The sequence below is a fragment of the Beta vulgaris genome, chromosome 2, assembly GCF_026745355.1.
Source record: "Beta vulgaris subsp. vulgaris cultivar EL10 chromosome 2, EL10.2, whole genome shotgun sequence".
Taxonomy (NCBI): domain Eukaryota; kingdom Viridiplantae; phylum Streptophyta; class Magnoliopsida; order Caryophyllales; family Amaranthaceae; genus Beta; species Beta vulgaris.
Window position 1 is genome coordinate 32387720 of NC_079203.1, and position 72089 is coordinate 32459808.

The 72089-nt window shown below is 36.7% G+C and overlaps 4 protein-coding genes across 4 annotated transcripts; 3 read left to right on the forward strand and 1 right to left on the reverse strand.

The window, feature by feature from the left end:
- Positions 1 to 39299: 39299 nt before the first annotated feature.
- LOC104886937 (ankyrin repeat-containing protein ITN1) lies at positions 39300 to 43627 on the forward strand. Its single transcript, XM_010671492.4, has 4 exons — positions 39300 to 39534; positions 40314 to 40811; positions 41299 to 41708; positions 42300 to 43627. Exons 1-4 carry the CDS (start codon positions 39513 to 39515, stop codon positions 43128 to 43130), a joined length of 1761 nt encoding a protein of 586 aa, XP_010669794.1. The 5' UTR covers positions 39300 to 39512; the 3' UTR covers positions 43131 to 43627.
- A 2743-nt stretch (positions 43628 to 46370) lies between these two features.
- On the reverse strand, positions 46371 to 47868 carry LOC104886936 (probable membrane-associated kinase regulator 4). The gene has a single exon (XM_010671491.4). It carries the CDS (start codon positions 47649 to 47651, stop codon positions 46629 to 46631), a length of 1023 nt encoding a protein of 340 aa, XP_010669793.2. The 5' UTR covers positions 47652 to 47868; the 3' UTR covers positions 46371 to 46628.
- A 6678-nt stretch (positions 47869 to 54546) lies between these two features.
- LOC104886944 (uncharacterized) lies at positions 54547 to 57782 on the forward strand. Its single transcript, XM_048638624.1, has 4 exons — positions 54547 to 54793; positions 54926 to 55285; positions 55526 to 57079; positions 57250 to 57782. Exons 1-4 carry the CDS (start codon positions 54547 to 54549, stop codon positions 57780 to 57782), a joined length of 2694 nt encoding a protein of 897 aa, XP_048494581.1.
- A 6189-nt stretch (positions 57783 to 63971) lies between these two features.
- LOC125494804 (uncharacterized) lies at positions 63972 to 66565 on the forward strand. Its single transcript, XM_048638625.1, has 4 exons — positions 63972 to 64214; positions 64527 to 65069; positions 65775 to 65991; positions 66171 to 66565. Exons 1-4 carry the CDS (start codon positions 63972 to 63974, stop codon positions 66563 to 66565), a joined length of 1398 nt encoding a protein of 465 aa, XP_048494582.1.
- Positions 66566 to 72089: the final 5524 nt, after the last annotated feature.

Consider the following 72089-nt stretch of genomic DNA (forward strand, 5'->3'; position numbering starts at 1 on the left):
ATAGTTTAGTATTTAAATAATTTATTTCTCAGTACATTGACTATTTGAAAGTTAAAAATAATTTTAAATAATCAAATATGTTATTTAGTCATACTTTGAAATTATTTAAATAGTTTAAACATCTTTGAGTTGTAGTGTAAAGGATTTTTAAAATGGATTAAAGGAACTCGACTCTACTCAAGTACCCAATTGTAATTGATTATGAAAAGCTCAAACACATTTCTCTAATCCCACAAGGGGTTATTTATATAAACCCAGAAAACCCAAAATTCTCACGCATTAAACACTCACACTAAATTTTCTTTCTCTCTCCTCCCCACGGTTTTTCTCTCTCTCTCGGGTTTCTTCTCTATCCTCTTCGAGTTCTTCGGTCGACCACCACACGAGACCACTACCAGCAGCCGTGATCCACCGTCGGCGGCAGCCTGACCGACGCCGTCCTTCCTCCCTCCTCTCTATTTGCTTTATTTCCTTCCTCCTCTACTTTATCTAATGTTAAGTTTATGTTTTAAGGATTGATTTAATGTTTTCATGATTAACATTAATTTTAGATTTATTGATTTTGTTTAAGTAAGGGTTTTAAGTATCAAAGCATGGATTTTTAGGGTTTTATAAGTTCAAAATTGTAGTATTATATTATGGTTTATGAAAATTGAATACACTTATGTTTATGATTATGCTTAAGCATGTTTTAAAGGGTTTTAAGCACATTATAAGATGATGAAATTTTTTATTAGTATGCTTATGATGGAGTTTTAATTGTCAAATTATGTTTTCTGAGAGTTTGAATGACTAGTATGGTAGTACTATATACTAGGAGATATGCATCTATAGTTGAAGTTTTAATGATTAAAAAGGATTTTAAACACTCACTAGTGGAAAAATGAAGAAGGGCTGCGCTGAAAAAGGCCTGTAGGGCTGCACTTTTTGACAGCAGCCCTTTCAATAGCAGCCCTTTACTTTTTAAGTAGGGTTGCGCTACACAAGCGCAGCCCTTCTAAGCTAGAAGGGCTGCGCTTTTACCTAAAAAGCGCAGCCCTTCCTACCAAAAAAAAAATAAATTTAATTTTGACATTTTTTTACATTTTCTGAATTTTAACATATTATCAAGGTGCATTAAAATATGTGAGTTTCATGATCAGACTCTTAAGGTTGAAAGATGGTTTAAATCAGAAGCAAATAACGATAAGTGAGTCAAGTTCTACAAGAGAGAGATTATCTTCTGTAGATCACCAAAAAGATGAACCAGCCGAACTAAAAACTAAAACAGAACATTTGCATTAAACAGAACATAATTGCAGAACGAAAATGAAAAAAAAAGGAACAAAAACTAAAACTAAAACTAAAATACAGAAGAAATATGATATTATTGCATCTAAACTAAAAAACGAAATGAAATTAAATAAACTAAAAAACAAAAAAGTATAATGAAATCAAATCTGGAACTAAAAACCGAAACCCTAATTGAAAAAATGACGAACCCATTTTCGCTAATGAAGATAAACCTAATCGAGATCGAGCGAAGAAAATAGAGAGAAGGAAAATAAAAAAAAAACGAACAAAAATTGAAAAACAAGGGACGAAAATGAACAAAAAAAATGAACGAAATGAAAAAAAAAGAATGAAAATGAACAGAAAGGAACGAAAATAAGAAAAGCAAGAACGAAAATGAACAAAAATAAAAAAACGAACAGAAATAAAAGAGAAAAATTATAAATCTGAAATTACATTAATTAATCAAAACAAACATCAACAAATTATAGATCTGAAAAATGACGGTGTGGGTGTTGTTGTTGGTGCGGGTGTTGGCGGTGATGGCGGGTGTTGGCGATGGCGATGGCGGGTGTTGGCGGTGGTGACTTCTTCGGCGTTGGCGGTGGCTCCTTGAGAATTCGCTTGGACGCCATTGTTGAAGAATTCGCTTCATTTTAGCTAAAAAATGCAGAAAATGAAGGTTTGGAAGAAGAAGAGTTGAATGAGGGTTGAAGAATATAGGATTTAATATTTGTTTTTGTGGAGAAGAGAGAGAATTTAATGAGGGAGAAGAAGGGCGTGAGAATAGAGGAGAGAGAATAGAGGAAGGAAGGGCGTGAGAATAGAGGAGAGAGAATAGAGAAAGGAAGGGCGTGAGAATAGAGGATAGAGAATAGAGGAGGGAAGGGCGTGACGTAAATTTGTAAAACCAAGTACATTTTAATTTTCTTCAAAAACGCGACCCTTCTGTTACGTAGGGTTGCGCTTTTTTAAAAAACGCAGCCCTACAATAAAGAAGGGCTGCGTTTTGAAGAAAGCTCATCCCTTCCTGCGCAGCCCTTCTTTTTTTTCCCCTAGTGACTTTTAAAGAGGGTTTAAAAATATTTTAAAGTTGCGGGAATTTTATTTGAGTATTGATTAGCGGTTGTATTGATATTTGGTAGGCAGCAAATTCTCTTTAGACGACTTCTAAGGTTGTTAAAGTGGCCTCCTATATTGTTTACACAAGGTACATACATACCTATGTGTTGGTACATTGGGATTAATGTAGTATCACGCATAGGGAACTATTTATAGTTCATATATGACTTTTATTCAAGTAGAATTACATGTTTTATGTCGTTTTGTGAAGCATGTTGCCTATGTTGGTTGTATTGTTTTGTATGGATGATCGATGCAAGCATATGGGATTGAGAAGTTTATTTTATTAATTCACATGAAGGATTAGTAATTATATTGATATTGGATCATGAATTGGATCATGTATTCCCTTTGGATTTTTTTTTACTTTGTGAGGATCGAGGGACTTATTTGGTAAGTTTGATTATTCACCTACGAAAGGTTAGTTGATTGTTGACTTAGATCAATAAATAGTTAATGGTTATGGAACTAATAACTGAATTATTCTTAGATGGTTAAGTTGTTATTGATCACCTTATCTAATCCTAAGATAAAAATCGAAGTTTCATGTATCCTTGACGATTATATTGTTTGTCTTACTTTGTGAGTCATACCTAGAGGTGGGCATGGGTCGGACCGGCCCGACACAAGCCCGCTCGAGGCACGACCCGACCCGTTGTCCGCTACGTGGGCCGCGGGCCTGTCACGGTCAAGAAGTTTTATTTCCGGCCTGCACCGGCACGAGCCCGCGTGGGCTGACCCGCGGGCCGAACGCTCCTTTTCTTTGTTTTTTACCCTAAAACGGTCAAAAATACAACATAAAACATGGGTCGGCCCGCTGGAAGCACGAGCCCGGCGTGCAAGCCCGTGGGTCTGGGCCGGGCCGCGGACACATTTTTAAAATTTCAAGCCCGGCACGGCCCGCCACTCATGGGCCTGGGTCCGGCCCGGCCCGGCCCGACCCGCAATTTACTCAAGCCCGCGAGCCGAGCCCGTGAACAGGCCCGGCCCATGCACACCTCTAGCCATAGCACATAAATAATTTATTAATCGCTTAAAGAGGAAAGAGAATAGCAATAAGTTTTAGACTTGTGCACGTCTGAAGTGTTGGACTAGTATGAGTTGGAGTACATGGTGGGAGCCCATAGCTTTTCTCGGGACCTATTTATTAGGTTACTTATGGTACGTGTTACAATGTTACATCCCACCCTCACCTGTTTTAGAAGAAGGGACATTGTAACACGTATCATAAGTAACCTACTAAATAAGTCACAAACAGGTTAAAACACAATAAAAGAAAACAAACATACAAGCCTAACTCAATCAGAGATAATCAAAAGGTATACTTAAGATGGGAAGACCGTGCAAAGGTTGACTTATTTAAAATAATTTTTCCTATTTTTTTGGTTAGAAAATTTTCTTTTTTATTTGGTTCGAAGTTTTAAGTCCGATTTTTTTTAAAAAAATTTTTGCGGTTCTTTATCATATTCTCAAAAGTGTATATAGTATATTAGTTACTGATTTTAATACTTCTAGTTTATTTGGTTAATTTATTAATTTTGTGAGAGATGGGTAGTACAGGAAGGGCATATAGGATATAAATAGTATATGTCTGCATTTAAATATTTAATTTAACATGTTTATGTTTTTCTTCCATTCTTAACTGTTTAATGTTATTCCTAGCTTTAATATGATTGGGAAGATATGCTAAGTGATGGTATTGTTATTTCTTGATATCTTATTCATCAGTTAATGGATTCTAGATATGACTGATAGAGAAGCTACTCGAGTAGGAAGCTACTCCAACTCGATTGTATTGAGTGATGATGAGAATGATGGAGGGTCTGATAGCAAAAGTTACACTAGCCTAGATATGAAAATACGCCGTGTATTGCAAGTAGGCATCCCTGATAGTGATGATGAGGTTATTCAAGAGTTTGACCATGCTAGAGGGTAGACCCGAAAGGACATGTACAATGCTATTATGAGGACTGTTCTAGGTGGTGAAAGTGATTTTGAGTCAGAAGAGGATGAGGACAATGAAGACTTTTAAGATGAGATGTTCACTCCAGAGAAGTACAAGAAAACTAAGGATAAGACTGATAATGTAACTCCATATACTATTTATGTATTTTTAGGATTAGTTGTTGGATAAGTAACCAAGTTACAATGGTTTAAATTTCTTTCTTTAGTATCTTTATCTTTGTTAAGGAATAAGTTTGGTTATTATGGATTGGAAAAATATTATCATCATCATCTTGTGGAATAAAAGTGATTATTTAGCTATTCAAGCTGAGTAAGAATTTATTCTAGTATGCGAATAGGGAATATTTTATTTTATTGTTGTGATTAAATTTTATTTGCTCCGCATAAATATATATATATATATATGTATATATATATATATATATATATACATGTATATATATATATATACATGTATATATATATATATATATATATATACATGTATATATATATATATATACATATATATATACGTATATACATATATAAATATATACATACATATATAAATATATACGTACATACAAAGATACATACATACATACATACATACATACATACATACATACATACATACATACATACATACATACATACATACATACATACATACATACATACATACATACATACATACATACATACATACATACATACATACATACATACATACATACACACGCATTACACACACACACACACACACACACACACAACACATATATATATACACATATATATGTATACACATATATATTACTATTCTTATATGCACGTGATGCGTGCAAAATCATATAATTAGCAACTTAAATTAATTGTATTTCCTAATGATTGGTTCTTTATATAGGGCTTAGCAACTTAAATTGCTTGTATTTCACCTAACTATTGGTGCTTATATAAGGCTTCTTGTATTTTTTAGTAATCTAATTCTTGTTGTAGCCGAAATTCGATAATCTTAAAAGGAGCTCATATTTTCCAAAATAAATAGAGTATTGCCCTAAAACCTTCTATTTACCAAACCACCCTTTGCTAAATTTTATCCAACTGTCACATTTCCTTTTTCTTTCCTTTCTTTATGTTATTGCATACTACAACCTGCTTTTTAATAAAGTGATCATAAAGCATCCTAATGAAACAAAGCTAATCAAATTATTATGGTTAGATATTAGTTGTTGAAATAGTATTAAAAACAATTATCGTATGAAAAAAAATCAATATTTTACCTATTTCATTGAAAAATTCTTTCCAATAACCTAGTCCAGCTTTATCGCTTGCGAAAGCATATTAAATTAATTGCATAAATATTTTTTTGATTAAACCACTTTTTAAATTTAGTAGTTTAAAAAACAAATTAAAGAAAAAAAATATAATGGTGAACTTTGTGATCAATTTTTACTATTTACTTTTGCACACATGACGTACATATAAGTTAGTTTAGTACCTAATATCTGTTTTTTACTCTAAAAGTCCACAACTACACATTTGTACAGATCAAAAGAGATACTTAAGTTGCAATATTATTTCTCAGTTGTCGTCTCTTTCTCTTTAGCTTCCTCATTTTCTCTCTCTAAAGTGTATCCCACTCCTCTACCTCGCTTCCATGACCACAACTACCACATTCCAACATCGCCACAAAACCCTAACACTACCACTCTATCCCCTCTACCAACCCCTCAAATAACCTCCTAGCGACAAAATCCCATTTCCCATCACTCCAAAATCTAAAACTCCATAAGACCTGCATCTCTCTCTTCTATATCTCTTCCCTATGTCGCCTCTTTCTCCCTCCTATTCTCGCCGGTAATTTCATCAATCAATGACAACGCTTTAACGCCCGCAAAATTCCGGTTGTCATACAGTTTGCTATAGCATCCATTTATAGGGCACCACTAATGGAAGGGTTGAACTTTGATAGTGAAGAAGAATAAAACTACAATTGCCCCCTTCTCTATAAAGCAAGATGATGAACACGAACATGGTTACTTTATTAAGGCCATATAAATGTTAATTATTCGTCTTCATATCACTTCCCCTCAAGGTTAAATGAAATTTAGTTTGATTTGTCTTATTTTCTTTCAGACTATGATATAGACAATTTGACTTCGTGTCAATTCAAATTTTCCTAGTCGCAGAACCTATCTGCAACCTTTGACCTTTGTAAGATAAACAAATTCCAACTATATCATACTCATTAGGATGTAAAAAAATTAGGAAATTAGAAGTATCTTTTTGTTGGATAACATCCAAGTAAATGCGAAATTCAATTATGCTTCGTCGTGCATGACCGGGCGAGGGTCCACCCGACCAGGCGAGACGATGTTTTCTCATTCGCAGAAGGTTTCCCTCTCGGGTCCGATCAGGCGATATCCGTCTGATCGGGTGAGCTTCTTTTTCGGCGGATTTCTGCAGATTTACTACTTATAATTTATAAACGATTTTTTCTGTCGAAATCATGTCTAGTTCTTATAATAGATTTTTCCCTGATATGTCAAAGTTGGAACCTTTAGATGGACATAACTATAAAAGATGGTCACTAAAGTTCATGATAACATGTGAACAAGTAGATATTGACTATGTGTTGTTTAATGATTCACCTGCTTGAATGTATGGCGTTGATTCTATATCTAAAATTGTTGTTATTACTGATACTCCTGCAAAAGAGAAATTTGATAAAACCCCTAAGTCTGATGAAGGGATAAGTATGGAAATTTTTTTCAAGGATAATAAGATTGTTAAGGGAAATATGCTGAACCTAATGAACAACCCCATATTTGATTTATTTGTATCCCATAAAACTGCAAAATCAATATGAATCTTGTTGGAGAAAAAGTATGGTGGTGATGATGTAGGGGAAAAAAGTATGTTACCGGAAACTAGTTGAACTTTAAATTGGTAGATAATAAGCCGATTATGGATCAAGTTCATGTGTATGAGAATCTAGTTGCCGAAGTTCTTGCTGAAGGGATGAAGATGTATGGAAAATTCTTCAAGCTAATATTCTGATTGAAAAGTTGCCTAAATCATGGAACAATTATTGAAATAATCTGAAACATAAGAAAAGGGATATGACTCTAGAGTTAATTGTGCACATGAAAATTGAAGAGGCTAATAGATTAAAAGACTATGTATCCCCAACTGCAAATAATCTAGCAGTTAAGGATAATCTGGTTGAAGCTGGACCTGGATCTGGCTCGGGTTCTGGGAAGCCAAGGGGATATTCCAAAAAGTTCATCGAGAAGGGTCAAAATCCCCCTGACAAGGGAAAGTTCAAGCACAATGGGAAGATTGAGAAGAAGTCGGGTTGCTGTTGCAATTGTGGCAAGCCGGGTCACTATGCTTATGTTTGTCCAACCAAAAAGAAAGGTACGCGTATTGGTTCGAGTCAAGGCTTGAAGGATCAAGAAAAAGGACAAGCAAATCTAGCAGAGGCAGATAAGCTTGTTGTGGCAATGGTTTATGAGGTTAATTTGGTGGAGAATAATTCTAAGTGGATAGTAGACACGAGAGCCTCTCGTCACTTTTGTGCAAACATGGACCTATTTGTGGAATTTGAAGAGGTGAATGGGGACACCAAGTCTACATGGGAAAGGACAACAAATCTCAAGTGCTCGAAAAAGGGAAAGTTCGCTTGAAGCTGACATCCGGGAAATCATTAGCTCTCCTTAATATTTTGTATGTCCCTTCCCTTCGTAGAAATTTGTTTTATGGTAGTTTGCTTAGTAAGGCAGGTGTCAAGTTAGTTTTTGATGCAAATAAGCTATTGTTGACTCGCAATAGCGAATTTGTTGGGAAGGATTATGTTAATTATAGCATGTTTGTTTTGGACATTGTAACTCTTGTTTCAATGAATAAGATTCCTTCTTTTGCTTATATTGTTGAGACTGTAAATCTATGGGACTGTCATTTGGGTCATGTGGGGGTTGGTTTAATAAATCGTCTTCGAAAAATGAACCTTTTGCATGATGTGATTGATGATGGACTTAACAAATGCGAAGTGTGTGCTGAGGAAAAATTTGTAAGAAAGCCTTTTAAATTAGTTACTAATAGAATGTCTGAACTATTAGAAGTAATTCAGACTAATCTGGCAGACTTTAAGAATCTTGAAAGTCGGGTAGGTAAGATATATTATATTACATTTGTGATCAAGGCGTTGTAGAGTTTTCCTGTTAAAGTCTAAGGATGAGGTTGAACAAAAATTCTTGGTGTATAAGGCAGAAGTTGAAAATCAATTGGACCGAAAAATTAAAAGGCTTTGGTCTAACCGTAGAGGGGAATATGGGTCTCATTTCCTTAATTATTCATGAGGTATCTGCACCATCCCCTAAGCAGAATGGTATAGCTAAAAGGAAGAATAGAACTTTGAAGGAAATGATGAATGTAATGCTTTTAAGTTCTCGTCTCCCTGATAATATGTGGGGGAAAGCTGTCATGTCTGCAAAATATATATTGAACAGGGTATCTAATAAGAAGTTAAACAAGACTCTATCTGAGCTGTGGAGAAGTTTTGTGCCAAATTTGAAACTCATGAAAGTGTGGGGGTGTCTAGCTAAAGTGGGTATGCCCTCGTTCAAGATAACCGCCATAGGAGTCATGACGTTTTGATGTTGTTTTCATTGGTTATGCTAAAAGTAGTGCTGCGTATAGATTTCTAAAGTTGGATGACAAGTTTGTGTGTGAAGCTCGAGATGCTGCATTATTTGAAGAGGTATTTCCTTTGAAGAAATTTGGACATAGTGAAAATGCTCCCACTGTGGGGATTCCGGCTGGTAATGCAAGTCCGTTAGTTACTTCGAGTGGGGTAGGTCAGTCAGATGAGCCTAAAAGAAGTAAGAGACAAAGGGTGGTATCAAGTTTTGCTTCGGATTTCATTACTGTATTTATGTCCGAGTTTGAACCTTCAAAGGTCATGGACATGTCATTCTTTATGGTGGATGAGGATCCCAAGACATTTGAAAAAGTCATGAGTTCCATGGATGCTTCCTTTGAAGAAAAGTGAACAGTGAAAATGCTCCCACTGTGGGGGTTTCATTTAGTGATGCAGGTCCTCTAGTTACTTCGAGTGAGGTAAGTCATTCAGATGAACCTAGAATAAGTAAAAGGCAAAGGATGGAATCAAGTTTCGGTCCGAATTTCATTACTGCATTTATGTCTGAGTTTGAAACATCAAAGGTCATGGATATGCCATTATTTATGGTGGATGAGGATCCCAAGACATTTGAAGAAGCCATGAGTTCTATGGATCACTAGTGGAAAAATGAAGAAGGGCTGCGCTAAAAAAGGCATGTAGGGCTGCGCTTTTTGACAGCAGCCCTTTCAGTAGCAGCCCTTCACTTTTTAAGTAGGGCTGCGCTAGAAAAGCGCAGCCCTTAAGCTAGAAGGGCTGCGCTAGTTAGGAAAAAGCGCAGCCCTTCTAGCCCAGAAGGGCTGCGCTAGTTAGGAAAAAGCGCAGCCCTTCTGGGCTAGAAGGGCTGCGCTTTTTCCTAACTAGCGCAACCCTTCCTACCAAAAAAAAATTTAAAAAAAAAAAAATTTTTTTTGTCATTTTTTTACTCATAATCTCACATTTTCTGAAATTAAACAGAAGAGAAGAGAAACGAAACGAAAATACTAAACCCAAAACAATAAAAAGAATGAAACGAAAATGAAAAAAAGAACAAAAACTAATATACAAAGAGAAGTATACAATAAGTATACAAGAAGTATACAAGAACATTAATCAATACAAAGATGAAAATACAAGAAATTATATAAACAAAGAGAAGTATACAAGAACATTAATCAAAATAAACAAAGAGAAGTATACAAGAATAACATTAATCAAAATAAACAAAGAGAAGTATACAAGAACATTAATCAAAACAAAGAGAAGTATACAAGAACATTAATCAAAACAAAGAGAAGTATACAAGAACATTAATCAAAATATATAAACAAAGAGAAGTATACAAGAACATTATAGATCTGAAAATACAAGAACTACAACCTAATAATGTTTAAATACATAAAACAAAACCCAAATACATAATTTAAGGGAAAAAAAAAATTTCGGAAAAACTTAAAATGGGTATTTGGAGGCTTAAACGAACCCGGATGGCTTAAAAAGCCTAAACATCACAGCATAGCAGTGAGTTTGACTCGTTGGCCCGTTCCGCTTCCGAAAAGGTATCACAATAGGCAATCGGACTCCGTCGCCATGTTTAGTGCAAATCATTTCAAGGTTTTTGTCGCAAATGTTTATGGGAGTTTTTGAGAGAGAAGAGAGGATGAGAGAGAAGGAGGAAAGGAATAATGAGGGACGTGAGAGAGGAGAGAGGATAATATATTTGACGAATCCCGCTCAATATTTCAAAGCCCGCGATTCCGAAATTTCAAATTTTTTCAGGAAGGGCTGCGCTTTTTTAAAAAAGCGCAGCACTACTAAGCAGAAGGGCTGCGCTTTTTAAAAAAGCGCAGCCCTTCACTTAGTAGGGCTGCGCTTTTTTAAAAAGCGCACCCCTTCTTACCTACAGAACGGCTGCGCTTATTTAAAAAAGCGCAGCCCTACTAGTGAAGGGCTGCGCTTTTTTTAAAAAGCGCAACCCTTCTGCTTAGTAGGGCTGCGCTTTTTTTTATAAGCGCAGCCCTTCACTAGTAGGGCTGCGCTTTTACGAAAAGCGCAGCCCTTCCTGCGCAGCCCTTTATGTTTTTTCCCCTAGTGGATGCTTGTTTCTGGAGGGAAGCATTTAATAGTGAGTTCGATTCTATCATGGCGAATAACACTTGGAAACTTGTAGACCTGCCTAAAGGGAATAGGCCGATTAGCTGCAAGTGAACTTTCAAGAGGAAGTTGAAAATTCATGGCACAGTGGAACGGTTCAAGGCAAGACTGGTTATTAGAGGATTCACTCAAATTTGTAGTGGATTATTTCTATACTTATTCACCTCTTACTAAAATTGCTACCAGTTGTATTTTATTTGCTTTAGCTTCTTCATTTACCCTGTTTGGGCATCAGATGGATGTGAAGACAACTTTCTTGAATGGAGATCTCGATGAAGACATATATATGGAACAACCTCCTAGTTATGCAGTACCATGGATGGAGCAAAAGGTGTGCAGGCTGAAGAAGTATCTCTACGGCCTCGAGCAGGCTCCAAAATAATGGTATAAAAAATTCCATAAGATTATCATTAGTTTTGGATTTGCTGTGAATGGTTCAGATGCATGTGTGCATTCAAAGGTAAAGGGCTCTGATTCCGTAATCATATGTTTATATGTTGATGACATGGTTCTGTTTAGTGCAAGTCTTGATGACATAGAGGAAACTAAGAGATTCTTGTCTTCTAAGTTTGAGATGAAGGACTTGGGTGTAGCCGATGTGATATCAAGGGTAAAAGTTGTTAGAACTCCAAAGGGTTATTCATTGTCTCAATCTCATTATGTGGAGAAAGTGTTAAAGAAATTTGACTGTTTTGATGATCCTCTAATTAGAACTCCCTATGATTCTAGTGTTCAATTACTGAAGAATAATGGTGATGGTGTATCACAAAGTGATGCGAAGGTTATAGGTAGTTTGATGTTTTTGATGAATTGTACTCGTCCTAATATTGCTTATGCATTGAGTAGGCTCAGCTGATACACTCATAATCCCAATTTGGATCACTAGAAAGCTCTTAAAAGACTATTGAGATATTTAAGAGAAATCATGTTTTGGGGGTTAAGCTTCGTGGGTTTTCAACTGTCCTGGAAGGGTATTGTGATGCTAATTGGGGGACTAACAGTGATGATGTGACTTCTACCAGTGGGTATGTGTTCACTCTGAATGGATGTGTAGTATCATGGAAGTCTTCAAAGCAAACATGTATAGCTCGATCTACTATGGAAGCTAAGTTCATAGCCTTGGATCTTGCTACTCAAGAGACTGATTGGTTGAGGAGCCTTTTGGTAGAAATCCCTTTGTGGGGGAGAATAGCTCCTTCTGTGTCACTTCATTGTGATTCACAAGCTGCGATAGAGGTTGCCAACAACAGTGTATATAATGGCAAGGCTAAGGCATATTCGAGTCAGACATGAGTCTGTGAGGTAATTTATTGTGAATAGTGTCATCTCTCTAGAGTTTGTGAGAACTGAAAGGAATTTGGCTGATCCTTTTACTAAAGGATTGAAGTATTAGAATTTTCAGGAGGAATGGGTTTGAAACCTTTGTAGCATTATTGAATTCTATACTTAACTTATTTATGATTTCTCATTAATATACTCCTCACTCTAATTTGAGTAGTTCTTGTTGAACAGGTTGCATGTGTATATTTTGAGATTTAGTGTCCATGGCCTTTGGTTGATTAAATTTAATTGCGTAATGGACATGATGTTTATTTGGCCTTTACGGCTAATTCAATATTTGAACGTAATAGAACATCGTGGATGAGTGTGAAGGGATGTCCTTCTTCAGTCGAATATCGTTCTTGTAGGCATTCTAGAGTCTATACTCAGAATAGTCTTGAGTTGATGTTGTTTCTCCCAAGGAATATTAGGGTTGAATATAATAAAATACTTATGAAGATTTATTAATTGAGGTGCAAGCATCTTCCGAGGCTCAGAAGAAGAACATAGAATCATCTGCAAAGAAGAGGTGGGAAATAGTCGGATCATTACGTCTGGTCCGGATGCCATGAAAACTACGGATGTTAACTATCAGAGAAGTCATGCGAGATAAAACATCCATGCAAAACAGAAATAAGTACGGGGATAAAGGCTCTCCCTGACGCTGACGACAAGTTGGCGTAAAAGGTTTCGACGTCACACCATTAATGAGGAGCTGATATGAGACCGTCGAGATGCATTGATGAATCGTCCGTACCCATTCTCGGAGAAAACCATAAGCTGTAAGAATTTTAAGAACGAATAACCAGTTTACTCAATCGTAGGCTTTATTCATACCAAGTTTAAGTGCGGCCAGATAGCGGGAACTAGAACGTTGCTTATTCAAGATGTGCAATAACTCATGTGAGATAAGGATATTATCCTCCATTTGTCGACACGAAACGAAAGAATTTTGGAAATTATCGATGAATTGTGGGAGAAGGGATTGCATCCGCTTCACTAGGCACTTAGAAATACACTTGTAAACCACATTGCAGAGACTAATAGGCCGAAGATGGTGAACTTATTCTGGTGGATCGCACTTAGGAATAAGAACCAGCAAAGTCTGATTCCACTTTTTTAGGAGGTGACCAGATGAAAAGAAACGATTGAAAACGACAATAACATGCTTTCCAACCTCTGACCAATACATCTAAAAAAATTACGCACGGAACCCATCCAAACCCGGACATTTATTGTTAGCGATATCGAACATATCGTCCTTGATTTAACCCTCCAAGAAAGGGACACACAACATAATCGAGTCTGTGGCCGATATGGATGGGAGATGTAGCTCTCGAAGGGCCAAGTAAATGGCTTCACCTCTATTGGGTTCACTCTGATTATGCGAATCTGAAATGGTCGAGGATCCGACCATAAAAATCGAATGAAAAAAGAAACGAATCATCTGCTCTAAAGCTTGCGGGAATCCACCTAATTACCCTCTGAGTCTCAAAGCATAATATAAAGATATGATTTTTATTTTTCCGTTGACGTATGCGGCTGAAGAGGAAAGAAGATGGCAGTTCTCCAAAGCGAGTGTATTGACTCTTCATACGCTGTTGCCAGTAGGAAAATGCTAGAGCCGCCTCATCAATTAAATCCCGTCTGTGGCCGACTAAGGAAATACCCTGTGAGAGCATGTCAATTTGACTACCATAGCAGTAAGCTTAGTAAAAATACTTTTCCAGTTAACGCCCCAAAAAAGACGTCCATCTAGGCACCAAATTTTTAAACGTTGTCTAATTATAACCAATTTCTTGGAGAGAGAATACATCGCTGAGCCTTCGATATGCATTGTCAAAATAGCTAAGATTGTAGTTGTAACCTCTGGGTGTTATAAACACAAGGCCTCAATTTGGTATGAACTAAAATTAGACGCTGCAGTCGTAGATGATTGAAACAAGATAGGCGCATGATCAGAAGAAGAAATTTAAAAATTCCTAACCACCGAAGAAGGGTAAGCATCCATCCAAGCACTCTATGCGTAAGCCCTATCCAATCTTCCCATAATTAAACCATGATCCTCTCGGTTGTTCATCCACATAAAACGCGGACCATAAAAGAGAACATCTTGCAGATTAAGCGAATGTTTCCATGCAACAATATCTTCCCAGTCCCTAATAATAGACAAGCCACCCAATTTATCCTCATAATTATCCAATTGGTTTGTGTCACGAATAACAAGGTAAATGGTGTAATTTGAAAGTAACTGATGAAGTTCTTCCTAGAGATCATGACGAAGTTGTAATTGCGAAGCACCATACAAAAACAAAATATGCCATTCTTGACCATTACCAGACGAGATTTTACATAACAAAAAATTCCTAGTTTGGCTAACTACATTCACAACGAAAGGCCCCAACAAAAAGCCACTAAACCCTCTCGGCCTTATTGACATCGATACCACACACAAAAGTAGGATGAGTAGTACTAAGTAGGCTATTTACATATTCTACAGTACATTTTGTTTCTTGCAAAAACAAAAAACTTGGGTGATACTGAGAGATGAGCTAGCGTAGATGTGGAATTGTCGTTCGGTTACTAGCGTTTAGACCACGACAATTCCAAGCAAGGATACTCATTGATCCTCCTGAGGCTGATGAGGCTCAATCGTTCCCTCCTTGGTAGTGTGATCATCTAGAGTAAAGACCAAATCAAAGTGAAAATCCATTGTGTCTGTAGGTGGTCGTGAGGTACCCGCTGCCAGATCCATTACTGAGCCGCCGACCTTGTTGCGTTTTAGAGACCAAGCTGCATCATGATCGCAATGTGAAACCTTGGGACGTTTATGTACGGCGCAAGAAGTGATTGATTCCCCTAGCTCCACACTGAGATTTCTGGCCATGGATAGATCAACGAGAATCTTGGCATGGAAGGTAGACTAAGAGCCTGAAAGCCATAAAACAAAAGCACCCTAGCCCTCCCGATCCTCAAGGCGACGTTTCCGTCTATTTTCCCAAGAAATACCATAATCAGCATCCGAAATCAAAAAACTTGCATAAGACTGACTATGAGCAAGCAGATGGTCACGACGTCTTTTACCTAAAAAATACTCAGATCTACAGTCGAGCGCAAGAACCACTGGGGGTGGCGTCGGATTAGAGTGAGGAGGAGCACTATGTTTTTCGAAGGCCGACCTCATGTTTTATGTTAGTTTGAAGGGACTAGTGGGGGAGTATAGCTCGGCGTTTGGAGAGACCAAGTGTTGTGGACCAGTGGACCCTGGAACCTGCACGGATAAAATTAGCGGATTTAAATGCAAAGGAGGAAGGAGCCGAAACCTTTGGTTTATAAGATTGTCAATGTTGTGTAGCTCCTGAGGTTCCGATATTGAATCGGTTACATCTTCCGGAGCCTGATTATGATAAGTGGTCATGGCCTGGTATGGCCCAATCTGACCAATAGTTGGAGAACGAAGCCCAGGGTGATTGTCCCACTCGCTCGGCCCAGCTTCATCGGGAGGGGCGGGTCTCTCATAGCCTAACCTTGTTGGACTACAACCGCTAAAGTGCCAGCTTGAGCAGTGGGCCCGGAAACGTGAGAGTTGGGGCCAAGTTGAATAGAAGTAGGTGGGCCTAGACGCGGCTTGGATCTGGAGCGCTGGACTGAACAAACCCTTGCTACAGCTTGAAGAGAACTGTGGACCCAATGTCCAAGACTAAGATACTAGAAAAGACTTCGTTGGACCCTACTGGAACCAGGGGGATGAGAAATCAAATTGGGCCCTGCACTTGGGATGGTTAGATGTCTATTTAGATCAAAATCCACTACTCCTCTAGAAAGCCTATCAGGAGAAGGAGCAACCGAAGCCTGAGACGGATAATCTGGCCCATATCTACGACCCGCTAGGGGCGAGGATCTCATTTCTTCCTCCCATTTGACGGGAGTGCGTTGGAACTTAGAGTTATTAGAAAAATCCGGCTGTGGATTTGTGTGTTTCTGGGGGTGATCATCTAGAAATCCCTGAAAAGGAGGACCCTGCGAATCCGGAGGAGCTTTATAGAACTCATCCGAAGAGTTATCCAATGGTATAAAATTTGCATAAAGTGTGGATACAAATAGGGGTCATGATATGGAACATTAGCAGGGGACACATAATGATGCAAATTTATTCGAGGGTTGCGGTAAATAAACCTATCCATGAACCCGCGAATTAGGTTTGAGTAAAGCGGAATACCTTCTTGGATTTGAAGTATCAACATATCGTCTTCCTCAAACACGCGTATGCAACGTTGAATAATTCTTTGAGCTTCATAACCCGATAATTTGCATATCCTCGTATTGTGCCCTACACAATTGCATTCCTTATAGAATTTTTAGATTCCTTTATAGCGGAAATAAACCCCTGAAACACAATTACTAGCTAGAGGCATGAAACAACCCGGAACTAGAGCTTAGCTTAGATTGATGATCACTCGAGCACAGAGAAAAGATTGAAGTGGTCGTAGTTATCTATGGTGTCGACATAACCCACGTGGCTGAGAAGGTGGACCGTCCATGCAGAGTTAAAGCAACTCCATGGCAAGTCATGCACACGAACCCAGATCCGGGCTGACTTGAAGTTGATGCTCGAAGAATTCTGATTCTCCGAGCTTGGGCAAAACGTGATAAGTTTTCCAACTAGAATAGTGGTATGTAGTTGGAGTAAAGCATCTTTATCAAGGAGATTTTTGCATTCCAAGATAAAGTACGGTCCTGTACGATAAACGTGGATGGGTTCACGTGTTTTCCAATGATTATTAATGATATTGATAACCAGGCAGATTTGAGTGGCGAATTATCGAAGAAAACGCCCATGACAACATGGGACCATTTTATATTTGGAGGTTGTGATTAGTGGGTGGGTACTGTACTAAAACACCCATCCTTTGGAGTTGGGGATAGTATGGAGGAAAAGAGGAGTTGGATGAGTTGGACGAATCTGTGGAATGGGAAGGATCCAGAGTGAAGTAATTGTAGGTGTAAATGGTGCAAAGGTGAGGTTTGGCAGATCGTAAGTAAGGTGGCTTAATGGAAAAAGTACAGAAATTTATAGACTTTAAAAAGCAACTCACCGATCCAGAGGAGATGGAACAAAAAGAATTATCAGGTGGAAGACGTTTGCATGAAGCACATTTGGTAGGAACGAAGAACGAGTAGCGGTGATGAGATAGCTGAGTGGCAGCTTATTTGAAGCTGATTAGTGAAAAAGTGAGGCGCCCTGGGGCCGAAATGGACCTAACAATCGCCTTTTTCTCTTAGAGACATATTTTCCCTAACTCTAGGGTTTTTTTGCGATAAGAAAAAGTCTTTTAGTTTACAATAAACTCTAAAAGGCTGAAGATTTATCACTAACAATACATTAATCTCATTGATCTTGACTATATCCAAAATGAAAAAGGATATTACAACCTCCCTCCGCCATCACGAATTACTTTGATGGTGACATCAGGTAACGTCTGCTGCTAATACTCTCATTCCCCTTCTAAAGTCCTTTTTTTGAGCTAAAGTAATTTGAATTGAACTGATCTAAAATGAAAGGAAGTAAAAGTGTTGAACTAAATCGAACTTAAACTATGAGAGTAAAACTACTAAACTGAATTAATTTGATGATGTTGAGTTCAAATGAACTAAACTACACTAAATTCGCGAAAGCTTAAACAAACAAGGCATACATAAATATATTTTGAGTGTCAATGTTGCATTAAATGTTCGTGTAATTATATATTTTTTTTATGGATTATTTGATATGAAATATGTTGTTATGAATATAATGTTTATTAACAAGTTTTGTCAAAAGTTCACGTTACAAAAAGTACGATTATGTTTTGTTTCACATAAATGAAAAGAATATGATTTCAAAGAAGATTATGAGGGTATACTATAAAGTACACCTTAAGACATAAAATATGATAAATTTAAGTGAAAGACGGTTTATGATAGTATATTTTTTAATATGGGGTTGTGAATATGTTTTTTGGCGGGTTTACTACCTTCTGTTTGTGAGGGCACATATACTTGGGTGGCACAGCTCTACGATGATCTGAACGACTGACGGGCACGTTATAAACACATTAAAGATAGCTAAACCACCCAATATAGGGTAAGTAAAGGGTCATATCAAGTAATTAATGGCTAATCAAAGACTAATTTTGTTAATTATGATGGGCTAAGCCTATTCTTGGGTTTTTTAAGGATTAGTAACTAGATCTAAGATCTAAATTAGATAGAAAATAAATAACTCAAATTCACTAAATCAAATAAGGGAGATAAAATAAAGATAAAAGAACTAGGGAGCTAGGGAAAACACCAACAAATGATCCAAAACTCCAACATCAAAGATAATGGGAAAATATATGGGGGATCATAAGGGGAAATCATGCACTTATGAACCCTAATTACTCTCTCTCGAGCTAATTAGAGGAGCTTCATTAGTCAGTCATGACTCATTCTCATTTCATGAGCAACTAATCTAGCCAAATCGATAACAACATGATAAATCGAACTTTCCTAGACTAGGAATTGCCTATTCTCATGGAAGTCCTAATTTAACAACCAAACTTTAATTTGTGTACTCCTAACTTCAACTATCACTCCTTCAGTAGAGATTCCAAATACACAAGTTTAGAGGTGATCAATCACTCAACAAACCAAAGAAAACAAGCTTGATCAACAAGTTAAACCCCAAAATATTAACTCCCTAAGTTAGATCTAGGATTTAAGGGGGAAAAAATGAAAGCTACACCATTCCCCTAGTAGAAAACTACTCCCTCATTGTACCAACAAACCAAATCAAATATTGAAAGAACTTCATCACCATAACCACTGAGGAAAGATAAAAGGGAGAATAATAGTAAATTTATAATAACAAGATCTAATCAGTCAAAACATAAACTAAAAAAGATTAGAGAAAGAGGAAATGAAATAATTGAGATATTACCAACTTTTAATCTTCCATAAATCTGAAAATGGAGTTCAAAAACTTCAAGCTCAACTTTATCTCTCCCAAGGTTATGAGAATTTGAGTGCCAAACAAAATATAATATCATCACAAAGTTGATGAATTAATTGGAGTACTGTTATCTTAACTTAGCTTATCGACTTACATTGATACATTGATTGATCATATCTAATAATAACAACTTGATTTAATTGAATCATATGTTATTAGTTTAGAAAATATCATTGGTAATTAGGATTTAGAATTATAGTTATGTATGTATATATATGTCGATCTTAATATTTTTAATTATATGATTTTTTATAAAATCCATTACAAAATCACAATTGTAATTTATCACACCTCTCTAGTAGTCAATGTATAATAACTCAATCTTAAAACAATTTGATAAGTGATAACTAGTTGATAAAGAAGATAATTGTGTGATATAAAACGAGGAACCGGCCCGAAGCTTAACCGAAATCGAATTAACGGTCAATAGCAAATGAACTCGTTGATTTGCAATGATTAGACCAATTAAGGTCATAATTGACTCAACCCGAGCGAACTTGACTCAACCCAAGTGTATATGAAATCCAATCTGACTTGCGCAAACCTGGCTAAAACCTATTTACAACCGCTCGAACTCAAAAATAGATTGACTAGTAAATGGTCTATCCAGACCTGCCAGCACCCGATAATTCAATGATTCAAATGTGACCTTCCTAGATGAACCAAACCGAACTAATCTCAACCCATGGCATCTGGTGAACACAAAAAAAAACAATTTTATCTAATTTTGCTATGTTAGAAAAAGTTGCTAATTCAGATAGTGGTTTATGTGTTTATTGCTAACTGAGATAACAATTTTACTCTCTAGCTTCTTTACAAAAATTCACGCACTTTTGTCCTACATGGACGGTAGTTTGGGAATTAATTTTCAAATGATGCTATTAAGTTTCTAGATAACATTATCTAAGGAAAAGATGCTACATAAGTTTTTGTATTCCATCCCTCAAATTAAAAAAACATATATATTTGCAATATAACATAATAGGCAGTCACATAAGTTGTTTTAAAAACAAGTAATAGTTCTTTTAGTTCAACTTGTCTTTACTTCTTTCTAGAAATTTCATAAAAGTTCAGAAAAGGTCAAGAAAATTCAAGAGAAAGTTAAGATAATTTATGAAAAATTAAGAAGAAAAATTGAAAGACCCAGAGAGATTCAAAAAATTAAGAGAATTTCAAAATCGTCCATGAAACACTAGGATAATAAAAAAAAATTAGTTGAATAAAGTATACTGATAAGCTTGCTAGTTAGTGATTGTTTGGTTGAACATATATAGAAAATGGGGAAAACAAAAAGTCAAAAAAAAATTATAAACAAAATTGTTGTTTGGTTGACTCCAAAAGTTAAAATTGGAGAAAATATAGATTTATGGAAAATTTCACAATTTATTATAAACTAGAAATTCCTTAACCTAAGTCCTAACCAAATCAATTGACATTTTTTTTATTATGAAAGATAATTGGTCCGAATATCAACCACTGCTATGCTGTTAGCCTGCAGGGCACACTAACTCACAGCCACAAGCTGGGTACAAGGCTAAACATTTGAGAAAACAACAAGTCTCTGCCACCATAAGTGAATTCCCCAACATATTGTTGGATGAGGATTCGAACCATGGGCAATGCCGTGAAATTTGGGGTGGTACTCCACTGAGCTACCACCTCTCCTTCATTGGCAACATTTTCTAAGAATTATTCCATCCATTATTTTTAGGGATATTATCTCAGATAACCTTGACATATAGGCTTCTTTCCAAATAACCCTAACATTTTTTTTCGCAGATGACCCTGAACTTGTATTTTGTCATCAACCTAACAGAATTGTTAAAGGCATTAACTAGGAATGGCAACGGGTCGGACTTAGACCGGATTATGCATAATCCGACTCCGACCCTACAGAAAGTCGGATTTTAAATCTGAGTCCGACTCCGACATCCGACTCTGAAAATTCGAATCCGACCCAACTTAAAATCCGAACATTCGACTCCGAGATCCGACCCGACTTAAAATTCGGACATCCGACTTAAAATCTAAACATCCGAATCCGAACCCGATCCGACTTATTTTTCTTCCAATTTTTTATAATAGAATAGTCTTCTACAATACAATAATTTAATCACTACAATTTATTCTAATTATCATATGAAAATCTTATATAGTACAAATCATTTAAATTTTACTATTATTTTTAACAATCATTTTTTCTATGGGCTATATAATACAATTGGCTGAAAGTCGAAGTCAAATTATACATAAATAATACATTACATAAATAAGAAAAAAGGCTTGATTGACTCAAAGTCGGAGTCGGATTATTTTATGAGATCTGACTCTCCTCCGACTCGGAGTCGGATTTTTTAAACGGAGTCGGACTCGGATTACTTTTTTGTCAGAGTCGACTCGGATTTTTTCCTTCGGATCGGAGCGAACTAGGGTGGATTCGGACTGGATTGCCATCCCTAGCGTTAACCATATATTTTTCAAACAAAACTTCTTACTGCATTGTTTTTAAAAAAAAACCAAACTCATCTCTTTTTCTCTCTTGTTCTTCATCTCTTCTCAAGCATTCATCAATGGTTTCCACCACTTTCTCTCTCTTCAATTGCACTGTAAGCAAACACTAAAAACCCACCTAGCCCAAAACAATCGAAAAATTTCCATGAATGTACAAGTGAAACTGGGTACAGTAAGATTCACCATTAATGTAAACAAGTTCAATCAACTTTAACTATAAATCGATGTAAACTTTGTGAATTCATCAAATTCGTTCAAAAGAAAATAATTAAGAATCAAACCCTGAAGTTTGGATCCATTCTAAAAGAAGTGATTAGAGCATTACAACTAAATCAAAAGATTATTTGAACTCTGATTTAAACTCTTTCATTCTATGGGTCATGAGATTTTGTGGTTTCAACCACGATTAACCACAACAGCAACACCAACACCATCATCTTCGACCTCCGTGCTCTCTCTCCTCATATTCTTTCTCCTTTCTCTCCTCCATTAATTGTCATGCGTTATTATTGCCGCTACTCGACCCTACCGGCCTATTTTCTCTCTCCTCTGCGTGAGGTGCTACCGCCACCAACATCGCCGATGACAACGACAACACAACATCTTGTGTTGGCGGCAACACATCGATGACTTCGGCAACCCAACACCGATTTTGGGTTTTGGGTTTTTTTTATAGCAATTAAGGAGAAATAATGGGTTTCTTCTAACGTTGTGTGGTGCCATTGATGTAGGAGATGAAGAACAAGAGTGAGGAAATCAAATTAAAACATATTGTGGAATTTAAATTGAAGAGTAACAAGGGCTTGAAGAACAAGAGAGAAAAAGTGGTGAAGCACAATAGAGAAAGAAATTATTTGGGGTTATTCAAGAAACAGACGGAATAAAAAAAATCGAACAATGTTGGAAATTGTAGGCGGAAGTAGTTAGTGAGCTTAATGTATGAGTAATAATATTGATCAAGAGATGATATTGCTTATGGATGTATGAATTGAGTAAGGTAGATTTTGTGAAATGGTTGACTTTTATTAATAGCTTGGTAAGGCTTTTTTGTTACTTTACTCGAGGAGAATACATCATGCATATATATAGTTTGTTAGTGTCGGTGAATATGTTAACCGACTTTGTGGCTTCAAGCACTAGAATTTTCTAGGTAGTTTAGTAAAGTTAGTAGCCTAGATTTTTCTAGGATATTTTTTTTACTAGATCTTTCTTAAGCTAATTCTAGATGCATAGATATTTACATGGCTTAGCTTTTTCTAGAAATTTCACTACATAATTTCAGGAATTTTCTAGATTAATGTCTAATACTCCCCCTTAATCTCAAAATTCTTGAACTCTAAGTTGTCTTCTGAACTGGATGAATTTCTCTGTTGGAATTGCTTTTGTGAATATGTCTGCGAGCTGATCCCCTGTCTTGCAGAATTGAAGCTCGATCTCTTGTTAATCGACTAGTTCTCGAATGAAATGATGTTGTATCTCGATGTGCTTCGTACGACTGTGGAAGACTGGATTCTTCGTCATGGCTATTGCAGGCATGTTGTCACAGTAGATAGTTGTTGGTTCTTCTGTTGTATGTTGTAGATCATTGAATATTCTTTTAAGCCATACCGCTTCACATGTTGCACTTGCTGCTGCTACGTACTCTACTTCTGCTGATGACAGAGCTACTGTTGCTTGTTTCCTTGACGACCAAGATATGGCCTTGGTTCCCAGCTGGAATACATAGCCACTCGTACTTTTTCGGTCGTCAATACTTCCGGCCCAATTGCTGTCTGTGTATCCTGTAAGCTTGTGATTCTCTTCTGTTTCGTACAGAATTCCACAACCTTTTGTTCCCTTGACGTACTTGAGAATCCTTTTTGCTGCTGCCAGGTGAGCTTTACTTGGCTCACTCATGAACCTTGACACAATGCTTACAGAATGAACTATGTCTGGTCTCGTGTGTGTGAGATATATGAGAGAGCCGACCAGACTTCGATATATTGATGCATCGACCTTCTTGTTGCCATCATTCTTGGATAGCTTTTCATTAAGTGCCATTGGTGTAGCCAATGGCTTGCATTCACTCATGTTGAACTTCTTAAGTAGGTCGTTTGCATATTTCTCCCGTGAGAAAACTATTCTTCCTGGGCTTTGCTTGACTTGCATGCCAAGGAAATATTTCATGGCTCCAAGGTCAATCATTTCATATTCCGACATCATTGCCTTCTTAAATTCCTTAATTATTATTGAATTAGTGCCTGTGCAGATTAGATCATCTACATAGAGACACAATATGAGAAAATCTTGTAATCCTTGGGCCTTGATATATAGTGATGGCTCACTTGGGCTTTTTATAAACCCATTTTGAAGTAGGTAGCCATCTATTTTTCTATTCCAGGCCCTGGGTGCTTGCTTAAGCCTATAAAGGGCTTTACGAAGGCGGTATACTTTGTCTTCTTTGCCTTCGATGAGATATCCTTGTGGTTGATCAACATATACTTCTTCTTCGAGCTCTCCATTTAGAAATGCTGACTTGACATCTAATTGAAAGACTTGTAATTTAAGTTGAGCAGCAAGAGCAAGGACTGACCTGATAGTCTACATGCAGACAACAGGAGCATATGTCTCATTAAAGTCAATCCCTGGTTGTTGGGAGTAACCTTTTGCGACGAGACGAGCCTTGTATTTCTGGATGGAGCCATCTTCGTTATACTTGACCTTGTAGACCCATTTGAGACCGATGACTTCTTTGTCTTCAGGTTTCTCAACAAGCTCCCATGTGTTGTTTTTCTCGATCATCTTGATTTCTTCATTCATGGCCTCGATCCATTTCTCTTCTCGTGCTGCTTCTTGAAAGCTTTGTGGTTCGCTAGTATAGAGAGCCATGATAGCTTCATTGCACTGGAAATCCTCCAAGTAGCTTGGTGGTCGCCGATCTCTTTGTGAGCGTCGCACTACTGGAGCTGAGCTTTGAGAGCTTGATCCCGATGTTGGACTCACCGATCTCGATGATGTTGTTGGAGATCTCGGTGATGATGGGCTGGAGGATGACTGTGTTGCTGGATGATTTGGGCCTTCATCTTCTCTTTGGCTTGGTGGAAGAAAATCTCCTTCACGTGGCTGAGATTCATTCTCCATTCACGTCCATTGAGCTCCTTCATCGAATATGACATCTCTTGAGATTATTAGGTTCTTAGATTCGGGTTGATAGAGACGATATCCTTTAGATTCGTCGTTGTATCCAATGAAGCTACATTTTTCTCCTTTTCCATTGAGTTTTTCCTGATTTTCTTTCGGGATGTGGGCATATTGCGATGCACCCGAATACTTTGAGGTGCTCCACTCTTGGCTTTCTTTTATGCCAAGCTTCATAGGGTGTCATACCCATGACGACCTTCGTGGGAGATCGATTGAGAATGTAGATAGCCGTATGTACGACTTCCTCCCGAAAACATTTGGGCAAGTTTTTGCCTTGCATCATGCTTCGGGCCATCTCAACAATGGTCCCATTTTTTCTCTCCACAACACCATTTTGTTGAGGTGTGCGTCTGATAGTTAATTCTCTTTTGATTCCATGCTCATTACAGAAGCTGTTAAATTCTTTACTTGTAAATTCTCCCCCACGATCTGTTCTAAGAATTTTTATTGAATGCCCACTTTGTTTTTCTGTGAGGGCTTTGAATTGCATGAAGTGGGAAAATGCTTCTAATTTTTGCTCCAAGATATATACCCACAACATGCGAGTGACATCATCAACAAATAATAGAAAATATATTTTCCCGCCAAGAGACGGATTTCTGGTAGGGCCCCATATATATGCATGAACAAGCTCTAATGGAGCTCTAGCCCTCCAGGATGAAGTAGGGAATGACAATCTATGCATTTTGTCGTATATACATCCCTCACATATTTTTCTTTCATTAGTTATAGGTGGAAGCCCAATCACCATTTCCTTTTGTTTTAACAGTTAAACTGTTAAAATTTAGATGCCCGAATCTCAAACGCCACAATGTGGACTCATCTACCATAGAACTTAGGGCAACATTATGCTCCAATTGCATTCTTAATGGAAATATTTTATTAGGAACCATTTGAGTAGTAGTAATTAATTACCCTTTTCTCTTATCAAATATGAGACATTTATTAGCATCAAATTTCACCATATAACCTCTTTGAATTAGTTGGCCTACACTTAATAAATTTTGTGCAAGCCCGGGGACATAGAAAACTTTGTGAATAAATTTAGAGGAGTCGTTTCTCGCTCTAACGACAATTGTCCCCTTTCTAGCAACTTCTTGGTTGCTTCCATCACCAAGAGTAATTTGTGTTTTTATGTTTATTCTAGACTGACAAATGAATTTTTATTGCCAGACATGTGGTTAGAACAACCACTATCGATATACCATATATCATCTGACTCTTGGTGAGCATTTAAACATGTATAAAATAATTGATCATTCGACTCTTTGTTTTCCGTAAAGTTGGCCTCTTCCTTTTGTCGATACCAACAATCTTTTCAAAATGAGTATGTCTTTTACACCTCTTACATTTATACCGACAATCTTATGTATTATGGCCATTTTTCTTACATAAATTACAATGTGAGCCATTTTGATTATTTTCCCGGCTTTCATTATTTTTATACTTTCCTCTCCCCCTGCCACGGTTATATGAAGTACCTCCTTTACTGTAGCCATTTTTAATTTTATTTTCTCCATTATTAGAAAATTTTAATTTGGCTTGAAAAGCTTGTTCTAGTGGCTGTTCCGAGAATCTACGCATTCTATCTTCGTGTGCTAGAAGAGATCCCATTAATTCATTTAGACTTAGTTTAGTCAAGTCTTTGTTTGACTCTTCTATAGCAGCCACTATATGATCATAATTTTTGGGGAGACTTCTTAATATTTTCCGAAGAACTTGGACATCTTCAATTTTATCTCCATTAGTTCGGATTTGATTTATAACATTTGAAACCCGACTAAAAAATGCTTGAATAGTTTCATTATCCGACATTAATAAATTATCGAAGTCTCTCCATAGAGATTGAAGTTTAAAGAGAATTGCCTTTTCGGATCCTCTATATTTTGTTTCCAAAATACTCCAAGCCTCCATGGTCGTTGTGGCACCCATAATTGTGGGAAGTATTATTTCATCTACTCCCCGGTAAATAATGGATAGGGCATAGTGATCCCTTCTTTTACTTTGTTTATACAAATTTCTTTTGTTTTCATCCCAAGAAGCCTCTTCATTGGCATCTGTGGGTTTTTCATATCCCTCTTGGACAATATCCCAGAGGTCTTGGGTGATAAATATTGACCTCATTTGGATACACCAATGTTCATATTTCTCCCCTTTAAATGTAGGTACCCAATTGATTTGGGGATTGAAAGAGTTGGTATTTGGGGTACTCATTTTTATTTTGTAGTGTTAGATTTTGGTTAAAGGGAGTAAAAAATGTGGTGTATAAAATTGAGGGGTGAATGATTTCAATTGTTGAAAGCTTGAATTATTTGGCTCTGATACCAATTGTTGGAAATTTTAGGCGGAAGTAGTTAGTGAGCTTGATGTATGAGTAATAATATTGATCAAGAGATGATATTGTTTATGGATGTATGAATTGAGGAGAGTAGTTTTTGTGAAATGGTTGACTTTTATTAATAGCTTGGTAAGACTTTTTTGTTACTTTACTCAAGGAGAATACATCATGCATATATATAGTTTGTTAATGTCGGTGAATATGTTAACCGACTTTGTGGCTTCAAGCACTAGAATTTTCTAGGTAGTTTAGTAAAGTTAGTAGCCTAGATTTTTCTAGGATATTTTTTTTACTAGATCTTTCTTAAGCTAATTCTAGATGCATAGATATTTACATGGCTTAGATTTTTCTAGAAATTTCACTACATAATTTCAGGAATTTTCTAGATTAATATCTAATAAATAATATATAACCCATAAGGAATCAAACATTTTCACACACAAATCACTCAACTAGGTATGGAAGTGAAGAAATACCCCATTTGATGAAAATGATGGATTTTCTCTCTCCTTATTTGCTGCTTTTTGGGCTAGTATTGAAGGAACTTGTAGTTGATTTGTTGTTAATTTGCAATAATGTAGCTGAGTTATTATTTGGATTTGGAGAAAGAGAGAGGGGATGCAGACATGATAGCAGATGAAGAACATAAAATGTTTTTGTTTTTTTTTTCTAATAAAAAATAGTTTTTAATTATAGATGTCAAAATAGTTAACACTGTATCTAATTCTGTCAGATTTAATGACAAAAATCAAGTTCAGGGTTATCGGAGACAGGGATATCAAAGAGTAGGTTATATTGGAAAAAGGCCTATAAGTCAGGGTTATTTGAGATAATATCCCTTATTTTTAATAGCTACAATTTCATTAAATCGTTGTTTCTTTTTAAATGCTACATCGTTTAAACTTTTTTTATTTGGGTTTTGGCCCATCATAAAGTAATACTATTATATTTATTTTTCTCTTTTTCCCATTATTTTTTCCATTAAGGCTTCATTTGATAGAGTGTAAAAATATTTTTCACGAACATTATTTTTCCTTTTCCTATAATCACTACTACAAAAAAGGCCAAAGAGACCATTTGTAGGAGACCTGTGAAGGCTACTAACACATTTCTTAAACATAGCAAACCAGTGATTATCCAAAACCAGTCTCTTATGTTTTGCTATATGAGTTATTGAAAAAGCTATTGTGAGATAGGAGACTGCTTCTTAGTAAAACCGGTTTCCTTGACGTATTTCAATTTATTTTTGTTTGACAATTTCTTCAACATAATACTAGTGTACATGCTATACACTCTTCTTATTGTGGATAAGAGACTATTTTTATCTAAAACCGATTTTCTCAAAAATTTTATATTCAAATTTTGTTAACAAAATACTATATAATGTATATATATCTATACGTGATATTCTTCTTTTTATTTTTAGAATTGTTTTCCCTCCTTGCAGCAACAAATAAGGATCATCCCTTTTTTAAAAAAAAAAAATCAATTGTTTAGTATTCCTCTTTTATCTCTCTCCACCTTCCTTCGCACTCTCTCTCTTGTTTCTACCAAATTCTAGGGTTTTGCAGAGCTTCCAAGATTCTCTCATGGCATCAAAGCGTATCCTCAAGTAACTGAAGGATCTTCACGAAGATCCTCCGACGTCATGCAGTGTTGGTAAATTTTCTATTTCTCCTCCGTTTTTCGTCTTTCCTTCATCTTCAAAGTTTTTCGCTTTTATAAAGTTCGTCTCGAATTCGATGAACTTCGTTCCCAATTTGAGGAGAATCTAGTGAAATTGATTATTTAAACTCTATTGTGTCTTTTAGTTGTTGTTCCTGATTGTTTTTTTTCCTTGTGTCCGTTTTCTTTCTCAAAAGAGCAAACATATGGACTAACTTGGAAACTCCTACCTTATTGGGGTCGATCCCTTTCATTAATTCAACCTTAGTGCTACCTGATGTGAGAACTCAATTGATTAAATCCTACTCATAAAGGATGTATGTGAGTAGTATAACTTTACAGAATCCAAATCAATCGATTAAAGCACACATTTCAGATTTTGCTTCTTTGTTAATACATGAATAATTGCAGGTCTCCAATTTTTCTTCAAAGTTAGAGGTAACAGTTTTTCTACTTCCATGGATTATACTTGTCAGACCTCGCATTTGATAACGTCTGTTTTGTGTTTGGTGAGTCCTCTTTGTTTCTCTTTTCTCTATTCGTATCCCTAGTTTTTTATTAAACCAAAACAATGACATAAACAACATAAGCCTAACTAATGTGGCTTTTATCCAGCTTTGCGACTGATCCCAACTACATAGAACTATATGGGGCTCTCGACGCACTTGTTCAAAGAACATACCCTCTCATGATGCAGATGCAACCATTCCATAGGAATTTTTTCATGTGATCGCTCAAAAACAAAAATATTTTCAAGCCAATGCTGTAAATGTATTAATTCATTAAAGTACTAGAATGTTTCATTTACAGCTTCACTCCATTCTGTCTAACTACTGTCATTTTGGTCATGTTGTATGAGCATTAAAAGTTTAGAATGTTTAGTCATTTTTTCGTAAATATACATAAGTCCCCCTATTATCATGAACAATTGTCATGATGTCTATTTAGAACAAATTCTAGAGAGTAAACTATTTTAGAGAAAGAAAATTAGATTTAAACCTTTTCTATCCAAGTAATTGTACTATACAAAGTGACAGTATATGGAGAACTCACTGCATGATATTGTAATGCATGGTAGATAAAGTAAATAAGTTGGAGCTGCACAACAAGTAATGGGTCATTTAGAGCTCCACAAGTGTTTCAATGTGAGTTGCACTTTGCCATTTAGCATGGTAAGAAGTCTGCACATGTTAGCATGTTGTATATTATCAGCTAGCATGCTTTGTATGTAAATTAAAGGATTCCATGGTTGAACATGAATGGTACACAAAAGAACTTATCAATTTACATGAAAAATATGTGATTTCGTATGATTGAATAATTAAGTAATATGTTCAAGTTATTTAAGGGAAGGCATAGACTTATTCTGTCTTTATTTACCAATACTAGAAACCTAGAAGTGTAGAATTATTTTCTCATTTGATCTTTATTTTAAGAAATATTTTAGGGTGAGTGTTGTGGGTGGGTTGGGGGGGGGATTCGTTCATGGAAATTTTTATGATGATTTGTGCTGCAAACCAGTACTTAAAACTGAAAGAAAGTGATTCCCTTTATTAGTAAGTTTCATACATTTGGCTTAGTTGTTGACAAACGCAAAGAGTCTGAAAAGTGATAAATTAGAATGATAGCATATAAGTTTTAGAATAATGCATCTGGGTAATTTTCATTTGTGAATGTTGGTAAGAATTTTGCTTGATGATGGGCTAAGTATTGAATTGATTCATAATTTGTAAAAAGATTTTGCTTGAAAAGTTAGAATTCTTGTATTTTATTGATAAAATATATTTAGAGGCATTTCTTGGTTGATGAATTGTTGTTAACATCATTATGCTAAATGATCATCTGAGTCTTATATAATTACATGATGAATCCAGTTCTAAGGCCTTCTTTTCTTGATGAATTGTATACTTGATCATGACTCGTTTCTTAAGTGATAATTCTTGTAGTATTGCTTCAGATTAAATTTGGGTCATTTGCTTTTGTTAGTTCTGGTAAAGTGATGAAAAAGATAACTACTATATAAGATTAGCTTGAAATTGACCAATTCTTGAAGTGAAGTCCTTTTTCGCTATAGAGGGAATTAATGAGGCTATGTATATGTCATTTGGTACTGATGATTAGATTTACATAAACTAGAAACTTAAAAATTAGGAATCGTTTAGAAATTCGATTATTCTTGCTTTAATTTTTTCTTGTCGAGTTTGTATATATGAAAGTTATAAAATATAGATATACTAGTTCTAATTATAATTCTTTGTAATTATTTTGTAGTACTTTCTTGGGATTCCTAGAACTTATTCGCAAGAGATGATTGACGAGCTAAGAGATACGTGGGTGAAATATTTAAACAATCAAACACGAGACGATGGAGATTGAAGACAATGGTCAAGTTTCAATTGTACATATTATTTGCTCAAGTTAGAATTTTAATTTCTGCAGATATCATTAGATTATAGAAATTTTAATTTTAAGACATTAATTATTGGAATAAATTGATGCTTTGACTAGTGAAATTGATTTTGTATGTAAATTAAATGTAGCAAATATTTTTTATATTATTAATAAAGCAAGAAAGAATTTTTGTTTCATAATATTATTATTATTGTGGTTATTTATAGATTTTTTTTAAAGGCGTATATACAAGGAATAACAAATACAGGAGCAGATAATGTATGTATATTGTAACATTTTAATTGAAAAAAACATGTAATACACCTAAGAAACTGGTTGTGGTTAATAACTGGTTTCAAAGGATAAGGTAAGGAGACTGGTTATAAATGTTAACTGGTCTCCTAACCTCTTTTCACAGTATATGTACACTTATCTAAGAGACTGGTTTACCTATCAACTGGTCTCCTAAATAAACAGAGAAACCAGTCATTATAACCGGTCTCTTAACCTAGGAGACCTATGAGATGGAGATGTGTTATAGTCCGGTTTCCTAGGCCATTTTCAACCGGTTTCCTAGGCCTTTTTTGTAGTAGTGAATTTTCCGTTGTTTGGTTTGGTAAGGGATGTAAAACAAATTTTCCGTCAAGGCGAAAAACTATTGTATAGGTGAAAGTCATCTATACAAATATAGTAAAAGGCGTGCGTGACAATGTATACACGCCACGTGGCACCTCCACGCAATGTATAATTCCACGTGGCACATCTGTTACTCCACTAGAATTGTTTAGTGTGTACACAAGGGATAATCATGTTATAACAAAATTAAAATTAGCTTGTAACAAGATGTGAACCCGTGACCTCTAGCAATTATACATGATAAAATTACCATCTCAACCAACTTTTAATCATATTTTAAGTGTCCACATTATTATATTTGTGCCTTTTAAATGTGGATTTTCATTAATATATTTTAATAGGAACGGGGAAAAATGCATATCAAGTTTGTAAAACAGTATCAACCCGGATCAACGCCAAGGCCCAAATACTAGTTTTTCTTTAAAAAAGAAGAGAAAACACAATTTTCTCCCTCCTCAATAACCTTTTACTCTCCTCTTATCCATCCTCTCTCTTTCCTTCCCAATTTTCTTTATTCCATAGCTTTTTTTTACGTTGAACCAAACAAAGAAAAATTAGCTTTGCCATTGAATTTACCATTGTAATATTTTGTACATTGAAAATATTTTACTTCCCACAAAATGAATCTTAAACGGATCAAAAAGTACCCTGTAAAATATTTGATTTGCCTAAATTGATATACTTCATATAAAGAACTAAGGACCTTTGAATCCAATGGTATGACTTCATATCATTGGATATTTTCATATCATTGGGCTTCATATCTCACACTGTCACACATGGGAGACCAATATTTAAATTTTAATGAAATAAAAAATTTCAATATTATTGTGGGTGGGACTATTGGGTTCTTGAATGAGTGACCTTATGCGAGAACAACTCATGGTAATTTCATCTTAAAAAATTCCGAAAAGGGAAAAAAAAACTTCATATAAAAAAAACTGTTGAGAAATAGTGGAATGAACAATTCCACTGTTTACATATGTGTGAAGTCCACTGTTCACATATGTGTGAAGTCCATATTTCCTGCGTGCTTTTAATGCATGTCAGGTAATTTTCTTGCCGGTTTGCAGCAATTGTTGATTTATGTAGAATACACAGTAAAATTTTACATTTATAAATACCACCATTTGTAAGAAGTGAAGATACTGAACTGATATACAATACTCTTCTGATAAATTTCTTTCAGTAACATTCTTTCTATATATCTTTTCTCACAACACGTTATCAGCACGAGTGTTCTATCGAATTTTTTTTTAAGGTATCTTTAAAATCTTTACATCCATTTTTTTTTTTTAAGTTTAAATTTATCTCCAAGCCCAACCCTTTACTATCCGAACATGGATCAACAAAGTAACGGGATTAACATTGTTTTACACAATGTCTCTGTCTTGAGTGTTTATATTTGGATAGAGCGAAACAATGTGCCATTCACTACCAACCCAGGGAGGGGAACTGTAATACAGCCCCGACCCAGTAACCGTAACAACGGTACAAATACCCGTACTAGAGAAAACCCACAAACCCCTGTTCCCAACACCAATAATAACCCTCCTATACAACCAGTTGAAAATCAACCTCTGCCCAGTAATAAAAGAGATAGAGATGAATAGGAAGAAACTAGTAGTAAACGTCACCATGCTGCTAACGCAGAAAACAAATAATTTTAACGCCACCTTCATGGAGGGCAAGGACATTTTATTTACGTTATTTTATTTTATTTGCTCTTGAACCGCCTATATGGACAGGTTAATTTTTTTTCCAAAAATTGCCACCTATATGGACGGCCTAGCGAAATGATAAAATTATTATCTCTTATATGTGCAATAATGTTGTATGTATGCAGGGAACAAGCATTCAGAACATTATTATATATTGTTGTCTCTAATGTTCTATTTTTTTTGCATTTATAGTTACATATATTATATTACCATTTATTAGCATGCTCTAATGTATATTTGTCAATATTAGAATTTTATTGCGTTGTATATTTTTTAACTGTAGATGAACTGCACAGTTAGGGATAACCCTCTATAAAAGCGGATTACCATCCCCATTTTCACCACACATTCCTTATCTTCTTCCGATCTTTTTTCCTCTAAACCCACAATTTTTTTTCTCTTCTTCCTCAACCTTCCGGCCACCATGTTAAACGCCGACAAAAACCGTCCTCCACCCTCATCTTCTTCTTTTGAAGAGGATTTTAGGAAAAAAAAGACTCTACTTATTTCTTATAGCCAGTTTCTTTTCCTCCTCATGTCATTAATGATATATCTCCTAATACATAAGTAGGAGACAAAAATTTATCCCCCCCCCCGGAAGAATGGCGAAAAATGCACATGAATATCAATTTTTTTGTCTTTAAGTGCATTTTAGGAAGTTTTTTTGTTTATTCACTTGTTGTATTTTGTTTCTATTTTTGGTATTTTCTTGTTTTTTTTTGCTTCATTATTGTTGTACGCTATTTTTAGTTTATTTTGTTTGTAGTCAAAAGAATGGGAGATCTAGTGAAAAGACAATTTAACATACTAGATCTATCTGGGCAAAAGTTTTTAGAATGGACGGTGGACGCCCAAATGAATTTAAAAGCCCAAGGACTGGAACATACAATTAAAGATGTGACAACCCAACAGGGGGATGCAACTACAACAGCTGCATCAGTTAAAATTGTGATTGTACAAGAAAAGGCAAAAGCCTTAGTCCTCCTAAGACATCATTTACATGAAAGTTTAAAAAGTGAATATCTACTTGTGGAGGATCCAAAAGAACTATGGGATAGCCTAAATGAAAGATATGGGCATCACAAAAATGTGCTCCTCCCAAAGGCACATTATGACTGGACCAATCCGAGGTTCCAGGATTTTAAAACAGTCAGTGATTACAATTCAACATTGTTTAGAATTGTATCATTGTTAAGATATTGTGATCATCCCATCACAGAAGAGTAAATGATAAACAAAACACTCTCCACTTTCCACGCCTCTAATATCATATTGGCAGAACAATACAGGTTCAGAGCTTTCAAAAAGTACTCTGAGCTGATCTCAGTACTACTTGTGGCTGAACAAAATAATGATCTTTTGCTGAAAAATCATAATCTTAGACCTACGGGCTCTTCAGCCACTCATGAGATAAATGCAATAGAAAGCTCTAATCCACCAGAAGCAAATGCTATACATAGTGGTGGACGCGGTAAGTACAACGACGGTCGTGGGAGAGGACGTGGTAATTACCGTGGTCGAGGGTGTGGACGTGGAAGAGGCCGATTTTCCCCAAGAAATAATAATTTTAAACATTCTGATAAAAATTGGGGACAATCATCTGAAAATCAGAGGCAGACATCCTATAAAGGAAATGATACTTGCCATAGATGTGGCATGACTGGGCACTGGGCCGCACATGTCGTACTGCCAAACATTTGGTAGATCTATATCAAGCTTCAATAAAAAAAAACAAAGGAAAAAATGCTGAAGCAAACTTTGTTAATGAAGCCACTACATCCATGCCCAGCCTTGATGTTTCAGATTTTTTTATGGACTACTTTCATGTATTCGTTCCTTAATTATTAATAAAAATATGTATTTTTCTTATACTGATCATCGTATTTATTATTTATGAAGATATGAATTCATCAGAAGTTGGAACCAAAGAACAATGTCTCCTGGACAGTGGGACAACACACACCATATTGAAAAATAAAGAGTATTTTTCAAAACTTACAATATTCCAAGCAAATGTTAGTACAATTTCTAGGACAGCCAAGTTAATTGAAGGCTCTGGAAAAGCCTGCATTATATTTCCAAATGGGACAAAATTGATAATCAACGACGCATTGTATTCGAGTAAATCTCGAAGGAACCTCATAAGTTTCAAAGATGTACGTCAGAATGGTTACCATTTGGAAACAATGACGGTGAACAAAGAGGAATTCATATGCCTAACGGCAGAGAAATACGGCAAGAAATACATCTATGAAAAATTGCCAGCAATTTCCTCGGGACTATATCGCATAGATATACGTCCGATTGAAATTAATATGATATCTAACCAGAAGTTATATAACAGAAAATCATTTACTTTATGGCATGACCGATTAGGCCATCCCGGCACAAGAATGATGCATAGAATTATTGAGAACTCGAATGGACACTCTATAAAGAATGTCAAAATTCCTCGGTCAAATGAATTAACATGCTCTGCATCAATTATCAAATATTTAGAGCCAACAACTGGTGATTTATTTACGGCTCGATTTGCCGACTGTCATTTTAATGAGTCAGTATTCCCATCCTTAGGGGGAGAGAAAGTGGACCCACAAAATATAAAATCGAAAATTACATGGAACGCATCGCAAATGTCGTTTCTGGACCCGAGAACAAATTCATGTGAACAAGAAGTCAAGAAAATTGTTCATCTGCAAAGTATTGCAAACCAATTGCCAGATGCATTCACAGATACTAAGAAAGTGACAAAGTCACATGTACTTATTGCGAATGCTCCGGAACGGATTGAAATTCCTAATGACAATAAGGCCATTGAAAATGAGTCAATAGCACGTCGAAAACGTGGCAGACCACCCGGTTCTAAAGATTAAAACCGAGAAAAATGAAAAGGCAAGGAGAGACAACGAACGAAATTAATATAAATCCTCCAACGTAGCATGATGAAATCATAATGAAACAAAAATGAGAAACAGGTTCCAGAAGAAAAGGAACATGAAAGCATAGACAACAATGAAACTTCAATTAATTATGTTTCTACAAAGAGACAATGGAATCGAAAAGATGTTGTCTTGAATGAAATTTTTGCTTACTCGATAGCGGTTGAAATGATATACGATGAAAATGATATAGAACCAAATACAGTTGATGAATGTCGCCGCAGAAAAGATTGGCCAAAATGGAAAGAAGCAATTCAAGCAGAATTGAAATCACTTGAAAAACGTGAAGTATTCGGTCAAATAACCCAAATACCAAAAGGTGTAAAACCAGTTGGGTACAAATGGGTATTCGTGAGAAAACGAAATGAGAAAAATGAGGTTACTAGATATAAGGCAAGATTAGTAGCCCAAGGCTTCTCGCAAATGCCAGGGATTGATTATGATGAGACATATTCTCCAGTAGTCGATGCAACTACACTAAGATTTCTGGTAAGTTTATCAGTTTCGAAAGGATTGCAAATGAGATTGATGGATGTAGTGACCGCATATTTGTATGGCTCACTTGACACAGATATTTATGAAAGTTCTGAGGACTAAAACTACCAGAAAATCACATGCCCAAAGAGATGTTTTCAATAAATTAAAAAATCACTCTATGGGTTAAAACAGTCTGGAAGAATGTGGTATAATCGTCTTAGTGAATACCTATTGAAAGAAGGATTCAAAAATAATCAAATCAGTCCCTGTGTTTTCATTAAGCGATCTAAATCAGGATTCGCGATCATTGCTGTATATGTCGATGATTTGAACATTATCGGAACTCCTAGAGAACTTGAAGCGACTGCAAAATACTTGATGAAAGAATTTGAGATGAAAGATCTCGGGAAGACAAAATTTTGCCTTGGAATGGAACATTTGAGAAATGGAATTCTTGTCCATCAATCAAACTATACAGAAAAAATTCTGAAACTTTTTTCATGGACAAAGCCCACCCAATAAGTTCTCCAATGGTAGTGCGTTCCCTGAATGAGAAAGATGATCCATTCAGACCACGAGAAGAAAACGAAGAAATTCTTGGTCCTGAAGTACCATATCTAAGTGCAATTGGTGCCTTAATGTACTTGGCTAACAATACTCGACCTGACATAGCTTTTTCAGTAAACTTGTTAGCTAGATACAGCAATGCACCAAAAAGAGACATTGGAATGGAGTCAGACACTTATTACGTTATCTTCGAGGAACACAAGATCTCTATTTTCTATCAGTCGAGACCAAATCGTCACTCATTGGATATGCAGATGCTGGCTACCTATCAGACCCACAAAAGGCTAAGTCTCAATCCGGATATCTGTTCACTTATGGAGGTACTGCAATATCTTGGAAATCCACGAAGCAGACTTTGACGGCCACATCATCAAATCATGCAGAATTAATTGCTCTTTATGAAGCTGGAAGGGAATGTGTATGGCTAAGGTCAATGATCAAGAATATCCAAAAAGAATGTGGGATGGAAACAATAACAACAAATCCAACTATCATCTACGAAGATAATACTGCATGCATCACCCAAGTAAGCGAAGGGTACATCAAAGGAGACAAAACTAAACATTTATCACCAAAGCTCTTCTTCACTCATGACCTCCAAAAGGAAGGGATGATCAATATCCGACAAATCCAATCATGTGAGGATCTTGCAGATTTATTCACCAAATCCCTTCCGGCGAAGAAATTTGAAGAATTAGTCCGAAAAATTGGAATGCGTCATCTTCATGATGTATGCTAAATTCAGGAGGAGTATTATATGCGCTGCACTCTTTTTCCCTTCGATCAAGTTTTTATCCCACCGGGTTTTTCCTGACAAGGTTTTTAATGAGGCAGTTGATTTTAAGCATATAAGGATACATAATAGTTGTACTCTTTCCCTAGTTATGGATTTTTCCCACAAGATTTTTCCCAACAAAGATTCTAAATGAGACAACGTCTATTATGACTTATAAGTGGACATTCAAGGGGGAGTGTTGAGAAACAGTGGAATGAACAATTCCACTGTTTACATATGTGTGAAGTCCATTGTTCACATATGTGTGAAGTCCATATTTCCTGCATACTTTTAATGCATGTCAGGTAATTTTCTTGCCGGTTTGCAGCAATTGTTGATTTAGGTAGAATACACAGTAAAATTTTACATATGTAAATACCACCATTTGTAAAAAGTGAAGATACTGAACTGATATACAATACTCTTATGATAAATTTCTTTCAGTAACCTTCTTTCTATATATCTTTTCTCACAACAAAAACTAATTTCCCACAAATTGTATTCTTCAATCAATCAATCAAGTGATCGATCAACCACGTATTAATATATTTATTTTCCCACACCTTAAAATTGGAAAAAAGAAAAACAATATTGCAGTGGTTGGGTTCCCTGCATCTTCCTCTTGTGTCGTTTACTCATTTGGCTGTCTGCCTTCTTTCCTTTTCTTCTATCTCTCTCCTCCTCTTTCCCTGTGTTTCTTACTTTACTCTTTTTTTCCCACTTTATGAAAATGATGATATGATTTCCATGTATATTTTCTAGCTTCCATCTTTTTACTCTTAGTACTCTGCTATATCTTTCATGGCTTCATCAACCCAAATAGGTAAGTCTTTTATTTTTCGTAGTAGCTTTTAAATTTTCAAGTTTTGTGCTTTTGATTGCTGTAATTTTTGATTATTTGTTGGAATTTTCTATATGTTTTTTTTTTTCTGCAAGTTGATCTTTGTTCCTCTGTGTTTTTTTTTTTTGTATGAATTTCTGTGTTTGTTTTGGTTGTTGGATATGAAGTTACTCAGATTTTATGTAAGTTTGAAGTGAGAATTCTATCTTAAATCAGCTTTAATTGAAAATTTTGTGTTGGATTAGTATATTATTCTGCTTTAGAGAAAGATGATTGTGTATGTGTTTATGGGTTTGATAGTTACTTTGTTTGTAATGTTAGGGACATAACATGTTCAATTTTGAGATCTGAAGAAAGAAAAGTATCAGAATTATCAACATTTTATCGAATTCGAGACAATAAAACATTTGTAGATGATTAGTATTATTATGCCTGTGCTAGATGGTGTTTTTGAGGAACTGTTATTGGAAATAATGTCAAATTAACAAAGATGGTAATTGGGCGTATGTTAGAAACAGCCATTTTGCTGATCTAACTGGTTTAAGTTGCACTCGACGGGTTTTCCTCAAATCAGGCATGTCAGGCAATAAATTTATGTACTAATATACATAGAGTTGTTTAGACTTTGATTTTGTGTGCTTTTGCTCGTCAATTGCTTGTTATGGTCTGTAGTTTGTGTCAATTGTAGTATCATATTCACTTTTGTGTATCAATTAAGTGATTATCTGGGTCAAATATGACTGATTTATTTGATAATACAGTTGAAGAACAAGACTTGGAAGTGGGTCATATCACACCCACGCCAAACCGAACACCAATGGAACCGTCCCCTTCTCCATCCCCAACCTCCACATCGGCACCTGCTTTGGTTCTCTCCAATTCTGGTAAACGCATTGACCAAGCGGGAAAGAAAAAATATGTGAAGCAGGTCACTGGTCGTCACAATGATACAGAGCTGCACTTGGCTGCTCAACGTGGTGATTTAGAAGCTGTGAAGCAGATTTTGGGTGGGCATATAAATTCACAGATTGGGGAAAATTTTAGTGGTGCTGAGTTTGAAGTGGAGGCTGCGGAGGTAAGGGCCTTGGTGGTGAATGAGGTTAATGAGTTGGGAGAGACGGCACTTTATACTGCAGCTGAGAAGGGCTATCTTGATGTCGTGAAAGAGCTGCTGAAGTATGCCAATAAGGATACTCTTACACAGAAGAACCGGATCGGGTTTGATCCTTTGCATATTGCTGCTAATTCAGGACACCTTGGTAATTTCTTAAACTTCCCCCTATAGTTTGTTGCTCTTGACATTCTCTTTTATATTATTATTATTGTTAACAGTAAAATTTGAAATCTTGTAGTGACATGTCATTGTTAATGGATTTTTTGAATAATATTCTGCAACTGACAAAAGCCTTTTTTTAGAGGCATTGGGGACTTGGGGTGGGGTAATATCAAATGCTTTTTATCAAACTTTTTTTCTTTTGAAGGATTTCCATCAAACATTTCTAGTTAGTATATGATTGATATGGGAGGTGTGATCTTTAAAGGAAATGTTGCTTGCATGCTGTAGTTGCCTTTAACATATAGAGACTGCTACTAAACTTTGGCGCTAATGGGGTTTTGTTCTCCACTTCTGCTGAATTCAAGTCTTGGTGTGTAACATCAAATTATGTGCGGACTTAGTTATTAGTTGTCTAATGTTTATTAACATTATAATTTCTGATTGATTTGATTGCATCTTTTACATTGCAGCAATTGTCCAGTTGCTGTTAGACCACGATCCAGGGTTAATAAAGACAATTGGACAATCCAATGCAACTCCTCTGATTTCAGCAGCTACAAAGGGACATACAGATATAGTAAATGAACTTCTTTCTAGGGATAGTGGCTTAGTGGATGCATGTAAATCCAACGGGAAAAATGCACTGCATTTTGCTGTTCGCCAGGGCCATGTGGTCATTGTGAGAGCGTTGCTTGATAAGGATGTAACTTTGGCGAGGAAGATTGACAAGAAAGGTCAGACTGCATTGCATATGGCTGTCAAAGGGAATAATTGTGAGGTTGTGAGAGCACTTCTTGATGCAGATGCAGCTGTTGCTTTGCGCACAGACAAGTTTGGCAATACAGCTTTACATGTGGCTACCAGGAAGAAGCGGGCAGAGGTATTTACTATTGCTCATATATTTGCTTATCTACTTGTTAGGATTATCGGGAAGGAATGGTCAATAGGCGAGTCATCTAAGCCGTCATTTGGACGACTCTCTTTGTAAACTTTGATTTTATAGTGCCCACTTTGTTGCAAAAAGTTGACCAGATTTATCTTTCCTGCTATTATTATAATGTTAATTAACTTACCTTGACACAGGACAGAAACACCTTACGAGTTAGCATTGTAAACATTCTGCTTAACTTGAAATGAATAATGCTTAAATATGTACATATTTGCATTAATCTTTTTTCAGGGTGGATAATATTTTGAAAAGCTTGAAATTAAGTGTCGTTGACAAGTTTAGATGTTTTTACTTTTCACAAATCTCCGATCGTACATCTGACTTGGTTTCCTAAATTATCATTTGCCAGTTACAACATTTGTGGCCTTTCATACATTTAGATGCAGGAAATCACTGTCTTTGTTCTCTGTCCATATTGTTTCTTAACTATTGATCTCACGGTGTACAAATCCTTCTAGTTCTCTAACAGGGCGGTCAGCCTTCAGACATTGATAATAAAACCTTTTCACTTGCCCTGTGCAGATAGTGAGTGAGTTGCTGATGCTTCCAGACATCAATGTTAATGCTCTAAATAGTCAGCACAAAACCGCTCTTGACATAGCTGTAGACCTTCCCCTCTCTGAAGAATCCTCAGAAATCAAGGATGCCCTTGTCCGCAATAATGCTCTCAGGGCTAATGAATTGAATCAACCAAGGGACGAGTTAAGAAAAACTGTCAGCCAGATTAAGAAAGATGTGCACCTGCAGCTCGAACAAACCAAACGAACAAACCAAAATGTTAGTGGGATTGCCAAGGAGCTCAGAAAACTCCATAGGGAAGGGATAAACAATGCCACCAACTCTGTAACTGTTGTGGCGGTGCTTTTTGCAACAGTTGCTTTTGCAGCTATATTTACAGTTCCTGGTGGTGATGATGATAATGGGATGGCTGTAACTGCTAAGACAGCTTCTTTTAAGATATTTTTCATCTTCAATGCCTTTGCTCTTTTTACGTCTCTGGCTGTTGTGGTAGTTCAGATCACACTTGTCAGAGGTGAGACCAAAGCAGAGAGACGGGTGGTGGAAGTTATCAATAAGCTGATGTGGTTGGCATCAGTTTGTACTTCTGTTGCATTCATGGCATCCTCTTACATAGTTGTTGGACGAAAACATAAGTGGGCTGCAGCTCTTGTGACAGTTATTGGAGGTTTGATAATGGCTGGAGTTTTGGGCACAATGACCTACTATGTGGTCATATCTAAGAGATCCCGCTCCATTAGGAAAAAGGATAGAAGTGCAAAGAGAAGCCTGTCAAATTCAATGCATCATTCAGACTTATCCTATTCAGAACCTGATCGATTTTATGCCCTTTAGCATCTCTTCCATGATTACAATGAGGAATTAAGGTTTAAGATTATAACCCAAATGATCTTTCCAAGATCCCCATTGCAGCAGTTCTGCGGGCCAGAAATCTGGCACTCTAATGGGTCAAGTTGTGAGAAGATTGTGATTTGTATCTAATTAATAACACATGGTTCATCACGATTTCTCTGCTCAGTTAATTGAAGGACTGCAGTATCTGGCAAGACTTAAAGAGCTGGATACTGTCAGCTATGTGAGCTGTCGACCCATCTTGAAACTGGTAAATATTTTGTGTTTGATTTGTCATTCCTGTAGGTGCTGAATATTTGAATTGAAATTTCTAAGTATGTATCAGCAAAACCTGTAGAGGAAATGTGACCATGATAGTCGTTGATGCAACGACATTGAATGGCTACGGATATATGTTTATATAACACGCTATGGGAATTCGTATTAGCTTTGTCGTTGATGCAACCACATTGAATGACTACGGATATATGTTTATATAACACGCTATGGGAATTTTGTATTGGTTGACTTAGGTGGTGCTGCGTCTTTTTAAAGGATATTTGCATTCTGTTGAGTTTGCTGAAGCTCAATAACTTGTGGAACCCATGAACATATATTTCCACGCTTTCGATTACGAGGAAATCATTTAGGGTGCGATGATGTATTAGGATTGTGTATGACGAAGGCTAATGTAACAAGGCTCTTTGATTTGAGACTGCAATTAACTACTCTAATAGCTCACAGGAAGTAGTTGTAGACAGTAGTAAGATCTTTAATTCATTACATTGCAATCCAATATTGAGGGGAATTAAGCTAAGTACACTACACAAATTGACCAGACAAACAGAAGCCTGCTTAGACCCAGTTCTTTTTTTTTTTTTTTTTCTTATCTTTCCGTTTTTCAGCTTAGTTCAACTTCGTTTTTTCCAGTTTAGTCAGTTTTCCTTCACAAGTTAAGGTTAGCTTAGTTCCAATCAGTTTTCTTCTTTTCAGCCAAATTAGTCCAATAGATTAGGGTTGTAATAGTTCGATGAAATACATATGCAATTAACTATTCTAATAGCTTACAGGAATTAAGCTAAGTACACTACACAAATTGACCAGACAAAAAGAAGCCTGCTTAGACTCAGTTCTTTTTTTACTTATCTTTCCGTGTTCCAGCTTAGTTCAACTCTGTTATTTAGTTCAGTCAGTTTGCCTTCACAAGTTTAGGTTAGCTTAGCTCCAATCAGTTCTCTTCGGTTCAGCCAAATTAGTCCAATAGATTAGGGTCTTGATAGTCCAATGAGATACATATGCTCTTAACTAGTGATGGTCACTGGTGCGGGCCGTAGTGGGCTGGGCTGAGATTTCACGGCCCAGGACCGGACCGTGAAATTCATGGGTTGAGTGGGCTGGTCCGCGGGCTGAAAAATCTTGGCCCACACCGGTCTGTTACCGGTTTTCACGGTTCGTGGGTCTGGTGGGCTGGACCGAGCTAACGGGCCAGCATGAGAATTTTTTTAAAAAAATTATTTAATCATTGAAATTATTCATTATTGTTATATTAAATCTTTAAAATTAATTTAAAATATATACAAATATTAATATTAATGAATAATTTCATTATTTTTAAATATGATTGAATTATAATATATGCAATTTGATTAGAATATATATAATTTGATTAAAATATACACAATTTGGTTCAATATTTACTTGGATTAGGCAGGTCTTGTTCATGGGTCGAGTTGGACCAGTTTCATGGTCCGAGCTAGGCGGTTTTAGTAGTGGGCTTTAGTGGGCTGGGCTTAAGAAATCTAGCCCACGACCCACCCACTAATTTCACGGTTCGAGCTGGGCTGGACCGGGCTTTTTGCTGGCCCGGCCTACACGGCCCACGAGGTGGGCTGGATTGGATGGGCTGGATTGGCCCGCACAGTTGGCCATCTCTACTCTTAACTACGATACCTACTTCATTTTTTTTACCACTTTTCTCCTTAAATCTTGTATATTTGTGTTTGGTTGAGTGGAAAGGAAAGGGGCTTCTTTGTTTTTCTTCTTTTTCGTTTGTAATTGGGTGATTATCTTTTTCAATTTTTTGGTAGTACCTTTTCATTCATGGAATGTACATTCCTTCCACAAAGAAGAAATGTTTTGTTTTCCTCATTATCTTCAACCTTGTTTCCTTCTCTTCCCAACAAATAGAGGAAAATAACTTGTAACTTGATTTCCAGAAGCCGCAAATTAGATCTTATAACATCTTGTTTAACAGGTTCCCAGAACACACAGTGTAAAAGCAAACCAATATCTAGTTTCTATAAATTATCATCGTTAATAAAAGCACATGACATTTATAAAGGAACATTCAATTCATAATACAAGAACATAATATTAGCATGACTGCATGAGTAAAGAACGATGGAGGTGTAATGAAAGGAACATCAAATAGGAGCATGACAATGACTTTTGAAATAGTTTTAACAACTCTAATAAAAGTGGTTTGTGATGAGTAGTGTTGAAAGTAGCTTTTACTGATAAAGGAAGCATTTTGTAGAAGCTTGAAAGGATAGCTTTTGAAGGTAGAATATGGTTCATTTTGTTCTTTTTTTGAACACCAACTAGTTATTAGGCCCGGGTTATGCCCCGGGTAAGAAAAAATTTCATTTATTAATATAATACTTTATGATAATAACACTAAATACAACTTAGCTAGTGGTTAGAACTTTAGTATATGTATTTGAGGTCTCGGGATCAAATTCAAAGCTTATACTATGCAATTTCTTAATTTTTTTAGTGTACATGGATTACATGAACTAAAACTCCCTAGAGAGAGCGCCACATGGCACAATTTTTTGTTTTCGCACGCCTTTTAATATATTTCTATAGATTATTATTTTATAGATTATTTTCACAGTTAATTTTTAACCATAAATGTTGTAATAATCGCTATTTTTGCCGAACACGCTCCTAATAGCACTAGATAGCCCAGAAGATAGGCATAGAGACAAGAGATGGAAACATTGGAAATCAGAAAAAAAAGATCAACATGAACTAAACGCAGCAAGTTAGATAAAGCCGGAGACTTTCCTTTTAGTCAATCGAAATGAATTCATCTTAAATTGAAAGCTTTGGACACCTCTCCTTTTATAAGACACGTCAATTTCTTAGAATTTGTTTTTTTGTTGTTTTTTCAACATCCTTGATTACTCCTTTGAAATCCCAAGACAAAAACAGAACTTTAAATTGCATTCAACCCAAAAATGATTAAAATGTATGATGAGAATCTTTTAACTAATGAATTGCATCAAGTACACTGAAAGTCATGAATGTTTGGTGAAGTATTAATAAGAGCACAAAAGTTAAATGAGAAAATAATCACAATCAAAGGTAAATCAAACTCTTTCAGTTTGCTAATCAATTATGTAATGAGCCAAAAAAAACTATATCAAATTAGTACAAGCATCATTACATAATAAGTTACATGATACTTTCTAAATTTACTTGTTTTGTTTTGTTATTTCAACCCCTGCAAAGGCTTGTTTGATCATCAAGAGCAGCAGAAAACCTGGAAGAAGGAAATGAATGACAACCAACTTCACTCAATGTCTTTTGAGATTGACTTACTTGTTTTGATGACTGCTTGCAATGAGCAATAGCTCCTTGGATTAACGATGTCTCAATCTCCGAATTCGCGCTGCTGCTTCTCTTAAGGAACGGTAAATCATTCAACACGGTTGATTGATTCATTGAAGCATTAGATGAAGACGAGGATGATGAAGACGATGTAGATAATTTAGTAGTAGTGGCTGATGAACGACGTTTAAACGCCCCAGAAAATGATCTCCTATGACAAATTTTCACTTCTTTAGTGGTATCATTTTTTTTGTCAAATCTTTCTTGAGAAACAACCTCTGAAACTTCACTGCATGGGTTTTTCTTAATCGATTTCCTGAAATCATCAACCTTTGCTGATGAAGAACAAACTTCATCAGAAGATTTTCCAAACAAGGACTTAAGTTTAATTTTGAGTTTTTTAGTCCAAGATTTCTTCACATTATTATTATTATCACCAAAGAATTCCTTGTGATAATCTTCAGGGTTAAGTTCCCTGCTAACCTGACAGGATTCAGCAGGCGAAATGTTGCATGATTCGAAAGGCGTATTTGCTGTAGGAGTAGTTGCAGTATTTGTACCCAAAGGAGTGCTGTAAAACTCATTAAAGTTTTTAGGGGTTGAATCTTGTAGAAGTTTTTCAACCATTTGTAAGCGAGGTGGGAGGTGTAGAGGGAGTAGCTTACCCATGTAAAAAAGCTCATCAGCTGGAGATGTTGTAGATTCTATCTCAACGTTATTCGTCATCGTCGACGACATTTGGAACTCGAATTCACGAGGGTGTTGCGGAGATGACAAGATGGTGTTTCTAGAGTAGGAAAATAAGTTTGCAAATGTGCTCACTTCCATATCTATGTAATCATCTTCTCCTTCTTCTTCTTCATCTACTTTATGTTCATTATGATTGTATGAGTAGTAGTCCACAGCCATTATTATCTTTCTTTCCTCAATATAAGTAAAGTGGTGAATGTGAAAGACTCAAGACAGGGAGGGAGAGCAAAAGGATATATAAGAATGCAAATTTTGTTAAAAGTTATACTTCCTTCGTTCTGTTTTTAATAAAACATTGGTAAACCGTTAGTATTTATTGATCAATGTTGAATCCAATTTATCGCCATTATATAAAGAAAAACATAATCAGGTGGAATCTTGTTAGATTCGTCTCGATACATACTATCAAACATAGACAACTAAATATATTTAATGATTAAAAAAGCGTATTGGGTTTCAAACGTTTCATTTAAAACAGAACGGAGGAAATATTCAAAAAAAAGAAGTAATTCTTTAAGTTTTTGTTACCTGGTAAACTTTTTTTCTAAAATGACACCTCATTAAACATTCTCTAAAATGATCCTATACTATGAAAAGACTATAATATATCATCTTTGATAAACCTAGAGAAATCTCGGTATTTCATAAAATCATAACAAAAAGGAAAAGAGAAGGGATTATGCCAAAATAATGAAAATAAAATTTTATCTCTTCTGTTTTGTTTATAGTTATATTTTGTTTGCCTTTGTAGTTTGTATAATGTCAAAATTTTGAAGTATTGTGAAACCACTGAATGCCTCCAGAATCCAGATATAAAATTCAGAGCATGATGCAGAGGTAAGTTTTTCTATTATGTGATTATGGCCCAGTTTCTGACTCATCTGTCTATTTTCTTTTGTGCTATCCTCTTTATGTAAAACAATATTTTTTTTTAAAAACATATTTTTTTCCTTTCTTGCAGAAATAAAACTCTCTTTTTCAACTGTAGGATTTCCGGGTTCTGCTTCACTTAGAAGAGAATCATCACTAGTTTTAGAAGGTGGGTGGTCACTTATATAAAAAGTATTATCATTTTAATATACTACTAATGATGTTACTTTTTTTTCTTGGTATAGACTCTTAAATTTGGACCATATAATATAATACATGAAACTTATTCATTAGAAAACCAAACTAGTGGGTATTTTACCTTTCAGGCTTAGACTGATTTATAAAGTTATTGGTTTTATGCATTTCCTTTTGCTCATATCACCATATGGTGGCTGACAAAGTCTTGTCAGAATTTACTTAAAAGATGAGAATGTTCCAAGGACATTTTTGTAAAAAAAAAAAGTGTAGGGAAAAAGGGGGAAAATAAAGGAAAAAAGGAAGAGAAAAAAAGTCTTAAGAAAGGGAAAAAAAGAAATACATGCTTAATGATGTATTTAATTTGGCTGACAAAGCATCTTAAGGTGAGTCTCTTAAACTTGATAGAAAAACAAGAAAGGAAGAACCCTACTCTTTTTCCCTTCTATAATCTATCTTGGAAAAGCCAAAAAAAATATAAAATAAAAAAGGAGTAAAAAAGTCTGATTCTCTTGGAACAATAGAACTAATGTCTCAAATTAATTATTATTATCTTGTTATGTATTTTAGCTAGAATGCCTATATAGCATATTGACTCAATTTTTGAACTTGTAATATTTCTAACAACTTTTATTGGATTCCTGGATTGTTTATTGTCTCCTTTTTAGTTTTTACTCCTTCCTAACATGAGAGCATAGATCAATAAATTATGCTCTTCAAGTTTCTTTTTTGAAGTATCGACTCTATAGTTATTTTAGATGTATCATTAGGTTTTTTTTTTTTTTTCCCTCCTTTGTGGACTTGTGATTCAAACTATCCAACAGGTATATGTGAATGTGGCACGTGCATGACAAACTTATATTGCATATACCAACCGGATGTGGAATCAATAATAATAATTTTTTTTGAGAGAAACAAACTAAGCATGGCTCCTAACATAGGATCAACCTACAACATCCTTTTGGATAATGGAAGAAAAACAACACCGTTAAAAGAAAACCAATAAACCAAGGATGAAAAAGAATGACTATGGTGAGCCATATAATCCATCGCTTGATTCGCTTCCCGAAAATCATGATTGATGGAGACCGCATCGAAAGATCACAAATCCACAAGAGAGTCCGTCAACAGAGAACGAATAGCCCAAGGAACCTTCCAACATGCCGGATCGCATTAATAACCACTAAATTATCACCTTCCACCTCAAGAGAGCCAATCCCAAGAAAAAGAGGCCTTAAGCCTCAACCTGAAGGATCGAACAATCCGAGAGAGAGCCATAGCACTAGCGAGACACAAATCCCCAGAATGATTACGGATAGTAAAATCAAACGAGGCCTTACCATCATCTAACTTCGAACCATCAAAATTAAGTTTGAACTTCCATTCAGTCGGGAAGGACCAGGCCACAAGAAAATCACCCTACTTAGCCCAACCAATCACCTGAGGGCAAACTTTTGAAATAGGATAGGAAAAAACTCAATTGTCACTCTAAAAAGAAATGGAATCACTCGAGCTAACTATCCGTCTAATCCCTCTTTTAAAATATCCTCTGATGGACATTAACTTTTTTCCATTGCCAAGAACAATTATTGGAAGGGATATACTCAAATAGGGAACATTTTTTCAAATATTTTTTTAGAAACATGATCAACCCACAAATTACTAGGATTCTTGATAATTTTTCATGAAAATTCATTTGAAGAGCTATATTATTAACATTAGCTTTACGAAATCCCCATCATACTTTTTAGGAACACAAATCCTATCCCACCCAATCAAATTACTCGAAGCTGAAATAGGATTTTTGTTCCAAAAGAAATTTCTATACATTATATCCAAATTAACATGAATAGAAGACGACAACAAAAAACTATGCATTTGAAAATTAGCCTTTGTAGCCAGGTTAGCTTGAATCAATATAGATCTACCAGCTTTGGAAAGAGAGTTTTCTGTCCATTTAGACAATTGTGCTTTGGAAGATTGGACCACTTTTTTAAATTTATTCTTAGTGACACGAGAACCAATGATGGGGTAACCTAGATAATTACCCAACGAGAAAAAATTATCCATTTGTAAAATGGAGCTAAAACTGTTGCAAGAATCATCTGAAATATTTTTCGTACACTGGAAAGTGGACTTATTAAAATTAACAAGTTTATCCGACATAACACAATACTTCAAGAACCGACTTAATAATTTCACAGTTTTGAACAAAGGCCTTGGCAAACAACATCGTATCATCAACAAAAGTCAAAAAAGGAATTTTAACCCCAGACCTACCAAGCTTTACACCCAATAATTTATCTCCACTCATAGCTAAAACAAAAATTTCCCTAGGCAAGAGTTCTACACTAAGAATAAATAGATATGGCGACAAAAGGTCCCCTTGCCTAATCTCTCTAAAAAGGAAAAATCGTTCCCCTAAAAAGACCATTGACTAGAACAGAAAAAGAAACAGATGCAATGCATTGCCTAATCCAATAAACCCATCTCTGGACGTCATGAAAAGATAAAAAGATGAGAGAGAAAGAGAAAAAAGATGAGAGAGAAGGCAAAAAGCACCTTTCCCAAATAGTTCACCCAAAATAAAAAAACCCTAGATCTCAACCTCTGCAAATTCATCCTATCTCACCTAATCCTTGTGGCAGGCATAGATATCATAATGTCAATCTATTGATTACGATTCTCGTAAGTGTAATCTTTACATTAGTTATTTTCCATCTGATTTTACGGCCTTTTGTGTGCTGTTCTGGCGATGAAAGGGTTAGGAGTGTAATTGTCCTTTCCCATTCTTCAAATCATTTAACCCAATTGCCTTTGGTTCAGTCTAATCAATTTTGGGTGAGCTGTTCCTCACTTTTCCATCAAAGATCTAAGGTCCGAAAGATTTATGAATTAGGGTTTCTCTCTTTCAAGTACAAAGGGAAATCTAAAATTAGGGATTTTGATTTGGGTGCATTTAATGCTAGGGCTTTAATCGTCTTTGGAGTGGAGTGTATTACTCTGTCGTCTGGTAATTCAATGCGTGTTCAGGTGAAGGAAGAGTTCTTTAAGGGTGTTGCATTTAATGCGAAAGTGGGCTCGAGACTGTTGTTCCAGAATCCCTTCCCCTTTTTTAGAGGAGCTGGTAAGTATCAAACCCCCTATATAAATATGGCTTGGTTAACTAAGTCTGGTATCATTGAATTGTGCTTTCACATTCTTACTCCTAAATTTGGTTATCCAAAGTGTTTTTTTTCTATTGCTAGTCTCAAAATGGAACTTCCTTCCACTTTCAAGGATGTTCTTATTTCATCTTCTGATGTTCCTGCTAACACTAATTTGTCTGAGAATGTTTTGAATGTTGCTGGTGCTCCTGTCACTCCTGAGGTGCCTTCTGATGGAGGCTCTCTGGTGGCTGACCCTGCTGTTCCTCAGTTTGCTCCGGCTTCTGTGGTGTTGGACGAACTTCCTCAAGTAAAACAAGATATTGTGGAACTCACAAAATCTTGTTTGATAGGTAAAATGCTTAGCTCTGCTATTGATACTCGTACCATTATTTCTCGTACTAAAGCTGACTGAAAATTTGTCAAAGGGGAGGTGGAATATCTTGAAATGGGTAATGGGTGGCTTATGTTTAAATTTTCTAACCTTGGAGACCTCTCTCTTGTATGGAGTGAGAGGCCATGGCATGTTCAGGGGGATATTTTTGTGATTTACCCTTGGCGCCCTTCTTTTGATCCTTATCTTGAGGAGATTAAGTGGGTAGACTTGTGGATTCGTATTCCTAGGCTCCCTGCTGAGCTGCTCAATTTTGATTCTGTTGCTAGTTTGTTATCTGCCAATGGTATAGGTGCTTTGATAAAACTTGATCCTAGGTCTTTGTTAAGGCATAAGATCCGTTTTGCTCGTGCTTGTGTGCGTGTGCACATAAAATCCCCTCTCTTAGAATTTACTGATGTTTGTAGGCATGGTGACCTTGTTCAAGGTTATGTTATCTGGTATGAAGATTTTTCTTCAGGTTGTTCATTTTGTGGGTCTAAAGATCATATTATTGACTGTTGTCCTTTGTTAACCTCCCCTAAAAAGGAGATGAAAGTCCGTCTTATGAAAAATCCAAAGCAAAAGTGTCTCTATGACAACCTAGCTAAAGCTGGCCAAGCTAACCTTGATACTACTGCTGAGCAACCAAATGTAGTTCAAGCACAGGCTAAGCATATAGCTAATGCTTCTCTGAGTAAAGCTGTTAAGAAAGTGGTCCCCCCTAAAAAACGTTTTAATCCTGTCAGAGCTGCTTCCAAGAAAACTTCTGTTTTATCTGAAGGTGTTGATGATTCTAACCCTCTTGTGGTTATCCCTGAAACTGTTACTTTGAAAGCAAGTCATGGTATTGTTATCAAAGAACCTGCTGAGGTTCCCAGGTCTGCTGGTAAGGCTGGTGTAAGTGCTCTAATTCCTGCTATTCATGGTGAGAATAAAAAAAGGACAGATGCTATTCTTGATAAAGGTAAAGGTAAGCTATTCATTGCTTCCCCCACTGTTGAGATCTCCTCTGATGATGAGGATTCAGGGAGGCTTTTCTCTGTGCTCCCTCTCTCTATGATGGATCCTCCAATGATTGAGCATGGTGTTGGAGACATAGGGGAGCTGGATTTACCCCTTGTCCCTGCTCTTCCCCCAATCAAAGTATTCCATACTTCTCATCTCTTCTCTGAGTCCTATTATGATGATATGCTATGTGATGATGAATTTGCTGCTGCTTTATCTCTTCCTGGGAGTGCTGAAAAATCTGGGAGTGGGGCCTTTTTTCTAGATCTGCCTCTCAATGAGGATGATGAGGTGAAAACTATTACTGAGAATTCTTTCCAGTCCCTGCACTCTGATAATTCAATCGTGCAACAAATTGAGCAGTTGGGGGTTGAGCAATGTTCCCCTATGGAGCACACCTCTCAATCTGAGTCATCAAAGAGAAAGGTTGAGGAACCAGAGGAAGAAAGCGCCTCCTCTTCCCTGAAGAGGCCTAGAACTTGATCTCTCTAGCCCTGTTGGTATCAAAATGGTTTTTTGTGATGTTTTTTGTTAAGTTTAAATGAAGATTGCATGATGGGATATTCGAGGGTGTCGAAGAAAAAATGCTTTTGATGAGGTAAGGGATTTTTGTAAAGCTAATGCTATTAGTCTTTGTATGTTATGTGAGACAAAATGTAAGTTTCCTCCCTTGAATCTCTTTGCCCAAAAATGTGGGTTTATGTTTTTGGATCATGTACCCACCATAGGTATGGCGGGTGGGCTGTGGTTAATGTGGAAACCTTGCAATCTTGATCCGTTTGTGTTGGATGTAATATATAAAAGTGATCGTTTTATTTCATGTCAAATAACTCTTACAAAGTCTTCTCATAAGTTTATGGTTATATTTATTTATGCTCCTGCCAATTCTGTTTTTAAAAATGAATTTTGGCATGATTTAATTACGTATTGTAATTCCCTTATTATCCCTTTTGTTGTTTTGGGGGATTATAATGAAATTAGTAAACCAAGTGACAAAAGAGGAGGTGCTTCACCTTCCTACAAGAGGTTTGAACGCCTCCTAAATTTCATTTCTCTTGTCCCTTGTAAGGAACTTCCCTCTAAAGGGTTTGCTTTTAACTTGGAGGAAGAAAATTCATGGCCTGGATAATATACATGAAAAGCTGGATCATGGCTATGCTAGTATTGACTGGTTGTCGTTATTGCCCAATGCGCATTTTACGAATCATATCTTCTCTTCCTCAGATCATTGTCCTATTTTCTCTCTTTGGGTTCATCTCCTGTTTTTAAAACGGCTCCATTTCGCTTTGAAAAAATGTGGTGCCAAAGGAAGGATTTTGACACACTCATAAAGAAAACTTGGTGTTCTAGATTTAACGGTTCATATATGTTTTGCCTGGTGCAAAAGTGCAAACAGCTCAAAGCTAATATTAAACTTTGGAATAAAACCCGTTTTGGTAATATTTTCACGCAACAACGTAAAATGGATAAGGAGCTAGGCCAAGTGCAAGTTCTTTTGTGTGCAGATGCTAGTAATGCTGTTCTCCAACATAAGCAGCAACGACTTCTAGATAAAAAACAACAATTATACTCTTACCAACATACTTATTGGAAGCAAAAATATAGGGGTCAACATCTATCCTTAGGGGACCAGAATACTAAGTATTATCATGCTTTTGCATCGATCAGACGCAATCGTAACCAAATTAAATCTATTAGAGATGCTGCAGGTCTTTCAATCTCAAACCCAGATGCGATTTCTCGCCTCCTAACTCAATCTTTCAAGGACAGGTTTACTTCCGATATGCAATGCTAGTTTGGTAACCCCTCTGATTTCAATCTTATCTCTCCTATCATTGCAGAGGAGGATAATCGTCTCCTTACAGGCCCTGTGACAGATGATGAAATTAGAAGTGTCGTATTTGACTTAGCCCCTGATAAAGCTCCGGGTCCAGATGGTTTCCCTCCCTTTTTCTTTCAAAAATATTGGACACTTGTTGGTCCGTCTGTTGTTCGGGCTATCAATGCGTTCTTCCATTCTGGTTATTTACTATCTGAGATTAATCATACATTTTTGGCTCTTATTCCTAAAGTTGAGAATCCGGAGGAAACTTCACATTTCCGCCCAATAAGCTTATGTTCCACTATCTATAAAGTAATTGCCAAAATTCTTGTTAATCGGTTAAAAGTTGTCCTTTGTCGGATCATTCATCCTCTTCAAGGTGCTTTTGTCCTTGAGCGTCTTATCTAGGATAATATTCTAATAGCTCATGAAGTTTTCCATTCTTTCCGGAAAAAATCTGGTAAGGAAGGATGGATTGCAATCAAATTAGTTATGGAGAAAGCGTATGACCGTTTGGAGTGGGGATTTATTTTCGCTATGTTAGACCATTTGGGATTTAGTGAAACTTAGATTGATTGGATCCGAGCTTGTCTATCCTCTGTCTCTTTCTCTGTCTTAGCTAATGGTATCCCTGGTGATAGATTCTTCCCTTCTCGTGGGATCCGTCAAGGCGACCCGCTGTCTCCTTATTTATTTATTTTAAGTGCAGAATTGCTAGCCCAACAACTTCATTATAATAGTATTAATAATGGGAAATTGGTTGGAGTGTCAGTGGGCAAATCTAGAGTGAAAGTACCTTTTCTAACTTTCGCTGATGACACAATGATTTTTGCTAAGGCAAATGTGGCTAGTTGTAGGGCCATCCGTTCCACTTTAGATAAGTATTGTGTTATGTCCGGTCAACTAGTTAATTATAATAAATCAGCCTTTAAATGTACAGAAAATGTTGCTCTTGAGGAGCGCGAGGAGTTTCAGCAGATTCTAGGAATGACATACTCTCATTCATTGGAGAATTATCTGGGTTGCCCTATTATTGATAGTCGAGTTACTAAGGAAACTTTTATGCCAATCGTACATAAAGTCCAGGCTCAGCTCCCGAAATGGAAAGCTAACTCGCTTTCTCAGGCAGGTAGAGCTGTTCTTTTACAAGCTAATTTGGCCTCGAAAGCTAATTATCAAATGCAGAGTTTCCTACTACCTCAGACTATTTTATCCAAGCTAGATAGTAATTATCGCAATTTTTTTCGGAATAAAGATTCCAATTCAAAAGCCCCAAATTTGATAGGGTGGGATCGTATCTGCTCTCCGAAGCAATCTGGTGGCCTGGGCTTTAGAAAAGTTGGTGTGAACAATATGGCTAACCAAATGAAGTTACTTTGGAAATTACTTAGAAATGAAAATAATCTTTGGGTAGTGCTTTCTAAGAAAAAATATTGTAGAAATAAGGATTTTTTGTCTTGTAAAGTGTCTCCTAATGCTTCTTGGCAATGGAAAAAACTCATGATCTTACGCTCGATTTTCAAAACTGGTCTCCGGTGGCAAGTGGGTAATGGAAGCAAAATTAATTTCTGGCATGATAATTGGGTTTTCCCTCACTCTTTGAGCAAAATTATTCAACACCCAAGTATGAACAATTTGACTAGGGTGAATGAGTTTATTTTGGAAGATAAGACGTGGAATGTTCCGCTCTTAAGCTCCTTTCTTCCCCGGGATATCTGCCTTAAGATTTCCAATATTTTTCTTCCCAGAAATAATGTTGAAGACGAGGTTTTTTGGGTCCTCTCCCCTGATGGAATCTATTCGGTTAAATCAGGGGCCCAATTGATTATTAATCAGAAAATTGGTGTGAATTCACCAGTAGAGTACCAGTGGATTTGGAGGTCTAATCTATCCCCTAATATTAAAATTTTTTTATGGAAAGCTTGCAATGATGGCCTTCCAACTAAGGCCAGATTGGAGCAAGTGCATGTTTACACTCCTCAACAGTGTGAATTTTGTAACTGTTCTTTGGAAACTGCTTCGCATCTCTTCTTTCATTGCCAGGTCAGCCTTGATATTCTGCATCAACATGATGCAGATTATGGGTGGCCTCAGATTCCGGCTTCTGCTAATTTGGACTCTTTTAGAGACAATTTGCAGGTTTGTGTTGATTCTTTAGGGATCTCGAAGACTTGTATGTTAGCTGTTGTCTGGCGGTTTGTCTGGTTCACCCGGAACAAAGTCATTTTTTCTCAAGAAGCTTTTAATGTTCGAAAAATCAGCATTCTTGTTCATAAGTTTATGGAGGATTGGAATCTTTGTGCTTATACTAATTCTAGTCTTGAGCCTCGTTCCTTTTGTAAGCCAATGGGCTTAATGCTATGGCTCGGAGGTGCGCGGTTTGGGTTCCCCCTCCTGAGGGTGTATTTAAAGTTAATTTTGATGGGTCCAAGTATAGTGATGGGGGAACCTCTTTTGGGTTTGTTATTCGGAACCATTTGGGTGAAGCTATTCTTGCAGGGTGTAATTCTCTTCCCTCTGACTTTTCTATTATCCAAGCGGAGGCTTTTGGTCTTTGGGAAGCTATCAAGGCTGCCCGTTTTTGTAATATGCCGCGGGTTATTATTGAAGGCGATAATCTTTCGGTTATCAATGCCGTTCTTAAAATTTGGAAGCCCCCTTGGGTCATCAATTCATTATTGCAGGATCTGTGGTTTGAATTGTGTAAGTTTAATAGTGTGTCTATTTCTCATTGTTTCAGTGAAGCTAATAGGGTTGCATATTTCATGGCTCATCAAGGACATGCAGCTCATAACCTCAGTTACAAATTCCCGCCGTTTTCTGTTGATTTCTCTCTTGTCATCCGTAAGGATGTGTTAGGCTGGCCTCCCGATTAGGGGTTTGTTCCTAGTTTTTCTTTCCGTTAAAAAATAAAAATAAAAATAAACCCATTTCTAATCAAACCCCTATTTTCGCAATATAACCAGAATAAATTTTCACTCTAAGTGATCATAACCTTTTTCTACAAGCTTAAGCAATCCAACCTTCCTTCCCAGATTTATTCTTAAAAGAATGAAAAATCTCATGAGCTAACAAAATATTATCTTGGATTAATCTCTCAGCACTAGGGGAAAAAAAAAGGAAGGGCTGCGCTTTTTCTATAAGCGCAACCCTACTAGTGAAGGGCTGCGCTTTTCTTCAAAAGTGCAACCCTACATAACAGAAGGGCTGCGCTTTTGAAGAAAAGCGCAACCCTTCACTTAGTAGGGCTGCGCTTTTGGAAATCCAAAAGCGCAACCCTTCTTACTTTCAGAAGGGCTGCGCTTTTCTTCAAAGGCGCATCCCTTCTGTTATGTAGGGCTGCGTTTTTAAAACAAGCGCAGTCCTTCTTAAAAAAATTTGAAATAATAAATTCGCGGGCTTCAAATATTAAGCGGGCTTCAAATATTATCCCTCCTTCCTTTTCCTCCTTCTCTCTCCTCTCTCACGTCCCTCCTCCCTTCCTTTTCCTCCTTCTCTCACCTCTCTCACGTCCCTCCTCCCTTACTTTTCCTCCTTATCTTCTCTCCCAAAAACTCCCAGAAACGCGACAAAAAGCCTGAAATGATTTGCACTAATCATGCCGACGGAGTCCGATTACCTAATGTGATACCTCTTCTCTCTCAAAAACATCCGAGTTCGTTTAAGGCTCGAAATAGGCATTTTAAGTATTTTAAAATTTTATTATTTCCTTAATTACGTATTAGGGTTTTGTTTTATGTATTTAAACGTTATTAGGTCAATGTTTGGAGACAGTTTTTGACTTTTCAGATCTATAATTTCTTAATCTTTGTTTTGATTAATGTTCTTGTAGTTTCAGATCTATAATTTTTTCTCTTCTGTATTCTAGTTTTTGTTCCTTTTTTTTCATTTTCGTTCTTTTTTTTTTTCGTTCTTCTGTATTATAGTTTTTGTTCCTGTTTGTGCAATTATGTGATAACATTTTTTGATTTCTTGTTTTAGTTTTGGATGTTAAAGTTTAATGCAAATGTTAAAATTCAAAAAATGTGAGATTAATATTTGAGTAAAAAAATGTCAAAAATTTTTTTATTAATTTTTTTTTTCTGGTAGGAAGGGCTGCGCTTTTCAAGCGCAACCCTACTTAAAAAGTGAAGGGCTGCTATTGAAAGGGCTGCTGTCAAAAAGCGCAGCCCTAATTAAGGGCCTTTTTTAGCGCAGCCCTTCCTTATTTTTCCACTAGTGCAGGGACAAAGACACCTTGTAAAGGGTGAATAATCTTACCTAATAACACAACTTTGAGACTATTAGCTAATAACTTAGCAATAATTTTATACAACGTAGAACAAAGACTAATAGGTCAGAAATGGTTCGATGTCGAGGGAGTATCAATATTTGGAATCAAAGTGATAAAAGTGTGATTAATCTCAGCCAAAAGATGACCTGAATGGAAAAAATCTTGAACGACTTTAAAAACTGAATTACCGACAAGACCCCAATATTTTTGAAAAAAGAAAGGCGCAATTATATTAGTAATAAATTAGGGAAAAATTCATTATCTTCTTCCGATCCCCTGACTTGGCAGAAAAATTCATTATCTTCTTCCGAAATTATATTAGTAATTAGGGAAAAATCAATATCTGAATTAAATGAGCAACAAGTATCTGAAACGAATCTTCCTTTAAACCCCATAGAAATAACATTAGAAATATAATTGGGATTCAAAAGAATATGCCCATCCTTAGTAGTAAACGAGTTAATACTACTCCTATCTTTCTTAATCGTAGCACAAGCTTGGAAATATTTAGAGTTAGCATTCGCTTTGGCAAAATTAATAGATTTAACCCTTTGATGCCAAAAAATATCTTGGAAATTAAACAGCTCGCGTCTTTTTTTTTTCTAAAAATTGATCTTGAAGATTTTGAAGATTAATATTATCCCTATCAATTTCTATCCTCTTTTGAATACTTTCAAGCTTAGCATCAATATCACTAATCTGCTGAGCTATATTACCAAAACGAATTATGTTCTACTCTTTGGCTTTAGTTTTAAGAAGCTTACATTTATTAACTAATCTGAACATAAAAGACCCATCAAACTGAGTAAACCAAGTTTTCTTAATAAGCGTATCAAAGTCCTTTCTTAAGCACCACATTTTTTCAAACCTAAACGGAAATGATTTATTTAAAAGAGGAGACATAAATACTAGAGAAATAGCACAATGGTCCGAGAAAGTAAAATTATGGTGCTTAATCTTCGCATTAGGAAACTGATGAAGCCAACCTAAATTGACCAAACATCGATCTTAACGTTCTAAAACATTGCCCCCCCAAGTTTTTCCTCCAGGTACATCTTGGACCCATAAAAGGAAGTTCAACACAGTCAATGTGATTTTTAACAGCATGCATACACTCAAACCTAGCAGCACAACAATAGCACCACCAAGTTTATCTGAGTTAAAACTAATCTCATTATAATCACCAATCATAATAAACGGAGAATCTAACGAAGCAACATACTAATAAATTTCATCCCCAAAAGCTTGCTTGCCATCCAAGGCAGCAGGCATATAAATAGAGTTATATTACCAGCCAAAAACCTAGAGCTTTTGAATATTACATTAACTGAAATAGGATTTCTAATGTTACCTTTCCACATAATCCAAATATCACCTGATCTCCCAATCATAGGGACAAAATTAAAATGCACAAATCCACATTTTCGCACCGCAGCATGAGTAGGGGCAATTCAAGATTTTGTCTCACAAAGCACCATAATTTCAAGATGGTTTGTGTAACAAAAAATCTTAATTTCAGCAAATAATTTTTTTCTTTGACTTCCCCTCACATTCCAAAAACCAACCGACATTTAAACAAAAATAGGGTGATCAAAGGACTTAACCGAGGCACTAAGGCCTAGTTCACTTCAGGGTTGAGGAGTGTCCCTCATCCTCTAAGCTACTCTTCCTCTTAGAAGAACTTGAGTGAGAACATATAGCCAACTGATTATGTGGAGCAACCCCCATGGCCTGAATTTCTTCAACAAAAAATTATCAGAAGACAAGGACTGGAAAGAAGTAGCAGGCAAGGCACCCATGCCTTGAATAATATCCTCAGCTTCATCTAGCAAGTAAGTAGCAGAATCATCATCAGAGAGAATAAGAATAGGAGAGATCTCATCATCAACATTTTCATGCATCAGGGGCAGAAATTGGTTTTCAATAACACACTAACCTGAAAATCTTACTTGTAGAGGAATATGAACTTCCTCAATAGCTTGCTCATGACTAATGGGGCTTCACACAAGAAATCAGGGCCTTCCCCACTCATGTCTGACATACCATGGCCAATCGGCATTGTAAGAGAGGGGCAACATAACAAGGAATATGATAAAAAAAGCCTCATCATCAGAGCTTGACCTACACATTACTTTAGGAGAAGGAGCCATCAAAATCGATTTACCTTTAGCAAGCAAAAAAGGAGAAATAGAACATTTCTTCATAGGTAACACATAATCAACAATTTTAATACCCTTACCAATAGCCTTACTTAGCTTAAACCAGCTTTAATGTCAGCATTTTTCAGACTAGTAGAGTTAACAGCCTTTTTAATGAAAACTTTGGGCTTGACATGAACCATATCAACTTCCACAACCATGGTAATATCATTTTCTTGACTTTTAGCTTTCAATAAATTCTAAGACATCGTCTTTTGCTTAGGATTTTTCAACAACTTAACATCAAAATCCTATTAAGGAAAGCACAATAAAGGACAATTCTCAATAGCATGACCCTCATCACCATAAAACGGACATGTCGAGGAAAAATCCTCATACCAAATTACATACCCACACACCTTTCCACCAGACCTAATAATCTCAACATATTCAGAAAGAGGAGCAGTAATATCAACAAGAATGCAAGCACGAGCAAAACGAATTTTGTTTCTTAACAAAGAATTTTTATTAAGCTTAATTAGGGAGCCAATCTCATTAGCAACAAACAAATTAGCAACTGACTCGAAGTTCAAGAGCTCAGTAGGGAATCGAGGGATACGAGCCCACAAGTCCACCTACTTGAGCTCCTCACAAAAGGGATTGAAATTAGGCTTACAAGGATGAATGACAAATAATTGACCTTGAACATGCCAAAGTCTCTCATTCCAAACTAAAAACCAATCATTAGGATTAGCAAAACGAACCATAATCCAATTGTTACCCATTTTCATATACTCAATATCACCCTTAACAAACTTCTAGTTTGCCTTAGTTCTAGAGATTATTGTACGAAACTCCACCAGAGCATCCAACATCTTGTCCACCAAACAAGTCTTAGAAAGATCTTCAATATCTTTCTTGACTTGGGGAATATCATCTAAGACTTGAAACCTAGGAAATGAAACAGGGAAAGGAGGATCATCCTCCACCTCCTCCCTCAATAATACTTCACCGACAAAAGATAATGGCATAATAAGGATTTCTACACCAATGGCCTAAGAGGTCTCACAACACTCAAGAGATTTTTCAGAGAGAAGGACATTTTTTATAGGACTTCTCGCTTGCCATAATAGCACAACAAACAAAGCAAAACACACAGCAAGAGAGCAAGAAATTATGAAGTTCGTCTTATAATACCAAAAAGGCTAAACAGATCTTGACCAAAATGACTCTGCAACTTTAACAACCCGAACGCTAAAACCAGAATGAATGGCCGCAGTGTAAGCTGGAGCAATGGCGAAGGGTAAGCTGGAGCAATGACGAAGGGTTCGAAAAAAGGGAATGGTGGTGCTAAGAATTCAAAGGCTAACAAGCAAACTGGTAATAAGCCTCAATCAATAGATGCGAGGAAGAGAAGAATATCAATGAAATAGTCGATGATGTAGCATTGAGCTGGATGTTGGATGAAGAAGCTTCCGATACTTCTATTGATCATAATGTGTCGGTTCAGGATCGAAATGCGTTTCTAGCTGCTAGAGAGCAGGCTGCAAGTTAGGTTGATTTTGTTTGAACTCCGGTTCGTGCTACTTCGGCAGTGAATTCGTCACCTCATCATATGCAGAATCTTGCGAGTAACACAGGTAATACCACAATTTCTATTGATTGGAGAAAAAAGTTCTTTCATAATATTTTGGATGAAGGTTTAAATCTGGAAAAGGCTACTGAACTTCCTATTGAGCAAAATGTTATCGACATGAGTGATGACATTGTTACCCTCACTATGGAGGATGTTCAGCCAAAACTAGATTACTAGAAATCTGCTATTGTATGTTATGTTTGGGGGTTTTACCTCCCTTTCGTATTATTAATGGGTTTGTTAGGAGAATTTGGAGAAAATTTGGGATTGTGAAAGTTGCAATGTTGAAGAATGGGCTGTTTATGGTGAGATTTGGTTATGTGGATTCTAAAAATCTTGCAATGACTGTTGGGCCTATTTTGTATGATGGTAAGCCTGTGATAGTGAAGGAATGGTCCCCTGATTTAGACTTAACTAAGGGTGATGTTAAGTTTATTCCAAATTGGATTAAACTTCCTAGCTTACCTCTACAATATTGGGGGCAAATTGCTTTGGTGGGTAAACCAATTAGAACAGATCATGCTACAACTCAAAGGGATATCCTTAAGTTTGCTCAGGTATTGGTGGAGGCCCTCTATAGATCAAACATTCCCCTCTGAGATTGGTTCTGTAATGAAAGAGGTGTAATGCAGTCTCAAGCTGTGATTTATGAATGCAAACCTGTTGTGTGTATTGATTGTGGAGGTGTTGGTCATGATATAGTTTAGTGTATATAGAAGAAAGTGGAATTAGCTGAGGCTAAACTCAAACCTCGGCAGATATGGGTTCCTAAAGAAGTTCAGGCTCCTCAGCTAGTTCCAGTGCAGCAAGTTGGCCAAGTGTAAAAAGCTCCTTTACAAGCTCCTGTGCAACAACCTCAGAGTAAGGTTCTGGCTCAGGGACATCAATCAGAACAAAATATGTTTCATCAAGGGATGCTAGTGACCATTCAGGAGCATGTCCAAGAAGGAGGAGGGGAGGAGGAGGGGAGGAGGAGGCACATCTTTCTGTTGTGAAACCGCTTGGGGAAGCTATTAACATGGTAGGTGTAAGATCAGGAGAGAGTAGTACTACTGGGAATGATCAAAACCTGGGAGTAGGTTGCTTTGTAATGAAGGGAGGGGAGGTTACTTTCTCCCTCATGGATAAAGTAGGATTTTGGAATGTTAGAGGGCTCAATAGTCCTAAAAAACACGGGGATGTGAGGAATTTACTCCATTCTCATAATTATGGATTATTTGGCCTTCAGGAAACTAGGGTTAAATCTTGTAATTTTCATAAGGTTTTCCCTAGAGTGTGTGCTAATTAGAGTATGGTTACTAATTATAATGCTCATAAGGGTGGCAGGATTTGGCTGATTTGGCTCCCTGGTAAAATTTGAAGTGGATATTTTATTGAGCATTGCCTAGTTTGTTCATAGTAAAGTGAAACATATCTCTTCTGGTAGGATATTTTTCTTTACTATGATATATTGCTCAAATGATGCAGAAGAAAGGAAGTTGGTTTAGCCAAATTTAGTGAGATTGCAGGGAACTATAAATGATGCTTGGGTTGTTAGTGGTGATTTTGATAATGTGGTCAACCTCAATGATAGAATGGTTCTGTTATCACTTTATCTGAAGTGGAAGGAATTAGAACCTGTCTTAGAGATTGTGGCCTACTTGAGTTAGAATCTACTGGGCCATTTTATACTTGGTCAAATAAGCAGGAAGGAGTTGAAAGAGTCTTTTCCAAGATTGATAGGGTGTTTGTAAATGAATTGTGGAGTGTGAAATTCCCTGACTCTCTTGCTAATTTCTTACTAAAGAGTGTCTCTGATCACAATGCTTGTATAATTCAGCTTGAATTGCTTAGGAACTCTAAACCTAAGCCATTTAAGTTCTTCAACATGTGGACTACTGCTCCAATGTATATTGAGATTATAATGCAGGGGTGGCAGAAGAATGTGCAAGGATGTGAGATGTTTAAGGTGGTTAAGAAAATGAAGATGTTGAAGCAGGATATAAGAGTTCTCAATAGATCAAAATTCTCTAATATTGAAAATGAAGCTGAAATTGCTTACAAGAGAATGATTGAAGCTCAAAGGAATGTTCATGCAAGTCCTAGTGACAGTGTACTCCACCAGATTGAAACTGAGGCACGTAACCAGTACAACTACTTAAATAAGGCTAGAATGAGCTACCTGCAAAAAAAATTAAAGAAGATTAGCTGAAAGGTGGTGACAGTAATACTGCTTATTATCATGCCTGCTTGATGAAGAGAAGAGATTAGAATCATATTTATAAGATTAAAGATATGAGGGGTGAGTGGGCTGAGACTCAAGATGGAATTGAGAAATCTTTCATTGAATACTATGAGATGTTGCTTAGAACTGCTTAGGAGAATAATAAAAGTGTTAGTAAAACTCTGATTTGTGAAGGCAACAAGTTGAATTATATGCAAAAACACCTGTTAAGCAGGAATTTTAATAATGAAGATGTCAAGGAGGCATTATTTGATATAGATGATTGAAAGGCCCCTGGTCTAAATGGACTTTCTAGTAGATTTTTCAAGCACTCTTGGGACATCATTGGTAATGACATTTGTGCAGCAGTGCTTGATTTCTTTAATATAGGCAGACTCTTGAAGCAGATGAATGCTACTACACTTAGTCTGATTCCAAAATGTGCTCAACTTGAGGATGTCACTCAATACAGACCCATTGCTTGCTGCAATGTGCTGTATAAAATCATCTCTAAAATGCTTTGTAAGCAATTGAAATAAGTTCTTTATGAGTTGATTAATCTTGTTCAAAGTGCCTTTGTGGAATAGAGTGATTTTCCATAATATCCTTATCTGACAGGATATGTTAAGACATTATAAGAGGAAAAGTGAGCCAGCTAGGTGTACAATTAAACTTGACCTTATGAAAGCTTATGACTCTCTCAGTTGGGACTTTCTGAAGGAATTGCTGCAAGGTCTTGGCTTCCCTGATAAATTTGTGAACTGGGTGATGATCTGTGTCACCTCTCCTTCTTACACCCTGAGTATTAATGGCAGTCTATGTGGATTCTTTGCTGGTAAGAGAGGGTTAAGACAAGGAAATCCTATATCTCTGCTCCTATTTGTCTTAGCCATGGAGTATTGTTCTAGGCTGATGTCCAAGGTGAGAAAGATGCTAGAGTTTGCTTTTCACTACAGATGTGCTCCATTGAAGCTTACTAAATCTTTACAGATGACTTAATGTTATTCTGTAAAGGAGAAGTTCAATCTGCCATTCTGTTGAAAAGAGTCTTGAAGACTTTTTCAGATACATCTGGGTTGTTTGCTAGCCAAGAGAAAACTGCTCTCTACTTTGGCAATGTGAAGGAGGAAGTGCAAGCTAGAATTTTGCAGGTTACAAGGTTTCAAAGAGGGACATTTCCCTTCAGGTATCTAGGAGTTCGTATTACCTCTAAAAGACTTGCAAAATCAGACTGTGATGCTTTGGTTGATAAAATAGTGAAAAGAATTGTTTGCTTGAGTTCAAGACATTTATCATATGCTGGTAGATATGTATTGATCAATTCTGTTCTCCTAAGTTTGCACACCTATTGGGCAAAGGTGTTCCCGTCTTCCAAAGGGTGTATTGGACAATATTGTTCAGATTTGTAGAGCATTTCTATGGGAAGGCAGAACTACCGTAACAAAGTCCCTTACTGTTGCATGGAGTGATATTTGTTGGCCTAATAATAGGGGTGGCCTAGGTATAAGAGATTATTATGTATGGAACAAGGCTGAGTTGGGTAAATATGTGTGGCAGCTTGCTAAGAAGGCTGACTTGCTATGGATTAAGTGGGTCCACTCAGTTTACATTAAAGAATCAAATTGGTGGGGTTTCCAGGTGCCTGTCAATGCTAGTTAGGGGTGGAAGAACATATGCAAGGTGAAAGAAGTTATGAGGGATGGTTATAATAACAATACTCAATGGAGGCACTCAGATAAGCCATACAGTATAAAAGATGGTGACAAATGGTTAAAAGGGGACTAAGGGAAGCCTAGATGGAGGTATTGGGTCTGGAATACCTATAACATTCCCAAGCACTCTTTTATAGCATGGCTGGTGGCTAGTGGAAAATTAAAAACCATAGAGAAACTGGTTGTAGCTGGTATCTGCACTGATCAGGAGTGTACTATATGCTATCAAGCCCCTGAATCTTGTCAACATCTATTTTTCAACTGCCAGTTTGGGAAATAGATTTGTACTGGTATTATGGAATGGCTGGGAATTTCAGTTTCTACTACTGAATGTATATACACAAGCTGGAGGAAATGGCGAAGAAAATACAAAAGGAAAAGACAACAAAGGATTTGTTTTGCTTCCCTTGCAGCTACAGTCTATCATATCTGGAGGGCTAGAAACAAAGCTCTTTAGGACTTTAATGTTCCTTGTCCTTTGAGAGTCATTAAGTGTATTCAAAAGGATGTTTGTAATAGACTTAGTGGTCTGATGCATGATAGATGGGGAGCTGCTGATAGAAAATGGTTTGAACAACTTAAACTTAATTTTAATTAGTTGGTTTAAGCTGCTTTTGTATTACTTCTTGGGTTGATTGGTGTTTATTCCCTTTCTGGTGTCTGTTGTCTGGTTGGGAGTCCTGTATGTAGAAGGTGGTTTGGTTAGGTTGTATATTCAGTATGATTCATGCGCTTTTGGTATAATACTTATAGTTTACCAAAAAAACAAGAATGAATGACCGCACAACAGACGAAGGAAAACATCCTTCACAAAAGGTACCACTCCACAAAGAATTCAATACTCTGCAAGAAACCCCCCAGAATTTTAGCCCTAAGTTTGAACTTAAACCCTAGAAACCATTGGATTGTAATCAACTTAGCCAGCGAAGCACGAATTAATCGCACACAAGCCAGCGACTTTATACCACTTTACACTCTTTCTGCACATTTATGGATAAAAAACGAAGCTTTAATGGTGCAAAACCATCATAACCACCTATCCTCCAATTAATAGAGTTGAGGCTATTCTTGCAGCTAACCCACCCAATAATTATACCTAGGTGAAATTCACTGAAGATTTGAGGGAAACAATCGGATTGAATGCAATAACTTTGGGCGACTTTCTATGGTTTTCTTGGGGCTATTTGTGGGGACTCCCGTTCTCTCTCTTAAACACATTTTGTATTTTTACATTTCTATGATTTTGGAATCAATAATATTATGATATCTAGATAATACAAGTTGAAGTAGAGAGTTGATATTTGCATATACAATAAATGGATTCCAAATAGATGATTGTAAAACTTGCTTGAAGATGATTTTTTTCCAACTCTCTAAGCATATTGATAAGTATATTCGATATTAAAGCTAAACATAGATGTTGGTGATTGTTCTTGTCTTAATTAGTATAACTCTCTAGAGTCTATTCTCACTTTATTGCTGACAAAATTGCTATAATCTATTATGTGCTTAATATAGGTCGACAATGGGTGATTGATTGAATCAGATTGATGACGACACTAGATGGAGATAACAAAACTGAACACGACATGAAAATAGAATTTGGTTTGGTATGGGGTACAATTTGTCAGTTTATTTTATTAAGAGTGGATACCTGGATTTTCAAGTATTTTTAACCGTCAATTAGAGGTGACAAATTATAAAAGAGCACATATACTATGTTCACGCTATTATACAAAAACACATAACATCAAGCTATACACCATAGTGAAAATTAGCAGCAACAACATGAGATTTTTTTTTTGATAGGAACAACAACATGAGATCTATAATTCAAATAAAAGAAATAAAGAGAAAGGAGCTTTAGATTGATGAGGTAGAGTAGCAATATGGCCCTCAAAGGCTATACTTTTGTTATTACGATTTTGGATTTAACCTGAAAGGAAGTATGTGAAAGTAAGGGAAGATAAAAAAGATGTAGACAAAGAGTGAATTAGGGGTTTTTCAGGGTGACAATCTTGACAAATATGGAGGGATAAGTCCCTTTATTTTTTTTGACATCAAGAAAATGAACATAAACTAAATACTAAGAAAGGGAATATGATTGACGCAGATATAAGTTGCAAAGTCATGTGCTTGTCGAACTTGCTCCTGCACGACTTTTTGCGATGGAACACCAGTGTGTTGTTGTGGCCAACGTGCAGATATCTAAAATTGTCCAATGTATGGAAATATCATGTTGCTCAGCGGCGCGAAGGGAGTGAACTAGAATCTCGGAATCGGTTTGGATGGAGATGTGATCATATCCTTGCCCACATGACCAATGTACAACAGGGATACAAGCTTGTGCTTCGATAACAAGCGAACTATAACAAATACATTTCCTTCTACCTACCCTAATTGTTGGGTTTTGTGCATTTGATATCCAAGCTATGCTGCCAAGCAAGGTATGAGCCTCTCACGAGTCATTGATGATAAAATATGGATATCCATAGTGCTTTATTTATTACTCCCTCCGTCCTCTATTAGTTTACCCCTTTCTTTTGCACAGAGTTTTAGGAGAAATTATGTTGTGGATCATAGAAAGAAAGAAAAATTATTATTTTATATTAAAGTTGAATGTATGTGTGATGAAAAGTTTGTGGTCCCATTCCAAAAAAAGAAAAAAAAAGAAAGGGGTAAACTAATAAGGGACACCCTTAAAAGGAATACGGGTAAACTAATAGAGGACGAAGGGAGTAATACATAGGTTGCCGACTACAAATTCGAGGGGGTAGGGGAGCTCCTAAGTGTGAAAATGTTGAATTTGCTTGTCGTGTTATGGGGAAGTGGTATTGTTTGGGTGAAATATGTTCTTAATCCCCACATATTCTCATGTCTTAGTCCAAGGCAAATCCTCTTTAGACCTCTATGATCAAATGACTACTTAGGGTAAGATGTGTGTCCCAACCTAGACCTCGTGCCAGCCTGACAACGCAATTTTCACACATTCCAACCTCTATAAATAGGGATCAGATCCCTGTTTATTGAGGTAATGAATTCTAGACAAACCAATTCACATTTACCGTTGAGCAATTAACTGACTTGATTGTCGGAGGCCCGATCCTGGACACACCCCCGGAATACTGTAACTCTCGTTTTTGCAGGGCTCGCTTCATTCCCTGAGTGACTGGTTATCTTCGACAACCATCATCCTTTACTCCGATTCATCCCCCATAGAAAACCCCCACGACGACCCCTTGGTCGTCGAAATGAAAATCGCTAATCTCGGGTGGGTCGAGTGCTCATGGACAGCGGAAGCTCCGCGGACATTATAACCATGGATTGCTTGACAAAATTGAAATACAGAGAGATTAATCTATCACCCATCGGCTAGGCGCTAGTGGGGTTCGGAGGAAAATCCGTCCATCCATTGGGATGAGTCAAACTCCAAACTAGAATGGGAGAAAAGGGCAAGGGGAGGAATGTGATCGTCGACTTCCTGGTCGTCGACATAAATCTTCCATATAATGTCATCATTGGGCGCTCTACCCTCAACAAAGTCAAAGCAGCCATCTCTACATAGCAACTGTTGTTACAATTAGAAGGTGATGATGGAAAGGTCGCCCGATTGTCTGGAGATCAGAAATCATCCCGAGAATGTTACGTTAACAGCTTGAAAAACCAAGAAGAAAGAAGTCAATCGAAATAGGAAGTACTCTGAACCTGAACAACCTCTCCCTGTCATGGGTCTCTATGTGGCCGAGAACCCAAGAGGTACGAAAGGCCTCGTCCGACCAACGAAGATGAAGAAGTATGCATCAATGAGGAGAAAGGAAGACTAGTACGAATCGACAAGAAAATCCCCTACAATATCAGAAAGCAGATCATAGGAGTGATCCAAGAATTCCAGGATGTATTCGCATACACCGTCACCGAAATGCCAGGCATCGACCCCATCTTATGGTCCATCGCCAAAACATTAGGGACGGTCACCGACCAATTAAGTAGAAGTTAAGAAAACAAAGTGTTGAAAGAAGCACAACTGCAGCAGAAGAAGTCAAGAAACTATTAGCTGCAGGTTTTATCCTAGAATGTCAGTATACAGACTAGTTGGCCAACGTGGTCCTAGTCCCCAAGTCATCTGGGGCTTGGAGAATGTGCGTCGACTTCACAACCTAAACAAGGCCTCTCAGAAGGACGACTTTACTCTCCTCAAGATCGATATGCTAGTCGACTGAACGGTCGGGCATTCCCCCTTTAGCTTAATGGCCCTCTTTAGCTTTATGGAAGCCAACGTAGGGTATCACCAGATTCCCATGGCTGAAGAATATCAAGTACACACCGCATTCACTACTAGCTCCAGCATCTACTGTTACAAAGTCATGCCTTTTGGCTTAAAAAACGTCGGGGCCACCTACCAGCGATTTGTGAACAAGATGTTCGACAAGCCAATAGGAAGGAATGTAGAAGTCTACATCGACGACATGATTGTTAAGAGCAAGCAGGAGGGGGATCATGTGTCGGATCTAAGGGAAACACTTTCTACTTTACGCCCATATAACATGAAACTTAATTCGAAGAAATGCCTATTCGACGTAAAAGGTGGGAAGTGTCTTGGTTTCCCAGTGGATGAAAGGGGCATAGAAGCCAATGCAGACAAAATTCAAGCCATTATTGAAATGAAGAGCTCTCGAACTGTTAAAGAAGTCCAGCCCCTGACCGGCTGCATGGCGGCGTTGGGACGCTTCCTGTCGCGATCAGCCAACAAAAGCTTATACTTCTTCAAATTAAAACATTAAAGCAGTCGACTTTTGACTGGGATGAGTCGGCGGAAGAAGCATTTCAACAGCTGAAAACCCATATGGCTAGCCTCCCCAAGCTTGTCTCCCCATTGTAGGGAGAAACACTCTTTGTTTACATCGTCGTATCAAATCACACCCTCAGTGCTTTCCTCGTTGCTGAGTGAGAAACGAACCAGCACCCAGTGTAATGCCCTTCGAGGCACAGAAGCCAAGTATCCTCCGATCGAGAATATGATTTTTTTCCCTCGTCCTTGCTACTCACAAGCTCAAGCCCTACTTTCAGGCACATCCCATCAAAGTACTAACCAGCCAGCCTATACGAAAGGTGATCGACAGCAGGAACCAATCCAGCATGTTGACGGATTGGTCTAACCAACTATCAGACTTTGGCATCGAGTTTGAGCCTCGTCGCGCCATCAAGCTTAGGCACTGACAGA

Coding starts and splice junctions, on each gene's coding strand:
- LOC125494804 (XM_048638625.1), top strand. CDS start 63,972: ATGGTAGGTGTAAGATCAGGAGAGAGTAGTACTACTGGGAATGATCAA. Junction 64,215..64,526: donor AATCTTGTAATTTTCATAAG/GTTTTCCCTAGA, acceptor CCTCAATGATAG/AATGGTTCTGTTATCACTTT. Junction 65,070..65,774: donor TCCACCAGATTGAAACTGAG/GCACGTAACCAG, acceptor CTTATCTGACAG/GATATGTTAAGACATTATAA.
- LOC104886936 (XM_010671491.4), bottom strand. CDS start 47,651: ATGGCTGTGGACTACTACTCATACAATCATAATGAACATAAAGTAGAT.
- LOC104886944 (XM_048638624.1), top strand. CDS start 54,547: ATGGATAAGGAGCTAGGCCAAGTGCAAGTTCTTTTGTGTGCAGATGCT. Junction 55,286..55,525: donor GATCATTCATCCTCTTCAAG/GTGCTTTTGTCC, acceptor TCTCTGTCTTAG/CTAATGGTATCCCTGGTGAT. Junction 57,080..57,249: donor TTTAGGGATCTCGAAGACTT/GTATGTTAGCTG, acceptor TCCTTTTGTAAG/CCAATGGGCTTAATGCTATG.
- LOC104886937 (XM_010671492.4), top strand. CDS start 39,513: ATGGCTTCATCAACCCAAATAG. Junction 39,535..40,313: donor GGCTTCATCAACCCAAATAG/GTAAGTCTTTTA, acceptor TTGATAATACAG/TTGAAGAACAAGACTTGGAA. Junction 41,709..42,299: donor CCAGGAAGAAGCGGGCAGAG/GTATTTACTATT, acceptor TGCCCTGTGCAG/ATAGTGAGTGAGTTGCTGAT.